This window comes from Chiloscyllium punctatum, chromosome 51 (assembly GCF_047496795.1).
Source record: "Chiloscyllium punctatum isolate Juve2018m chromosome 51, sChiPun1.3, whole genome shotgun sequence".
Classification (NCBI taxonomy): domain Eukaryota; kingdom Metazoa; phylum Chordata; class Chondrichthyes; order Orectolobiformes; family Hemiscylliidae; genus Chiloscyllium; species Chiloscyllium punctatum.
Window position 1 is genome coordinate 13,816,241 of NC_092789.1, and position 72,089 is coordinate 13,888,329.

Here is a 72,089-nt window from a genome sequence, read left to right on the forward strand (position 1 = left end):
CAAAGGGACTTAAATATGATGCAGAGCTGGGCTGAGGAGTGGCAGATGGAGTTCAACCCTGCCAAGTGTGAGGTTGTCCATTTCGGAATACCAAATAAGAATGCGGAATATAGGGTTAATGGTAGGGTTCTTAGTCAGGTGGAGGAACAGAGGGATCTTGGGGTCTATGTACATAGATCTTTGAAAGTTGCCACTCAGGTGGATAGAGTTTGTAAGAAGGCCTATGGTGTATTATCGTTCATTAGCAGAGGGATTGAATTGGAGAGTCGTGAGGTGATGTTGCAGCTGTACAGGACTTTGGTTAGGCCACAGTTGGAGTACTGTGTGGAGTTCTGGTCGCCTCACTTTAGGAAAGATGTGGAAGCTTTGGAGAGGGTGCAGAGAAGATTTACCAGGATGTTGCCGGGAATGGAGAACAGGTCGTACGAGGATAGGTTGAGAGTTCTCGGACTTTTCTCGTTGGAACGGCGAAGAATGAGGGGTGACTTGATCGAGGTTTATAAGATGATCAGAGGAATAGATAGAGTAGACAGTCAGAAACTTTTTCCCCGGGTACAACAGAGTGTTACAAGGGGACATAAATTTAAGGTGAAGGGTGGAAGGTATAGGGGAGATGTCAGGGGTGGGTTCTTTACCCAGAGAGTGGTGGGGGCATGGAATGCGCTGCCCGTGGGAGTGGTCGAGTCAGAATCATTGGCGACCTTTAAGCGGCATTTGGATAGGTACATGGATGGGTGCTTAATCTAGGTTAGAAGTTCAGCACAAAATCGTCGGCCGAAGGGCCTGTTCTGTGCTGTATTGTTCTATGTTCTATGTTCTATATATAACTTGACCAATGGATATGTCGATCAGTTCTGTGCACACTCTTTTCTTTCCGAAGGAAAGACATTAAACAGGAGCTGCCCGAAATTCTACCATAAAATGTTGTCAGTTGTTTCATTTTAAGGACTGGTTGAGATAATTGTTTGCATTTGAATGAAGGAAATTCCACAGCTCTGGGATCCGGCAGCTGAATAAAATCCCACCCCTCCCCCTCCCAAAACGACGCACGGTCTGATCTCTTGGAATTCATCAGTTTGGACATCGGGACGTGTCGTTGGGACTGGAGGATATTACAGAGATCGGGAAGAATGGGTCAAAGAGAGTTATAAAAACATACCCCTGTTCAAAGCGTAAATGAGACAGCTGAGGACGGCTCCTCGTTGGACAATTTGTGATGGTAGATGATTAGTTCGTAAAATCGAACAGGTCTTCAAAAATTATCTGAAATGCGATGCTAACATTTCATTCATAACAGGCAGAAATGGGAATCTGGGTTGTTTGAAAGTCGGCAAAAATACAGTCGAAGTTCAGTTACAACACAGCACACGCGTGAGGTGCTGATGGTGTTACGGTTAGTTATTACAGGGATGTACAAACCGGGAAAGAAGAGCCTTGGTCTGGATTCTCCATCCGTAGTGATGGTCTCGAAAAGCACCGGGACGATTAACAGCAAAACCAGTGATTTCATCTTTCTCTCTGCTGTCTTTCCAAGTCACGGTGAGGTGTCTGGAACAAGAGTGTCTTTATAGCAAATGAGAGACTATTCTGTAGTTAATGATCACCGATCAGGGTTGAGGATTGGATCCACATTGTGCTCATTATAAAGACATTGCACTAACTTAGACCAAATGTCGCTGAAATCAAACGTGAAGCGTTTTTGTCAATCAGTTATTTCTCAGTGAACAGAGAAACCTAACTGGTTGCTAAGTGACGCGGTGAAGGTTCACAGCAAACTTTCAAACTGGAGATGTAAGTATTGTTTTATTAGTTAAGGGAAATATTTGGCCGATCATTCCTATGCTGGCTCTTTCAGTGCTCCCACAAATATCTAACAGTGACATTTTGTGCTGAATTGCTGAACTACTTCTGCATTTATATGCATTAATCGCTTCATACCATTGAATATTATTACTAAATCCAATCTAGCGCACTGCGCACTGATGCATTAGTGAAAAATGTATGTTATATTGAACACAAACAAAATGAAATGGATCAAGCCACATTTCTGTCTGAGATCTGACTCCTCTCTGTTCAAACATTAGCTATGACCATGATATTATTAAAGAACAGAGTGGGAATTCACATTTCGTCCCCGCTCCCAGTTTCTGCTGCTCTTGGTTAGTGAACTGCATCTTTAACGTTCCAAAGTGGGGCCAAACTAAACGAGCCTGGGGTAAGTATAAACCAAAGTATGTTCTGCTCGCTAATAGTGAATTTCTGTTCTCGAGGAAGTCACTGTGTTTGTAAGGGGAAGAAGAAAAAATGAGTAAATTGCTGTCTTTTCTCTTTGGGTATCCGCCCTGGTGTTGGTACAATCTTTCATTGCTGCTGGAGTTGTGCCATTTCTTGATCTTGCGGGACATGTGTGTATCCCACCGTGCACTACTGGGAGGAACTTCCTGGGAAAGAGAAGACTCCATTCAGGTCCTTACACCGGTGCAAATGCATCATCATCGTGGTTGATATACCTTCATATCCCCCGATGTTCTCTCACCCATCCAGTCCATAAAATCAGAAGAAGTAAGAGCAGAATTTAGGCCATTCCGCCCATCGAGTCTGCTCTCCATTCAATCATGGCTGATAGGTTTACACATCCATATGCCCGCTCTCTTTGATCCCCTTAATACTCACGTAACTATGCATCTCAGTGTTAAATACTGTATTGCAACATCACTTTGAACCCTTGTGTTATTTAAACCAAACACCCAGAAATATTGACCTCGGCTCATAATCTTTTAAAATATGAGTGACAGGGAATTTCCAAATTCCACCATTTAAAACAAATAATATCAATTTATAGTTAACTCTGAAAGTGAGTATTAAACAACATCTATTCACAAATCTAACCACCCCACACCTCCCTTAACTGCTTATTATCTGCCACTAAATCTGTAAAAATATATGTTCCAATAAAACACTGATTAAAGTTACGCCAAATTAATTGGAAAACCATGCAGCTGCTGAAATCTTTGGTGTCTTCCTACTTTCGGCTGCCAACTCCCTTGTTTGTATTCCTCCTTTTACTGTGAATATGTTTTACACGAAAAGCTAACTTTGATAGGGTGTGTTTCAAAAGGCAGTTGCTCTGCCTGACTTTCAAACAACCTGCTTTTTAATATGCTCAACATCACATTGCCTCAATGTGGCAAACAATCAATTCAATCTTGATTGGATTTTAGTATCCTGGGGCATAACTTAAACTGGAAGAGAAAGTTTTAACTTACTGCGAATCCTATTGCAAGGATGACTTCCTTGAAGAAGCTCTCTTCCTCCCTCTACAAAGGTTTCAGAGAACACCTCTGGGACACCCGGACCACCCAACCCAAACACCCCATGGCTCAACACTTCAATTCCCCCTCCCACTCCACCAAGGACATGCAGGTTTTGGACTCTTCCATCGCCAGACCATAGCAACACGACGGTTGGAGGAAGAACGCCTCATTTTCCGCCTGGGAAGCCTCCAACCACAAGGGCTGACCTCAGATTTCTCCAGTTTCGTCATTTCACCTCACCCACCTTGTCTCAGTCAAATCTCTCGAACTCCGCACCGCCTTCTTAACGTGCAATCTTCTTCCAGACCTCTCCGGCACCATCCCCCACTCTGGCCTATCACCCTCACCTTGACCTCCTTCCACCTATCGCATTTCCAACGACCATCCCCCAAGTCCCTCCTCCCTTCCTTTTATCTTTGCCTGCTGGACACACTTTCCTTATTCCTGAAGAAGGGCTCACGCCCGAAACGTCGATTCTCCTGCTCCTTGGATGCTGCCTGATATGATGCGCTTTTCCAGCAACACAATTTCAGCATAACCTGAACTGGTTGGTTAATTTCGAATTGTTGTCAAAACTGTCTTTGGCACGTTTGACATGCATGGCAACGTTTCACCACATCCTTGTGCATTCCACGACAATAATATTGCTTTTGTTCCTTGACCTTAGTCTTCCTCACACCTTGACTACTTGCTTCTCAAACTTCAAGTGCTCCAGAAGCACTTCCTGTCTGTATGCAGCCAGCAACACAATTAGGTGTGTCTCCACCTCCACTTTCGGTTCCATCTTGTAGATGATAACCCTAAGGAATGCATTTTGATCCTTTTTCTGTGTATGCAATCGTCAATATGTCTGTCTGCCTATCTGTCTATCTATTTGTCTGTCTATCTATCTATCTATCCATCCATCTATCGATCTGTCGATATATCTATCTATCTGTCTATCTATCTATCTATCTATCTATCTATCTATCTATCTATCTATCTATCTATCTATCTCTTAATCTATCTATCTATCTATCTATCTATCTATCTATCTATCTATCTATCTATCTATCTATCTATCTATCTATCTATCTATCTATCTATCTATCTATCTATCTATCTATCTATCTATCTATCTATCTATCTATCTATCTATCTATCTATCCATCTATCTATCATCTATCGATCAACCTATCTACTGATCGATCAATCTATTGATCTATTTATCTACCTTTCTGTCCATGTATGTATGAATGCGTGCATGTATCCATCTATCTATCTATATATCACACGCACACACTCACACACACAGACACACACTCAAACACACACAGACACCCATTTACACACATACACTCACACACACTCACATACACACACTCACACTCACTCCACGCACACACCCACACTCATAGACACACTCTCACACTCACACACACTCACACACATACATATTCACATACACACACTCACATACACTCACTCCACGCACACACATCTCACACACATAGACACACACTCTCACTCACAGACACACATACTCACGCACACAGACACACACTCACAGACACTTACTCACACATACACAGCACTCACAAACACTCACAAACATTTACACATATGCTCACACACACACATGTACACACACTCTTATATGCGCACTCACACGCACTAACTCACACACACATGGACACACACATTCTCACACACATACGGTCACACACGCACACTCATTCACCCACACACATGCACAAACATTCTCTCACATACACTCACACACACACACATGCAAAGACACACACAGGCAAGACCCTTCCCTTTCGTTGTCACGTATTCCTGATGTAAGTCCATTAACCTGTCAGGCTTGACCACCACCGCCTGACCCACTGCCTGTTCAGTTTTGTTCCTATACCATTGCATCAAACAGTGTATTCACTGACTGAATCTCAACTCCTTTTTCTTTCTCTTTAGATTTGCTTTTTGCTGTGATGAAAGATAGTGAGATCTTGTTACCACACTGTCTGGGAAATTTCCAGGACACTTCTCTTTTAACTCCTCAGTTATCTGATCTTCGTTTAGCTTCTTCGCAACAAGGGCTGCCACTCCCACCATTTATCTTAGCACATTGGTCACAAGAACAGGTTGTATTCCTGGAATTGACACTCTGTCATATATTCCCACTGTTAATTTGCCAGTGTTTAGTTGGCACTCCAACCTGATCTTACATAGAAAACGGTGCATTACTGTCCATCAATCCCGCAAACTACCACTCCCTCAGGTAACAGGTCAGAAAGTGTGCAAATGTGCTCGTCTCTTTCTATTAGGGACTGATTAGATCCTGTAACTCTAAAAATCATAACTTATTTCCTACCGCCCGTCTGCTCTTTCTGAGTGAGCATTATCCAGATCGTCATGTATTTATAGAGATCAGGCATTGACTCAAATACTGCCCCTGCCTTTGCTGTAAACTCTCCTGCAGCTCATCGACTTTTCTTGGCGTTTCCTTTGCTCGTTCCACGACTGCCACTGACGAAGCCTGTTTTACCGCATCTTCTCTTACAGTGCATTTCTTTAATGACCAGCACTGTGACTTTTCGTGTCCCATTTCAGTAAAGTTGAAATACCTGAGGACTTCCACCTCCTTTTCACTCTTTTGGGCATCCTTTTCCCCCTGGTAAACTCTTAGCAGTGTGTTATAATCTTCGTTTTGTAGTGGAGGAGCTCCACTTCTCCCAATTTCTATCCCTTACAGAATGTGATTCACGCTGGAATCTCAATTTTGGCTCACGTGCCAATGCGTATTCACATGTCATTTCTACTGCGCTGCTCACTTCTTCAACTTTCTGTCCTTCTACGTGAATTCTTATCACCTCTCGAAGTGAGCATTTAAATATTTCCTGTAGAATAATCTCTCTTAGATCCTCATCAGGACGATGTATTTTTCAGGTCTACACCCATCTCTGAAAATTACTAAGTTTATTTCTTCCGAATTCAATGCAAGTCTGACCTGGTTACATTTTAATGTTTCTGAACCACTGTGTTATCGCTTCTGGAACCAATTCATAATCACTGAAACTAGCCTATTTGACGTCTGTGTAATCTCTTGACCACTCGTCTGACAGCGCAGCAAATAACTCACTAGCTCTGCCACTCAGCATAATCTGAACCAGTGTTATCCACATGTCCTCTGGAAGATCTATGTGCCCTGAAGTGGGAGTGGGGCCTCTGGGTTCGATGTCAGTCAAAAGAATCAACGGATACGGTCTGTTCAAAAAGCAAAAGTCATAAGTTCATTGAATACAGGTGCCTTGACGGTATTCTATCCAGCAACAAAGAGGTTAAAGCTTCTCTGTTTAGTGGTGGAGTTGTGCAATTACATGTGAAAAGTCCACATTATTTATATGTTCTTTTTAAAGAGATAGTACCGCCTTAATTACAAGAAAAAAGAATCACATATAATAAGGTGGCATGATTTAAAGCAGGTTAATCCAATGATATTTCCTGGGAGGGGATCTTAATTACAAGAAATGTCCAATTAACTATAAGATTGTGACATGATTGACAGCATGCCAATCCAATGGTATTCCTTGCAAAATAAATCTTATTAACTTATATTGTCATTCCATGTATCAGTTGAAGTTTAGTTCGAAGAGTCAATTAATGTGTTTGTCAACATTTTATGAAAACTCTGTTGTCCTCTTATCTTTGAATTTATGTTTAATTCCGCAAATCAGCAGTACAGGATTACAGGAATCAGGCACTATTCTCAGCCATTTTGTAGTATTCTTTTAAACTGAAAACCCAGTTTGTGGTTAGTAACACATCTCCATATACCTTTTGCTTCAAATAATAAAGTAAATTCAAATTTTAGGTCCTCACTCTGACAACTTCATTTGCCTCGTCACTTTTTCAAATGAAATAAAGAAGGCTTTGACATATTTCTCATCAAACTGTGACAATGTTTTTGCATATTCGTGTTCATCCCTCCATTCTCTGATCATCTCTCTCCCTTTAAGTTGTCTTTCCTGACTAATTCCCAACTTCTGAAGTTCTAATTCTCTCTCCTATTTTTTCTCTCTCATTCTTCTCTTTCTTTGCTCAGCTAGGAACTTTCTATCTCTCCCTCTCCCTTTCTCTCTCCCTCTTTCTTCTCTCTCTTCGTTTATCTATGAAATCCATTTGACTCATTTGCAACTTGAACTTTTCTAACGCTAATGCACTTGCCTGTTTCTCTGATACATCTATGTGCTTGACTAACTTCATTGCGTATTCTGTTTTCCTTTTGTCCCTGGTTAGCCTCAATTCTAACCTGTTTTCTAATTCTTAAAGTATGGCCTTCTTTATTCATTCTAAAAGTTGTTATAAAATTTAGGAACCATCTTCAAACCTCAGAATCCCTTTAGCAATATTAGGATACATTTCACTAACTTTTAATTTAACCAACTGCAAGTAACCGAAATTAAACAAACATTTTACCTCCTTTTTAAAAAAATTTGTATGACACTAATCGCGAGGTGTTGAAATCTGCTGTGATTTTTTCTTTCCCAAATCTGTTCAAATCTCAGGTTGGATTTATCAACAACTGGCCTAGCCATGGACCCAAGTTCCCAAACTATTGCAACATGGTGATGAAACCTTCTGTTAATTAAACGAAACACCCAGAAATGCCAACCTCACCTCGTAATCTGGTAAAGTTTGAGTTACACAGAAATTCCAAATTCCACCATTTAAAGAAAATGTTATCAATTTATTCTTTAACTCTAAAAGTGAACAGGAAAACAAGAACTACGCACATCACTAATCATTCCCTCGAACTGTTATTATTTGCTTCCATCTCTATAACAATATAGTGTTCCAATAAAACATTGATTAATATTACAGCAACTCAATGACAAAACCATACAGAGACTGTGCTCTTTCCTGTCTTTCTTCCTTTGGCAAAAATGGTCTCCCTAGGTCGTCTCCTGTCTTTTACTGTGAATATGTTTCACATGGAAAGGTACATTTGATAGTGAGTGTTTCAAATGGCAGTTGCTCTGTCTGACTTTCAAACTGCCTGCCTTTTTTATTAGCCCACACTGGATCGTCTCATTGGTTCGATGTTGGCAAAACAATAAATGCAAGCTCATTTGGGTCTTAGTATCCTGGGGAAATTTTAACCTGATTGGTTAAATCCGTATTAATGTCAAAACAGCAACAGACTCAGGTATTTATTTTACAATCAAATGTTACACATTTTCAATTTTTCGGTACACACTGGAACTGGTAGTTAAGCGTAAGACATCTGCTTGCAAGCTCTCAATTCAAAACGCCTTTCCCTCTCTTACAGGGATGGTACAACCTTCAACTTCATATCAATACTCAGTGACATGGGCTCCACAGCCTTTTGTGCCAAGGAATTCCTTTGACTCAGTACTATCTGGCTGAAGAAGTTTCTCCTTATCTCCGTTTCCTTCAGCTCAAACGTCCTCCCAGATATCCCATGCTTCAGCATTTTCGACTCCTGCCCATTCCCAGATTTGAGCCAGTTCACGATTTGTGGCATGCATTCAGTATCCAGGGACGTCATGTGTAAATATCTCACCATCACACTATCCACCGAACTATTGTCTTTGAAATCTGCCCGACTCTTGCCACTTCAGGAGACCATTTGATGTATTGCTTCTAATATCTATTCCAATGCTTCATAATAATAAAAATCGTTCATACATTCCCACAACAATTTTTTAGCACATTATAATTTAATCAACAATTATTCGATTTTTGTTTATCCCTTTATATACACATGTCTCATGTAACTTGGGTGGAGCACACTGGGAGCACTGTCCGCCCTTCTGAGCTTTCGCTACCTTTGATCGGCCCCTTGTGGAGCACTTTCTGCTTCTGTGGTCCCATTCTACCTTGGGCAGACTACACTGGGAGCAGTGTGCACTCTACAGTTCCCAGTCTACCTTGGGCAGACTACACTGGGAGCAGTGTGCACTCTGCAGGTCCCAGTCAACATTGGACAGACTACACTGGGAGCAGTGTGCACTCCTCAGCTCCCAATCTATCTTGGACAGACCACGCTGAGGCAACTGTGTAATACTGAAGTCCCAATGTGCACTGAGCAAACCACTGGGAGCACTGTGCAATTCTCACATGCCGATGTATATTGAGCAGACCACACTGGGAGAATTGTGTTATCCTCAGGTCCCAATATACATTGGACCGACTAAAGTGGGAGCACCAGGTAATCCTCAGGTACAAATCTACATTGGACCGAGTACACTGGGAGCACTGGGTAATCAAGAGTTACAAATCTATATTGAGAAAACGACATTTGGAGCAATGTGTGATTCTGTGCTCCCAACCTACTTTGAACAGGTCACACTTGGAGCAGTGTGTAATCCTGAAGTCCTGCTTTACATTGGACTGGCCACACCGGGAGCACTGGCGATGCCTCAGGCCATAATCAACATCGTGCAGACCAAACTGCGATGACTGTGCACTCCTCATCTCGTCCAATCTATTGAGTGGTTGTATCCCTCAAGAAGATGTTCTCCAACGGCGGATGTGAAACCAAATAATTTACAATGTTGGTTTTATGACCATTGCTGCACCAAGTAAGGAGTGCCATAGCACAGGACGTGCCAAACATCACCCAACCCTCAAATGGCGTTGTTCCCTCTAACACTCTGAGTTTGCTGATTTTGATGTTTGTCAGACACTTATAGACCGGATGGATCCATAGCCCCTTGATCCATTGATTTCAGGATAAGGTGAATAAAGCTTACTGTGTTAAATAGTGCCTCTCGACAGTCCCTACTTTCTGACTCAGATCGAGGTCTTTCTGCATGAATAGGAGAGGGGCAACACCAAAATTCTAAGGGCCCCTTTGAAATGTGGTAGGTCCAATAATCCTCATTGCAGGATCATACTTTATACCCAATGCATGGCCTCGACCATCACCATCCCTGGAGATGTTCTTTTTTAGTGTTAACTTCCCACTGAATACCATCTTCGTCACACCCTCAACTAAGGAAGATCCACATTTCCTTTCAGTCGACTGATTGCAGGATTCACTGACTGCACTGTCCCTTTACGAGGTCAGAGATGTCGCCAGCCATCTGTGTGTGTGTGTCCGTTTGGCTGTGTGCACGTGCATGTGTCTGTGTGTCTCTGCGTGTGCGTATATGCATGCACGTGTCTGCGTGTGCGTGCATATGTGTGTTTCTCTGCGTGTGTGAATGTGTATGTGGATGTGTATGTGTGTTTGTCTGTGTGTGCATGTGCATGTGTTAGACAGAGAAACATTATGAATGACAGAATATGAAAAGCTTCTGTCTACCAGTGAACACAAGTTTTACTGCAGAGCTCAACAGGGAGTGACAAAAGCCCTGTTTTTACTACTTTCAACCCTGTTGTCCATGAAACTCATTACTGCTGGTGGGGGAATGAGTGCAAGAAACGATACTGAATCTGAGCATATATGTCTATTTAACGGGACTTACAGCGATAAAGAAGTGGAGAACATACAACACCCCCATATCCTGTGGTGACATTCAGGTAAATTGAGGTTAAATGTGTGTCTCATCTTGACAAACAATCTTTGTTCAGAAACTCTTGAACACAAGCCTCATGCATATTACCAATTGCATTGTAAAAATTTCCAAAGTGTTTGTTTAATCATCCAGCCGCACTTCAGATCCATCCAGGAGTTTTATGCGGCTGTCGACTATCTGCTGATACTGCTCTTTGAGTAAGCTTACATTTTTCTTGTTTTTTTCAAGAGGTTTGTAAAAGGAAGAGGGTCCAATTTGCCTGTTTGATGGTCTTTGCTAATGGCGCTCAGTTGCTTCCCGAAGTAACCGTCATGGAGGATGTTTTTAGGTGTTTTCAAACACTTGTCCAATGAAAGGTGAGTGGCAAGTTCTTCAAGTTCATGGCTGCTTCTGCTTTAGCTTAGGCTTTAGCTGCTGTGAAAATAATTTCAATGCTGATTCTCTCACTGACAGCTCTCCTGTAAGGACTTGTGTTTGAATTTAACTTCTTGCCAATTGGGTATGTTATGGGAATGTTGCTGGAATTTTGAACTTTATCATTAACTGTAATAGATTAGCTTGTGTGTTCCGATAGGTTAAAATTTCCTATATTCTGTTCTTTTCACTTCCGTGCTTCATTCACTATTTTGTCAGAAAAATCTGTTTTGTTTAAAAATGTGTCGTTTGACCAGCTGTATCACTCCCTCTTTAAAGACCGCAATTTCCCTCCGACGTGATTGATGACACTCTCCAGCGCATCTCACCCACTTCCTGCAGCTCTGCCCTCAAACACCAACAATCCAAGTGCACCATGGAAACAACCCCTTGTCCTCCCCTTCCTACCCACGAACCTCTGTATTCATCGCATCATCACCCACCATTTCTGCCACATTCAAACGGACCCCAACTCCAGAGATACATTTCCCGTCCTATCCCCAGCCACTTTCCATAAAGTCTGTGCCCTGCGCGATTCCTTTGCCAGTTTAAGCGTCAACCCACCGACCCCTCCTGCCACCTTCCCCAGCTACCGGAGGAAATGCAAACCTTGCACCCACACCTCACCCTCACCTCGTCCAAGGGCCCAAAGAAGCCTTTGGCATCAATCAAAATTCCACCTGCACGTCAATTATGAATCCATTGCTCCCGATGCAGTCTCCTCTACATTGGGGAGGCAGGGAGCTTACTTACGGATTGTTTCAGAGAACATATCCAGGACACTCACATCAACAAACCCCACTGCCCCATAAAGAGAGGTCTTTTAGGAAAGCGGCTAGATGGTGTTGTTTGAGTGGGTTGGACAAGTCAGAAAAAGGTGTTAGTGCAACAGGTTTATTTGTAGTCACAAGAATTCTGAGCGCTGCCCCTTCGTTAGTTGAAGCAACATCAGCTCGTAAATACGTGAACTCATCGAGTGAAGTGCAATTGACGTCCTTCAAATAACAAAACAGCACATTCAACAAAGCGATGCTGCAGATTTGACTGCAGAGCTGAGCGAAGGAATGAGAAAGGTTCAAGACTGACATTTTAAACTTTTTGGTGTTTTTTTTCCAAGTGGCAAAATGATCCAAGTTGCAGCTATCACGGCCAGTAGGTCATGTCGCTCCATTATACCCTGGCTGAAGATGTGAAAGCATGTCGTTGACCAAACATCAGCTCTACCCCCACAAATAAAGACCTGATAGGCCTCAACATAGATCAAGAGAGACAGACCTGCAAGAGTTGAGTTTATTCATTCACAGACTGGGGTGTCACGGGCTGGAATCAATATTCATTGCCTGTCTTTTCCTATCCCTTCAGCAGGTCTGTACTGAGCTGACTTCTTGAACAGTTGCAGTCCATATGGTGTCAGGACAGTGCCAATAGTGACGCAGTTCCAAGACACTTGCCCCGGCACTGAAGGATCACTGATAGATTTCTAAGTTGCAATTGTGAGGAACTGGGAGGTGAACTTATAGGTAGAGACATTCACATGTATTCGCTGAGACCGAGGTGGTCGTGTTTATGGAAGGTACTATGTGAGGTTCTTTGGCGAATTTCTTGCTGCGATTGAACTTCAGTTGTGTTGGGAATGGCTGCTCGTGAATGCGTTTCCCAAACATTTGATTGCTTTGTCCTGAATTCTGTCAAGCATCTTGTGTGTTATTGGAGCTGCACTCATCCAGGCAAGTGGGGAATATTCTATCATACTTCTGACTAATGCCTATGATGGGCAGTGAATTACTGGCTGTAGGATTCTCATTTTCTGGCCTGCTCTTGTAGCCCCTCTCTTCATATTGCGAGTCTAGTTTTACATGAAGCTGCTGAGCGCAGAGTTGAGCGTAAAATCAGATCATCCATGACCTTACTGAATGGCGGAGCAGGCTTATGATCGTGCTCATACGTTCGAATGGGTAGCTTCCTCTGGGTTTCGGAGGAAATGTTTGAGAGAGATCATTCACGAATTATAGATGATCGTCCCCCTCAAAATAAGGGGTATTAACATTTGGTGGGGTGTATGGAGACGTAAGCTTGTGTGTGAGAGGATCCGGCGGCAAGGGAAACCATCTTGTGATAATACAGTGGCTACTAAATGAATGTTTTATCGTGGTTTCTGTTTAGAAATAGATTGAACCGGAAACGGAGAGCTCTCCATCTTATTGTAAATCGTTATGTAGAACTTATTTTTATAAATAGCTAGAAAAATAAAAGCAGACTGCATGGGTGTGGCCGGTCTCACAGATTAGGACTTTTAGATTTTCTTTCCCTCTTATATTCAGCGGAAGCCGCAAGAGTTTTGAAGAAGTGGAAGAGATCGTCCCCCCTTTCCCGTTTACACACAGAAGTCGGTGTGTCTCTCCCTGATGCAGACATTACATGTGAGGAAATCTGACTTCCAAATGTGCGTTTTTGCCAAGTGGTGTGTTCATGGGATATTACTATATTGGAACAGTTCATCAGTAATATTGACTGTATCCAGTCCTCTGTTAAATTTTCCTGTGGATTAAAGTAATTCTCCACTGTTCATTCGGTCGTTGTCTTCTTACTGGAGTGTTTGAATAAATTGTGTTTTGCTTAATGTTCAGTTATTTGATTAATAGATTCGCATCTGGAACATGGCACCTTCCATTTGCCTTAAAATAAGGAAACCATTCTGTTTGGACTGCCATCGTAAACTACTTTGAGATGGTCTGGTATGGTTTTGACCATAACAATCCCTTTGAGAGAAGACAAGGAGTTGCCCTACATCAGCCCGATGCTAGTTCAAAGAATAATTCACTACTTCAAATCCATTGCCCACCATCATTCCTCCAACTACTGGACAGACACGGAAACAGTGAAGCATTCTTATCGGTAATGGAATATGTTCTCACCACATCAGACCTAACCTCCTCAGCAACATACGTGAAATTTGCTTTCAAATTTGTGATTACTTCTATTTGAAGGTTCTGAAGACCAAATTCCTCTTGTTCCTTAAAATAAAAATCGACAGTATCTGTGGAAGTCAGGAAGATGCTCACAAACTGTGGACATTACAGAAAGCTGGAATTGAGAATCATGCAAACCGCAAGTGGAAGGCAGCATTGATCTCAGAAGCACAATGTCTTCAATGTGGACACATTTAAAAATCACCCAACACCTGAGCTGCCATGGAGGTTTAGGACAATTCCATCATTTAAAAGGCAGCCTGATGGGTACATGAATAGGAAGGGTTTGGAGGAATATGGGCTGGGTGCTCCCAGGCGGGACCAGATTGGGCTAGGATATCTGGTCGGCATGTACGGGTCAGACAGTAATGTCTATTTCCGTGCTGCATGTCTCTTTGACTCCATGACTGTCTGATGTGGTTATTGTTCAATAGGTTTCTTGGAAATAAAGACCTCCGGTTTGCTGGCCTTCATTGGAAGGGGCAAAGAATACTAGGATAGACAAGGCATGCTCCAACGTTTTAGAACTTTGGTTAGGCCACACTTGAAATATTGCATACAGTTCTTTTCACCAAACTGTTGGAATACTTTGGCGAGCGTACAGAAACGTTTTACGCGGGTTTTATGAATGAAGTTTTTTTTGTGTACTCGGTTGTTTCAATTGAATGCAAGACGTTGATCGACGACCTGATAGAGGTTTATGAAACTGTGAATAGCATAGATCGTGTGAAATTTATGATGCTTCATCCAAGGGTAGAGGCGTCATTTACGAGGGGACACAGATTCAGGGCGTAGGAGGGGAATGGGGAATTGGAGGGTTAGGTTGAGTAGTAGTGGTAATTTTGAAAGAGATGCACGAGGCAAGTTTTCACACAAAAGGTGTTGAGGGCCTGGAACATGCTGTCAGAGGAGGTGGTGGAAGCAGATTCAACACCAACATTCAAGAAACAAATAGATGAATACATGATAAGGAAGGGAAAGGAGGAATACGGATCATGTGAGTGATGACAGCTTTAGTATGGAAATGAAAAATGTGTCGGCACAGGCTTTGGGAGGGGGCGGTGGGGCCTGTTACTGTGCTGCACTGTTCTTTGCTGATGGAGAAATGTGGCAAAAGAGACACAAGTATAAAAGAGGGCGAGACAAAACGGAGAGAGCGCGATGGAGCAATGGAGAGAAAGGAAACTAGTGTGCAATGACTGACAGGGAGGCAGCGAGGAAGAAGATAAACAGTTGACCAGAGTAATAGAGAGAGTGAGGACATTTGGAGACAAGAAGAACAATCGGGAGAGAGTGCACGAGGGAGAGAGAGTGAAGGAGAAAGAAGGAGGAAGAAAGAATGAAAGAGAGTGAGGAATTGGGAGGGATGTCGCAACAGGAGAGAGAGAGCGAGAGACAGGAAGAGAGAGGTTTCGAAGTGGGTGGGGAAATAGGTGGGAGGCCATTTTGGAGAGAGGAGGCCATAATGGGGGGAGAGTTGTGTCTTCAGAGGGGAAAGCAAGAGCAGGGCTGTTGGAATGCTGCCTCTCTTTCTGGGCCAAGAGTGTGCAGATACATTGGAAAGTGCAAAATAACCTGTGTGGGATGACTGGACAAACACGTGGTCGCCTTAGATTTTTAACACAGCAACAGGTTGATTCATCGCTGCAAATTTGGTTTAAAGTTACAGAGTTCTGGATTGAGGAATTAAATTAGTGAATTTTGATTGATTAATTTGGCGAGATTCAGCACAATCTTGGGCTTCTGTCACAGCATACATCGCGGGCTCTGTTCAGCAGCTGAGCAGCTGCATCAAGAAGCCCAGTTTGGACAAAAAGTCATGTAGACACATTGACTGACATTCTGAGCCATACACCCGGTACCATACAGAAATCACCTTCAATGTTGGCCATGCCAGATTAAAATTGTCCGCAATCACAAACAGTACGATGTTTTTATTCGTGGAATGACGTTTCAGTTTTTTTGTTTGACTCCTAAATCTCCTTCTTGCTTTTCTGGTCATTAAACTATTTCTCATGTTAAAAAAGAAGACGTGAAGCATAATCAGGAGTGATGCAGCGTTTCGATTAGAATGTGGTGGAGAATCGCAACTGTGACCCAGATCAGACACTAATTAACATCGCGGAACCACAGGGTTTGTGAAATCGATTGAATGGACTTTCGAAATCCAGGACGTTGACATCTTCAGTCTTACACTCGCCCACTTAAAACTCTCTCAGAACCTTTCCCGTCATTTACCCAGTCAGCATTGAAAGACTTTTCAACAAAATTGCTTGACCGCAGCGTGAGCAAATTCGGTTCTGGAACATACTGCACACGCTCCTCAATTTGGTGTTGGACTGGGGTGTACAAAGTTAAAAATCACATAACACCACATTATAGTCTAACAGGTTTATCATGAAGGACTATCTTTCGGAGCGATGCCCGTTCATCAGGTAATGAGAACAGTAAGATTGTAAGACACAGAATTTATAGCAAACGTTTACAGTGTGAAGTAACTAAAATTATATGTTGAAAAAGACATGGATTATTTGTTAAGTCACTCACCTTTTAGAATGACCATGTTGGTGTCAGTTCTTTCAGATGTAAATAGCAAAACCTTTTTAAAAAGTTACATTGTCAAGTGCACTTTAACAATTGGTGTCATATCAGCCCAGATAAGGTATTGAAGCTTTTAACTTCCTGTGAGGCTGTCTGTGCCACAATGATCGGACTGATTCTAATCTAAAAAAAACGGATTTGCGGTATCTTACATGCATTCATGGAGTTTTTGAGTAAAGTAATATGTAAATCTGCAAGCACAAATTCAACCCCACAAACTGATATTTGTATGTGTACATGTGGGTCTGTATGGGGTGGGGTGGCGTGGGATAGAGTGGTTTGGTTATGACTGTCTGTGAGAGAGTGCGTGCATGTGTGTGAGTGTGAGTGAAAAAGGGTTTAAGTCTGTGATAGGGTGTGTGTGGAAATGTATGTGTATGAGAGAGTGTGTGTGTCTGTGTGTGTGTGTCTGTGTTTGGATGTGCGCTTGCTCGCTGAGCTGAAAGGTTCATTCTCAGACGTTTCTTTACTTTCCTGGGTAACATCTTCAGTGGACCTCAGGCGAAGCAATGATGAAAATTCCTGCTTTCTATTTCTATGTTTGGGTTTCTTTAGGTTGGTGATGTCATTTCCTGTGGTGATGTTATTTCCCGTGTCGAAGTAACTTTCTGTTCCTTTTTTCAGGGGGAGGTAGATGGGGCCTAACTCGATGTATTTGTTGATAGAGTTCAGGTTGGAATGCCATGCTTCTTGGAATTCTTGTGTGTGTCTATGTTTGGCTTGTCCTAGGATGGAAGTATTGTCCCAGTCTCACTAATATCCTCACATACCTATGAGGAAGGACATCACATCGACTGGGATACCGACACACCCATATACACAGAGAGACACACAGGCGCATGCCCACACACAGGAACACGCGCACATGCACAGATGTACACGCACACACACACATGCCCATACAGACACATACACACTCACAGACACACCCATGCACACATACACACAGATGCATGCGCACACAAAGTCACACACAGATACACACACACGGACACAGACATACGCACGCACACAGACACATGCAAAGCACACATCCTCACACATACGCACCTCACACACAGATATCCGCGTGCACACACACACATACACAGACAGGCAAACGCACACACATAGACTCAAACAGAAACAGACCTACACAAAGATACATGCGCACAGCACACACAGGCACATGGACACACAGACACGCAGACACACGCACACACACCGACACACACACAGACACATTCACACACACAGACGCAGGCACACACAGACACACAGTCACACACATGCTGACACAAACACACAGAGAGTAACACACAGACACACACACTGTCACACAGAGAGATATGCACACAGTCCCACACGCACACATGCGCACACAGAGATACAGATACACAGACACATACACAATGACACACAACACACACAGACACACGTATGCGCACATACACACTGACACACACAGGCAGACAGACAGACTGACACAAAGACACACGCACGCTGACTCACACACAAACAGACACACGCACGCTCACTCACACACACACAGAAAAACACACAGCCAAACACAGACACGCACAGAGACACATGCACACACACTCTCACACACGGACCCTCTCTCGTACACTCACACACAGCCACACACAGAGACACAGACAGACACAGTCACGCATGCACACACACTCACAGATATTCACTCCTCTCCTCACACAATTACGCCCACACAAAACGTTTGACAGGCTGAAACCTTTTTGCGTTCACACTCCACATGCATACACAAACCCTCTAACAGACACTCATAACCACACCACTCCACCCCACCCTACACACACCCACATGCACGCATACACATAAGTTTGTGGGGTGAATTTGTACTTGTCGAATTGCATTTTACTTTGCCAAAAGACGGCACGAATCCATTTAAGTTTCTATAAATCCCTTTATTTTTGATTAGAATCAATCTGACCATTGTGGCACAGACAGCATCACAGTGAGTTAACACCTTCAATATATTGTCTGTGATGACATGACTCCAATTGTTAAATTGCGCCTGAGAATGTATCTTCTAAAAAAAAGATTTGCGATTTACATATAAAAGAACAGAAAGCAACATAGTTACAAATCAGACAGCACCAGGTTATAATCCAACAGGTTTATTTGGAAGTACTGGCGTTCGTAGCGCCGCTCCTTCATCAGGTGGTTGTGAAGGAGCAGCGTTTTGAAAGCTAGTGCTTTCAAATAAACCTGTTCGACTATAACCTTGTGTTGACTGATTTTTAACATTGTGCACCCCAGCCCAACACCAACATTTCCAAATCATGGATGCCAATATGGTCATTCTAAAAGATGAAAGACTTAACAAACAATCCAGGTATTCTTCAATGTATAATTTCAGTTACATCACACCTTTACTTTGGCTGTAAATTCTATCTTACAATCTTATTCTCCACAATCACCTGATGAAGGAGCAGTACTCTGCAAGCGAGTGTTTCCAATTAATCCTGTTTGACTGTAAACTGATGTTTGTGTGAATCTTGTCTTTAACTGTCAGCAATCACAACAAATGACAAAACAGAACCTAAAAGGAAACAAATCCTGGTAACTACGTGAGCCCCGAGTGTGCGAAAAAGAGAGAATTGCAATTCAGACTATACAGGTCTAAACTTTCGCTGCGTACCACAAAGGGAAAGACGTGTATTTCCGTAGTTAACGTCTGTTTGCAATTGCCAGAGTATTGTTCCCGCCCTTTCTTGCGAATAAATTCCCTGAATGATCTTATTGCAGATGATAGAAACGTGGCATTTCTTAGAAACGTGCTGCCTGTAGGAAGTTTCTTGCCTCGGTTTATCCTCACTGACTGTCTTTGTGAATGCAACTGATGTGCTTCTGAACTGTGCGGCTCAGAACCGCTTCATGACCTGAACAGTAAAGACATGGAAACTCATTTTGCACGAGTGCAACATCAACACAAAGCTGAATGATCTCACTGCAACACAGTCGGCTCATTCTCTGCGCTACAGAATGTGACAGAAATTCGATAGATTTTGCAGCATATGTGGAGAGATATTAACGTTTTATTGTTGTGGTTCTGTTCGCCGAGCTGGGAATTTGTCTTGCCAACGTTTCGTCCCCTGTCTCGATGACATCCTTAGTGCTTGGGAGCCTCCTGTGAAGCGCGTCTGTGCTGTTTCGTCCGGCATTTATAGTGGCCTGTCTCTGCCGCTTCCAGTTGTCAGTTCGAGCTGTCCACTGTCGTGGCCGGTATATTGGATCCAGGTCAATGTGTTTGTTGATAGAGTCTGTGCATGAGTGCCACAGACTCTATCAACAAACACATCGACCTGGACCCAATATACCGGCCACTACAGTGGACAGCTCGAACTCACAACCAGAAGCGGCAGAGACAGGCCACTATAAATATCGGAGGAAACAGCACCGACGCGATTCACAGGAGGCTCCCAAGCACTGAGGATGTCACCTAGACAGGGGACGAAACGTTGGCAAGACAATTTCCCAGCTCGGCGAACAGAACCACAACAACGAGCACCCAAGCTACAAATCTTCTACCAAACTTTGATTAACGTTTTATGTTCAGTCACCTTTCTTCAACATACCTCTGATGAGAGAATTGGAACTCAATGAGACGAAAGCGGGAAGTCGGGTGCTGGGGTTGGGGGGTGCGGTGGGAGGAGGTCGGAGAAGTGGCAGATAGTGTTTAATCCAGGCAAATGTAAGATGATGCATTTTGGGAATTCTAATTCTGCAGCGAATTTTACAATGAACTGAAGAGCCTTGGGAAAGGTTGATGAGTAGACAGATCTGGGAGTTCAGATTGAAGGTTGCTGTACAGGTGCACAGAGTGGTCAAGAAAGCATGTGGTATGTTTGTCTCCATCAGACGGTGTGTTGAGTATAAGAGCTGGCAGGTCATGTTAAAATTCTACACGACGTTGGTTTGAACGCGTTTAGAATGCTCTGTACAGTTCTGTTCGCCACATTACCAAAATTATGTTGATGTTTTGGAGAGGGTGTAGAGAAGGTTTACCAGGACGTTGCCTGGCATGGAAGGTGTTCGTTGTAAGAGAAGCTGAGCTGGTTTAGTTTGTTTTCATGAGAAAAAAAGGATATTGAGGGGGACCTGACTGAGGCCTATAAAAGCATGAAATGTATAGTCAGGGTGGATAGAGATAAACTTTGTCCCAGGGTGAAGGATTCAATAATGAGATGTCACGCTTTCAAGGTGAGAGTTCAAAAGTTTAAGGGGGATACACGTGGCAAGTACTTCACACAGAGTGTGGTGTTTGCCTGGAACACGTTGCCAGCAGAGATGGTAGAGGCATGCACGGAAGATTTATTTAAGATGCGTTTGGACAGATGCACTAGTTTTATGGGATCAGAGGGATTCATATGCTTAGTAATTGTGCGACAGGTTTAGACAGCAGGCTTGGATCGGCTCAGGCTATGAGGCTGAAGGCCCTGTTCCTGAGGTGTAATTTTTCTTTGTTCTTTGTTCTTTGAATTAGGGACCACTGTTGAAAAAATACCATTGGTCTGTCATATCCTTTGTGCAAACGGACTTCATATTTTGTCTGGTCTACATCTGACTCGAGACCCACAGCAGGGTGATTCACTCTTAACTACTCTCTGACAATTTGGCGAACAAGTTCTAGTCCACACAGGGAAACTAATTTCCTTGAATGCTTTGTTCTGAAAGTGGTGTGTAATGGGATTGGTTGAATTGTTTCAAGGAAGACATTTGCAAACTTCAATTGCCGACTTTTAATCAATGGTTCAATATATCAGTCCGAACCAATATTCGTTGTTCTTCGTTTCACATCACTTGAGAGATATTTAGCGACGCATTATATCGTGGTCTAAATGGCATTGTATCCTAAAGTTGGTCTAAATGTGCTGTTTCTCTCTATCTCTTTAAGAACTTTGTTTAGTTCAGTTGTACATCCATTAATATCCAGTGACTAAGGAGAGAGGAGAAATTATCACTTTTCATTGTTCCAAATCTTTCTACAAATTTCAGGAAGCATGTTAACATTCAACACAGTGTCAAATGCATCGTTGCAGATAGACTCTATACACTATCTTAAAAAAATATTTTCTGGGTAGCTCTCTGCCTTGACCATGAAGTATTGAATTAATGCGGTTTTCCTATTGAGAATTGGGGTTCTCGTGGCTCCTCATCAACACTTAAATTTCATATTTTAAGCAAATATTCATTAAATAAACACTGACCTGATTTCTGCTTTTCTTGCCAAAAGTTGTTTGTGATAATGGGATGGCTGGTTTCTGTGTGTTTGCTGGTCATACTCAGCCTTCAGGTCATTTCCATTGTCGCCCATTTTCAGTCTATGTTCCTGGCAGATAGATGCAAGATGGCCGAGGATCACGTTGTAAAATTTTCAAAGCTGCATGTCGTTTTTCAGTGATCAATTCAAGCACCTCAGAGGAAGAAATCGACATTTGTTTTCTCACAGAATGGAAGAGAATACCACTGAGGAAACGTAATTGTCTTCAAAACGCCATTTATTAATCTCTCTACCAATTCAACAGGAACTATTTAGTTACTCGAACACTAAATTACTGAAGATAATTGATATCAATTTTATTTTGTCTGAATTATTTGAGATGTTTCTGTTGAGTTGTAGTTAACCGACATCAAACGGACATTTTAATACCGTGATGCAGAAAAAGACTCATTTAGTACATTGTGATATCATTTATTTCAAAACTTACACAGGTAAAACTCAATAAATTGCTCAACACTTTTAGAAAATGCTAAGGCTTATTTTTCTCCTCCCTAATGTGCCTGACGTGTTGATTTTGTCCATTATTTTATATTTCCATAATGTTACTAAAGATGCCAGAGCACAAATCACGATTTGTGAGAGATTGCAATTTGATTGAACACGATACACCTATTCAAACAAACATCCAAGACCAGAGGGGTGACGTGGAATATCGATGGGCTGTGTGTCGATTGTTTCCTCCACAGAACATCCGTGGTGTGAAAAGTGTCCTGTCATGTTTACCTTTGGCACACTCTCTCGCTTAATGTGACCATATCGTGCAATATTCTGGTCTCGTGCCTGAGAGAATTGTCAATCCATGTGGATATACCATGTTGCAGTTTATGATTACATAGCATCATGTAGAAGTTGTCCAGTTCAGTGGCTGCAATGGAATCCTCTGTGTTTCATACGGATCATCAAGATTACAAACATCTTAGGTTTCTGAATGCAGGACGTGCTGTCTTTACTGAAAGAGGTTGTCTTTACTCAATGAGTAATTGGGAAAGCAGAAAACAATATCCACAGCCAAGCTGCTCTGTTAAGGCCAATATATGTGAATGGAGAAATGGGTCGGGTTTCATTTTTACCAGAAACAAGGATGTTTTCAGATGGAGAAGGAGGTGAAAGTAAAACATGATTGGCTAAACCATTTTACGACAGAATTCATTTTATGGATAACTGTCGAGCTTACCACCGAATTTATGCCCAGGGAGATTTTGCCATATTTTTCAATTCTGCTCTGAATTTGCTCTGTGTCGCTGCATAAATACAAGGGTTTAGAAAGCAACTAAAGTACTTCAAGATAACTCCCACTCCACTGGCGATAAATTCTGAGTTCGTGAACTTGCCTCGATAATAAACGGTGCTTGTTATTTTGGTAAGACCTAAACTCACGGCATTTGTCAGCCAGAGCAAGAGAAAACTACCTGATATTGAGAATAATAAAATTATGGACTTCCTGCGGTTCTCCATTTCAGAGTCACTTTGATTCCCTATCTTGGAGCTCTGGAGTTTAGTGCGGCTTCGATTCGCAGTACAATACGTTGGACGGTTAATGAATTACATAAAGCAATCAGAGTGAAGGGAATCCAAATGACACAGGCGCTGTAAAACCAGACATGAACATACACCTGCAGAAGAGGAAAAAAATGCTGCCCGTGACCGGCAGCCCCACTGCACGTTGTTAATAATTTTCTCAGGTTCAGAAGCAAACAAAACTGGTATTTCCTTCAGTACGATCACTACCAGGATAGTAATTACCAGAGTGACTGCAGTTCTTTTTGTCCAATACTTTGTTTGAAAGTTCTGGCGGCAGATCATGACAGGGTGCAGAGTCGCTCGCGCGCTCCGTCCTTCGTTTGGGGCGGCACGGTGGCACAGTGGTTAGCACTGCTGCCTCACAGCGCCAGAGACCCGGGTTCAATTCCCGCCTCAGGCGACTGAATGTATGGAGTTTGCACGTTCTCCCCGTGTCTGCGTGGGTTTCCTCCGGGTGCTCCGGTTTCCTCCCACGGTCCAAAAATGTGCAGGTCAGGTGAATTGGCCATGCTAAATTTCCCGTAGTGTTAGGTAAGGGGTAGATGTAGGGGTATGGGTGGGTTGCGCTTCGGCGGGGCGGTGTGGACTTGTTGGGCCGAACGGCCTGTTTCCACACTGTAAGTCATCTAATCTAATCTAAATCGGTCAAACGTGAAAGAAACAATGCACCAAACAGATAAATCGGGAGTGACAGCGAACATGTACGTAATGACTCTGCAAACAGGAGTATGGGACAGGACAAGGAATGACAAAGGAAAGTGGTAACTGAAGATGTGATAAAGTGTTATGTTGTTGATCAGGACCAGTAGACCTGTTTTGGCCATGGCTAGCATGTACACATTGATACACTTGGAAAGACCATGATTTGTTCGCGAAAGATTCCAAATTGTTCCCAAGTTCGCCGTGAGACAGAAAGGAAAACCACCAGTGAATAATACACCAGTCCCTGATTTCTATAAATTCATTATTATGAAACGTTGGCAGGAAAGAAATTGGTCACCTGACTCATTATACGAATGTACTGAAAGTAAGATGACAAGCTTCAACACAAAGAGATTATAATGGCTCATTAGGCTGTCTTGTGAGACGGGGCAGTGCCCTAACCCCCTAGAGAAAGAAACACTGGGTCAAGTTCCGCCAGCTTCAGAGGTTTCTCAACAAACTAGGGACAATTTGATTCAAAAGAAAAAGGTTTTTAAAATGTCAACTCACCAGGAATAGCTACTGCTGCAAGTAGCGGGTAATAAATCTCTTTCACCCGCAGAATTGCAGGCTTTCACATTTTGTCTGAGAGGGAGTGGTTATTGGAGACACTGTATTACTCTGAGTAGCCACAGCCGTGGCAATATAAGTGAATCTATATTTATACATGCAGCAATCCTTCGGCGTATTGTTCACTTACATTAATCACAGTTATTTAACAAATAAAGTTGGGGAAAGCGTTTTTGACTGAAAGAGTAGATTAAAAGGAACAAGAATTTCAAGTGGGAAAAATATGTTTGGTTTCTACCTAATGAAGTAGCAATAGGAGGTTTTCTTATGTGAATTACTCTGTCAATATCTGTAGCTCATTTCTGGTGTGCTAAATCCATCTGATAATACATTATATCCCTTGAAACTGTTTCAGGATGAAACACCCTGAGCGAGCTAATTCTTCCATTTCCTGGAGCTGGGAATCTCCAATTTAGTTTGTCGTTCTTATCCGACCTCCTAAACTTCCCCTGTCCCGATATTCTCGAGGCCAAGTCGGTCTCAGTATTTCCAGAAAGCTGGGGCTATTACGATTCTCTGCGTTATATCGCCTTCTCGTGTGCATCAGGAACACTTCCATATGTCTTCATCAAACTTTTTGTGTTTTGTCCATGCCAATAAACTGACAACTCAGTTTTTGATATACTGGCTGACTCACTGGCTCAGATATCTGCTCAGGGCCAAAAGTTTGCAATCAGCCATATTACGTAAATAAATGTATTTTCATGTTATGATATCATTTTTTTATAATCACAGCCTCCCAGTCTCAGTTATCATTTTGCCTATTCATTGCAGCTTTCCAAGCAAATGCTTGGAATTAGCAGTTGTTCCAGCTGGCTTTACAATGCTTTCACAACCTGTGATTTTTCGATGATATGTCGGCTTTCTGAATCTTCACCACCCTTCGTGCAGGGCAGTCTGTTCCACGGAAGGGGTGACGACTGCATTAAGTGAATCCATTGCCAGAGATGCCCACACTAAATTGGATGCTAGCTCACAGCATGGCTAGTCGGATAAGTTTCGAGGGAAAATCAAATCGATGGTCATGGGATTTCATTCACAGAAACATGCTACTGAGAGAGGTTTCTGTTACTGTATTTACAGAGAAAAGATGCATGTTATCTCACACAGCAAACACCACCTACCTCATCTACCACTGAACTGGCTGATTGCACAATGCTTTCCCGATTGGTATGCAATCTTTTCTCTCAACCATGCATTTTATTGCACAAGATAACAAGTTCTGTACATAAAATGTCTATCAAATGCAAGAAAGAAATGTTTGTGAACGAACCACACATCATTAAGTATTATCAAGACACTTAATACTTTCTCTCATGAGAAACTATTAAAAAGAGCGTAGTGGTTCTGTTTGTTTACCAGCCTTATGCGTCCAACAGCTGTTTCACAGCCGTTCTTCCAGTGCTGCCGTGTTTGCATCTCTTCTGCATCTTCCTGTTGGGCTCACCTCCATTATTCACATGATACAGTGGCTGTCTGCGAATTGTATGCGTTCACCTGTATAGGCATTCGTGTGTTATGGACTAGGCCAGACACCCTCAAAGCATTTCAAAAATATAGCTCGACCCTGTGAATTTTCTACGAGTGATCTAGCTGGCCCAACCGCTTAAGTTAAAACAAGAAAGAAGTTATTTGCAAGATTATCAAACGTTCAACAAATAAAAGAGCACAGAATGCAGAATACCGTAAACAATCTGTAAACGAAACAGATGATCGCAACTAAATGAAGCTGTTCCAAATACCTGCAGCAATCCTTATAAACACGCTTTTGCAAAACAAAGGAAAACATGAAAGACAGGTTTTACACGAGTGAAGTTTGGAGAGAGGGAGGATCAGCGTCGGCCTGCCCCTATCGGTAAAAAACAAACAAACCACAGGACAGCTGAGCTTGGAGAACTGTCCACTCCGCTTTCATTGGGCAAATATATTTTATTCAACATGACTGCCTCTAGTCTGAGGAAGCATGTTAGCTGGAAACAAATTTGCCCTAAACCCTTTAAACAGAGATAACTTGGAACATGTGTAATTACCACCCATCTGAGAAGAAAAAAACCATGACAACATAACCTTGTCGATGGAGGAGCATCATCGAACATGTTTTACTGCAATGGATCCTGATGGACCGGGACACCTGTATGCCAACCAATCCTCTCCCTATCCCACAAACTATTTGACCGACTTGCAATCGTCGGCCTGGAATACTCTCTCTGAAAATGACCTGTTCGTTGTGATCTGTCGACATCACATTGGTCGCCTCAATTTCTCTGTTCCCATTTCTGCATTGCAATCCTAAATCCCTCTGCACTGGCTGCACTCTGTGCTCCCAGATCCAACCCTGACATTGTGATTAAGAATGTCACTAGGTTATGTTGCTGTTGGTTGGCCTACTGAACAAACATTACAGCTACTCAGCGCAAGCTTTTGGGTAGTTTCTGTCTTCTCCACGGGGTGCGTGAATCAACCGTGGATGATCAGAACATCGTTTCCACAATAACCACTAACTTTATTTCATCCTGTGATCTCCTGTGCACTGCCTCCACGCTCATAGTCTCCCAACCATGCAAAAACGGCGTCGGCCTTCTTTCCAAAATACACAAACAGGTACTCTCCGGCATATCTGCAGTTTCGGTCCAGTCTTGCCCCGTAGAACATATCTGTTCCAAAATCGATTCAACGTTTGTCTCCTCTTCTTCGGTTCATTCCGACGTGCATCTGCTATTTCTCTGACGCTTTACTCCATTTCCCGGTCTCCAGCCAGCTTCGCTTTACAACGGGACATGCAATGTATTTACATTTCAACCCCCAGTCTTGGTCAGCCTGCTGTGGGAAGAATTAGACTGGAAAGAGGACAGAAAAGAATTACGATCATGTTGCCAGGTCTCAAGTGTCTGAATAATAGGAAGAGATGTAGGGACAATCTCAGAGGTTATTTTTAATTTCTTCAGAGCTTATGAGAATGAGAGGGGAACTTATAGAAATGTATAATATCACGAAAGGCACGGATAGTGCAAATGCACCTGGGCTTTTTCCCAGCGTCGGAGAATCGCGGACTAGACAGCATCAGTTTAAGTTTGAGTAACAAACAATAAAAGGGAACCTGAAGTACAACTTGATTGCACAAAGGGAGGTATGGATAGGAATGAGCTACCAGCAGAGATGGTGCAGGCGGGTACAGTACCAACATTTAAAAGGCATTTGGAAAATTACTTGGATAGAACAGGTTTGGAGGGATTTTGGGTCAAGTGCAGATAAAAAGGATTTGGCTTTGATGGACATTTTGTTCAACCAGGACTAATTTGCCATGAAGTGTCTGTCTCCATGCTGGAGGAATCTATGACTCTTTGAGAGGCAGTACCGTGACCTAATACTAATTCTTAAACACGATTTATTCAGAGGAATGTATAATACTTATGCTACATTCACAGCAATAGTTACAGTCCTAGTGAATCACTAACAGCGGACAAAGGTGAAATGTTTGAGACTTCGAATCTCGTCCGTTGTTCAGCAATATCAGAACTGAGTTCTGAGCTCCACTTCCCTGCCTGCAGTGCGTCATTAGTGAGACTTTAATAGAACAGAACTGGATCCATCTCAACTTTGAATGACCTAAAATTCACAGAGTTTCCACCACCCCATGAACAAGCAGTTCCCAAACTCGAACAACTTTTAAGGAGAAATAAATGCTCCTGAACGGATTCTTAATGAAATTACTACTTGGAGTCATCCAACAGAACTAAATTAGACTGTTTACATCCATGTTCGCAATACTGTTGAACTCAATACTTCAATGACCCGAAGAGTGACCTGAGTGGTTCATAACTAGGATTTTTGAATCACCATTCAGACATGCAATTAGCCATAGTTAATGTGAACTTGGATGTGTTCGATAGTCTCCACCTCTTCCTTCAAAACTCCCCGTAGATACAGAGGGATACTGTCACATCCAGTAACGTTTTATGCACTCATTCCTGTTCCAAAAGTGTTTGTCCATCTCACTGTGTCTCTGAGGGACTCGATTGAGGAAGTGGAGAACATTGCTCTTGCTGCGAATCGACCTTGTGCTTGTCCAGCCGATCGAGACGAAGATTTTTATTTCTGGTTCGAGCATCTCTGTGAAAACTAACCGCAGGTGAGGGATGTACTGTTTTGCTCGTGAATTTTGATTGATTTGCTAAACTTAATTCAATCAGTTGCAGCTGAACGCACTCCACTCCGATCGAAGTGGTAAGTTGTTACCTCACTTTGGAGTCTTTACGATGAAGTGCTCAATCTAAATTTTGAAGATATCCATTGTTAAATGGTATCAGCCAAGGAGCTGATCTAAGTTGTCTCATTCAAATGTCGAACATGGAAAGGTTTTCACATCTCACTTTGACTCCTCTTCAGATCTTTGCAACCACCACCAACCGCGCGGCGCCCGCAAATAAAACAATTCCAGATACCCATTTCCCTCTATTTGTGATGAATTCCAAGAGATAACAGTTCCCCCATTGTTGTGAGTGTCTTCAGCTGACTGGGTTAAAATCTTTGGAATACCATCTGTGAACAGAGTCAACTCCCTTTTTTTAGACAGACCTTATAAAAATACTTCATGGATGTATCTTTTAATCACTCGTCTAGCTCTTTCCGTTTCTCAACAATAACATCTCCTTTGTGTTCCCAAGCTGCATCATGGAATATAGACCTTCAGAATCTGATTGCAGTTGCGTTATCCTGATGTTCACAATTTTTTGTTGCCAAGAAAGGGTAGATCATGCCCCTTTGGAGGAATGTGTTTGCGTATGAGGAAATTAAAACCGGCCTCCTGCAGTAAGAATGGGGAATCGCTCTTCATTCCAAAAGCTGTGTTGACCGGGGACAAGACTCGATGGATTCCGCTCAATTCAACCCTCCCAGACAGAGGGGAGAGGGCTCAAGGATGCTGCTTGAGAGAAAGATGAATGTTCGGTAACCTAAACCATTCAGCTGTGTCGCAAAGCACGCACTGCTCCAAATGTTTCCCGAGTGGTTATTCGTCCCTATTGTTGATGACCAGTCAAAGCTATGGCTCCACAACAACAGCCATCATTTACTTATTCAGCAGGGTCTGGACTCTGAGACAAGCGACCCCTGCGTGTGCTGTTCATGCGGAATTGAAAGGTCGTTTCCATTCACATCCATTGGCCCAATGTGGCCGTGCATAATCTTTGTGTGTCCTGGTTAATCTCCCTGAATTTTATGCCTTACAAAATTGAATTCAAACCTTCACTTCGTTTTATTTTTGCTATTGTATGGATGAATGATATACGAAAAGAGTGTGTCATAACATGCCATTCGCAGAGTGTGGCTGTCAAGCTTCCACAAATGAGGCAATCTTCACTACAGGCATTCAAGTTTCATCAACCAGAGTACGTGTAGTGCTTTTGACAACTTTCCGTGTTTCTGTCAGGTGACGTGCATTATGTAGGCACTGAACGGCATCAGTGGAAGAGATTACTCTATCATGAACATATTTTTGATTGTGGGATTTTACAGTGCACCCACCTGTTCTACTGTTCCTCCAGTATAACAGCTCACGAGTAATTCGCTGTTATCCCAAGACACAGGAGGAATGTTTCCCTTTCAACCTTCGTTTCCCTGGTCTCAATTTTCTTGCTTCTTCTGACCACCCCATTCATTCCTTTATCATCTATTGTGCCTCTCTTTCTCTCCTTGCCGATCGCTAACTCACTCTCTCTCTATGATCACATCACTTTCATTAAACCTCTCTCGCTGACTTCTCATACCTCCTTCCCCACCTTTCCTCTCTTAATTTTCATTATATCTTTCGTTCTGCATTCTGTGCTGTCCTGAGTTTAACAAGTTCCTTTGTCCCATGGTTGACTGCCCATTTATAAGGTGAGAGTAAACTGTTTATTTTTAAATCAATCAATAGATATATAGTGCAGGTACAGAGGGAATGCCAGGTTTTTGACCCAGTGACACTGAAGGAATGTTAAAATATTTCCAAATCATGGCAGTAAGTTGCTTGGAAGGGAACGTCCAGGTGGTAGTGTTCCCATATATATCCTGTCCTTATCCTTGTACATACTCGTCGGAAGAGGCTTTCGAAGCACATTAACAACATTTCTGGACGGCATCTTTTAGAATAGTAGACAGAAAGCGGTGGATACAAGTAAATGCGGACCCAAAGCATTCCGTATGTTTTTCCTACAGAGCTGGTACCAAAGATGTATAGTTTCTGTCTTCCATATCAATTTACCTTTAAGTTTATCTTGGATCAAGAGGCTCGGTGTCAATGAGTCTTGCAGTTGTAGTGTCCATCAGGTAGTCAACTGTACCCTGAATGGTGTGGAGGTTCTTGAGTTTTAATGGAGCTGCACCCATCACAGGCAAGTGACGAGCATTCTGTCGCATTAATGACCTATGCATATTTGATGATGGCTCATGAATAATTTATACTCGACACGTCGATTCGCCTGGTCTTAAGATGCTGCGTGACTGGCCGTGCTTTTCCAGCACCACGCTGTCGACATTGATCTTCAGTAACTGCAGTTCTCACTTTCTCCCAGGTTTTGGAGGAGGTCAGGTAAGTCGCACACTGCAGAGCTCTCGGCCACTGACGTGCTCTTCGTAGCATAGTACGAATTTGGTGAATTATGTTCAGTTTCTGGTCGAATGGCAACTCCTTCGACGTTAGCAGTCAGGGTATTCAATGATGTCAATGCTATTGACTAATGAGGGGGGTGTGGCTCTTTAGATTATATCGCAATAGCCATTTCTAGAATATTAATGATTCAGAATTTGAGATGATCATTAGCACCAAGGACTGATGGTTAGATTCTCACAAAGGTAACCCCGAATTTGTTGATATAGCGATAAGAATGTGATTAAATGCCAATGAGCCAACGTTAATTCCCTCTTAATGGTAATGGCCAGCATATTGATAGTTGGGTGGGATGGCGTTCAGTGAGGGCAACACCGTATTATTTCAAAGGGCGGTGTTGGGTGAGTCTCATACTGGAAATGGTCATTTCCTGGCGTTTCTGCGGCACAGAAGGTCCTTGCCAGTTTTCAGCCAAAGTTTCTCATGTAAAGTCATTGTTGGTTTTCCAATATAGCCTCTGAAGTGAAACTATCCTGTCGCCAGTCACCATCCTGTCTGTTACCCTTCAGTAAAATTGCAAAGGATGAGCTGGTGTTGAATATGAGCCAATAGCTCTTTACTGAACCAATGCATAAGCTCTCAAGTATGATGTGTCCAATGTCATGAGCTTAGTCCATCACATATTGTGAAACGTTATGAGTACTTGTGGGGAGAAAAAAGCAGACATGCACACGCATACTCTTTCACAGTCGAATGTACACTCAGACACAAAGGTGCACGCACAGCAAAAGAATCAGAGGAAAATTGAGAAACAGAGAGGATGGAGGCACGTAACGGGTTAAGTCAACGAAGGCAGTGGATAGAGAAAGAGAGATATTGACGATTGGACGAGAGGAGAGTGGAGGAATTGCGAAAGAGCGGGATGAATATGCAGAAAAAACTGAATAAATTCTAAAAATCACACAATACCAGTGTTGAAACTCAACATAATTTGTTGGAAACACTAGGTTTCTGAGCATTGCTGCTTCATCAGCTGCTTGTGGGGTATAAGATCATAAGACGCAACAATTACAACAAACGTTTAAAGCGTGATATTACTGGAACTATATGTAGATTTATGTACTCATGCGATTCATCCAACGTTATGTCTCTCATACACGGCAGGCGAGAATTTTCTGAGGCATGGTACATTAGAGGTACCGAGCAGAGACTATAGCAACAGATGAATGGGCACTGCAGGACAATCAACAAACACGAGTGTTCCTCCAAGTCGGAGAACAATTCAGTGGTCCAGGTCATTCGACCTGAGATGTTCGGGTGAGCGTCCTCCGAGACGGACTTTGGGACAAACAACAATGCAAAGTTGCCGAACAGAGGCTGATAGCCAAGTTCTGTACCAATGGGGATGGCCTATATCGAGACATTATGTTCATTTCAGACTAACGCTCACACAGACACACGCACACAGACACACACATATTCCTGCAGACATACCCATACACTGACTCAGAGCGTCTCTCCCACACAAACATTCTCTCTCAGATGCTCAGACATGCACTCCCATGCTGACACGCACACTCTGTTGGACAATTGCACATACACTCACACAGATGCACACACTCTTCCAAAGACAGTATTAACCTCACGACACCCCCCCCCCCCCCGCAACATTCACACGCACAGATGCATGCTCACAAACATATAAAGTTGTGGGGAGAATTTGTGTTTGCGAATTATACATTTTTATGCTCCTCTTGTGTGGTGCAGTTCAGCATTGCAACACTGCGATAATCGATTCAGGACATCATCATTCAAAAGACCCAGGAGCTGAGTTGGTCAGAACCAAACAGGTTCGCAATAAGATCAGGGAGCCCCTTTTCGTTGGCCTGAGCAACTCGAAATGTTGAATGTGTGATCGGTTTCAGAATTTTACAATACCACATGAGATGGGGTGCTGACATGCAATTACTACCCTCACGGCACCCGGATACTGTTAGCTCACCCCGACCAAGCAGTGAGGAAGGGCCAGTAGTGTATCCTGCCTAAACTTTCGTTGAGGAGAGAGCAGAAAGGGCATCATTGGTGTGAGAAATTTGAGAGCCTCACTTAGTTAATTAACATCTGATACAATCTGAGTATGCTTCATCTTAATAACTCGGCCCTTCAGAGCCTACATCCGAATTTCACAACTTCCTTCACCGGAACAAACGACTGATCATGATTTTCATTCCTGCACAGGGCACCAGAAAGATGTCTATACGATGAATTGGACAATGCACGTGTTCCGAGCTGCGAGTGATCTGGAAATGAGACATGGAGATGAGACATTCGTCCCATCAAGGATGCTCAGCCATTCAATGTGCTGTGGCTAATCTGATCATCCCTGACTCCAGTTTCCTCCTTTTGCCCCTTAACACACAATTCACTTCCTTATTAAAGAGTTACCTCTGCATCTCAGCCTTGAATATACTGACTGACCCAACCTCAAACGCTCGTACGGATTAGGGATTCCACAGATTCACGCCCCTCAGACAAAGCCCCTCCAACAGACAGGTACATGTTCAACACTGACTCTTCGATAATGCTCTCTCCATCAATACTCAGCCTCTGACAGATTGGCACTCCCTCAGCACTGACCCTTTGACAGTGCGCCACTCTCTCAACAATGACCCGCCCACGATGCCGACCTCCCTCAGTGCTGACAAGCTGGCAGTGCGACACTTGTTCAGCGCTGTTCCTCCAACAGTGAGGAACTTCCTCAGTGTTAACCCTACAACAGTGAGTTGTTGCCTCAGCTCTGAATCTCTGAGAGTGCAGCACCCCCTCAACAATGACCATCTGACAGTGTGTCACACCCTCAGAACTGACCCTCTGGCAGTGTGGAGATAACATCAGCAGTGACTCTCTGACAATATGTCACTGCCTCAGAACTACCTTTCTCATTGTAGCGTTGTTGCGGCACTGTCTCTCTGACAATGGCACTCCCTCATTCCTGACACTTCAACAATGCAACACTCCCTCAGCACAAACACTCTGGCAGAGCCTACCTTTTCAGGAACGAACGTCTGACGATGCCCACATCCTCAGCGTTGAGCTTGCAAGAGTAATTTCTTTCTCTCCAAGGACCCTCCAACACTGACATTTCAGTGAGCCATGACCCACTGATAGAATCCACATCATCTGCACCAACACTGTACCAGTGCCTCTCCCGCAGTGTCAGATATTTTAGCCATATGAAGCCGTAGTTAGATTGCACAATTTTAGCAAAACAACATTATGTTTACACAACATTAATATTGCTATCTCTCGGACACACTATGCTTAAAGACTATTTTTATTTCGGAATGGATGGAGCCCCACCGATCATTCATTAGATTAGATTACTTACAGTTTGGAAACAGGCCGTTCGGCCCAACAAGTCCACACCGCCCCGCCGAAGCGCAACCCACCCATACCCCTACATCTACCCCTTACCTAACACTACGGGCAATTCAGCATGGCCAATTCACCTGACCTGCACATCTTTGGAATGTGGGAGGAAACCGGCGCACCCGGAGGAAACCCACGCAGACACGGGGAGAATGTGCAAACTCCACACAGAGAGTCGCCTGAGGCAGTTCCAGAACCTCCTATATTTTTTCTCCACTTTATAATATAGCGTTACCCTATTCTTCCTGCAAAAATGCACAACCTCATATTTCGCCACATTATATTGCAACTTCCATTTTTTTCACATCTTGTGCAAAACGTGCCTCTTATGTGACTGGACCTCTCTCGACATCGTGATGAGCGTGTCGTTCGAATTGGGGCTGAATAAACCAGGCAATGCGGCTGCTTGAACCTTGGACTTTGGCACTGAGCGATAACACGGTGATTGTAACTGAAAAGAACAAACAAGATATCAATGTGCACATTTCTATTCACTGATCTCCCCTGCCCCCATCATTCACCCACACCGCCAAACGCGCCCGGTCAGTGTGGGAACATCCTGTTCCCAGATAGAAATAAGAGACAGGCAGGACGCACTGATCAATGCATTGGGCTTTATGCTGATATTTTCGAAAGCAGTGTGTCAGAATGCTATCATTGCGACTGAATTGAGCAGAACTCAAATCTTAGATTTGGCAGCGAGCATCAGTCGGACCTCAGTCACGCCTCGCTCTGCGATACACTGTTTTCTCCTACTCCATTTAAAAATAAAGAAGAGCATGCCCAAGATGCATAACCCTTTCAGTGTAGTCTCACTCCCGCTGCATGTGGGAAGCGAACAAACTGCCCTAAACGTTTGCATCCGTTGTAGAAACCTGAAAAATAGAAAACACGTATTCATTATTATCAACAGTCAGTGCTTCAAGCAGGACCAAAGCAAGGATACACTGAAGAGCACAGTGCAGTGTAGTTTAACAGAAGAATATGGAAAGCAGAAGTATCCAGAGTGCTCCACGTGTACAGCAGTGGTAGGATGTAGATAAGGGAACTCTGCAGTAACCTCTGACAGAGAAACGTGCCGATTCAGGACTGTGCACAGAGATCCAAGTGTGATCTAACCAAGTGATCGGGAGACCGGAAGTGTGTGAAGTGTTTTATTCCACATGTAAGTGAGGGATATGGAGAGCAGAACTGTGTGTTGTGTTCCAAAGAGTTCGAACTATGTTGTGTGCAAATCAGAACACTTTACAATGCTCCATTTCATTCACCAAGGAAAATAGAAACTGGAACTGTGTTCAATTTTCTGAATATTAGACACTACAATAAGATCTCCTTTCATTCATCTAAACTCGAAATATTGCAGGCTCATTCTACGTAAACACTCCTTCGACGACTGTTCCTCCATGCATGGACCAGTTTTATGATGGACTGTCTCCATCATAAAACTGGAAAGTAACCTTGATCGATATGTGCATTTATTCTCCCAGAGTATTTGCCAAATTAACATTGAATGATGCAATGATGTATCCAGAGGAATGAGTACCATCTTCCCTGCCATGTCCTCTAGTTTCACTTTCCAATGGCCAAGCTAATTGTGGAGGACGAAATTAATTCTGCAAAACCCACTGGGAGAAATGCAGCCAGCGAATTTTGAAACTTTAAAAAAATGTTTATTTGCTCTGATGTGGAACAGGAGCAAATCTGGACTTTGGTAATATCTGTGAGTCACTCGAAAAAGAATCTGTTGTACTAGAGACTGGAATGCGTGAGGCAACTTCAACAACAATAAGAAATCGATCATACAAGCAGGGTCGAGCCGAAAGAACGTAGAAATACAACGACACGATGAACGGACAATACATGGAATTGCGGGTGCTCATAATCGAAAATAAAACCAGAAAGTGTAGGAGAAAGTCGATCCGGCAGCATCAATAGAGAGAGAGTGTCAAAAGCTGTAGCCTTTCGAGTATAATAAGTCTGTTCTTCCAAATGATTAACAGACTCGAAACGTTAACTCTCCTCTTGTTACTGCAGATTTTGCTAAGTTTATCCAACATTTCCTGTTTTGGTTTCATAACAAGTGTACTGTGAACTGGAGCATGAAGAGGTGGATGTGGGATCAAAAAATTGACAGAGTACAGCTTGACTAAACAGCCACTTCCTACATTGTAAGTTCGATCCAATTACCTGTAACTTATGATTATTCATACCCGTATCATCGAAAACAGTTCGTTTTTAAAGCAGTGTTTTATTCCTTACATTATTACCAGCAGACAAATCTGATGATTGGGAAATGTAGCTGTGTCTTTACAGTCAAGTAAATGTTTCAGTTCCACATTTTGCAGTTTGCTGGGATATAGGGAAGTCAGATACGGTGAATGGAGATTGCTTATTTTGCCGAAATTCTACACGTGATTGATGACATCACGTTCAGAAAGTGCAATCAGAGAGAGAAGGGCAAAACTCGATGCAAACGGCATAATTGTCTTTTCTTGTGGTATCCATTGTGCACAGATTCTCATGACCATGCTGAGGTAATGTGTTTAGTCAGGGCGAGAGTGAGATTGGAGTTCGAATATTTACCAGGTAACGTTTGACTCGAGAAAACTGGTTCCTCAGTGATTATGGCAAAAAAAATGAGAATACGTTTCTGCTTCTATGGTTGAATAGTAAATGGGTTACCGAAAATAATGATAAATGTTGAACATGCATTTTTCTCCCATTTGTAAACTACAGTCATTTAAAATATCCAGAGCCAAGGACTCTTATTATTGTATGACACCTTGAGATATGTGGCTCATCAGAGTTGGTTAGTCACACTCGATACAATTATGCATAGGATGACACTCCCAGTCACACATTACTGCAGCACTCAATTGTTAACATGCAGTGTTTCACATTCCGTACAATTCTCTTGTGGGATGAACGTTTTACATGGGAAATTCGATTATGATTAGTCACATGAACTTAGTACAACGGTAAACATGGATATTGCAGATAATATCATGAAACGATATGTTTACTAAGATGTAATCATGCCAGGTAGCGTGTGAGCTGGATATAAAGGCTGATTTGAAATAAATTGAACAGAATAAATCTGATGCATTTCTTTATCATACTTAACTGAGCAAACTGCAGCAAGGATTCAGTATACGTGTAATGTCAACCATAACAGTGAATGTAATTTATTCTTCAGAGCGAAAAATCAGAAATGATCAGCTCAGAAGCAGAAGCACAAGACTTCAGTGTTTTGGTTTACTGATCAGGAACTCCTATGATAACATTTCAATGTGTAAACAGTGTTGTCAATCAAACAGATATTTCACCTATCATCTCAACGCAATATGATGTCACTTTGTGCTGCGAGCAATCTCCTAGAAGTCAAATCCGAGATAGTGAATTCACTGAGCCTTCCATTTATATACCATTAAATGTCCAAGGATTATCTCTGGTTATAACTGCATCATTTCACACGTTTGGTCAACACTCTATGACAGTTACATCAAACGAGTCTCTGTTGTGACAGAAAAAGTTTTAACACTGCAGCTGAATCCATAAACACCCATTTCTGAACAAGTCCGATCACATTGATTCGTTAATGACTTATTGAATAATGTTCTTTTCCAGATAATATCGTAACATTTGAGGAATAATTATTACATCGATAGATTGCGTGACTTTTATTTCTGGAATTCACTCTGTTATGTCTATTGCAAAATTGACTTAAACAAGTACACTGCTGCACTTCCATGACTGCTGTACTGCACAACTCGTCGATATTCTTCCATCACGAATAATCAGTCAACTAATAGTCAAACAGTTACTGGGAGTCCTCTAAATATCGTAACTCTGGAAATTCGTACAATAGAGTACATGAAATGAAACCCTAATTGAACAGAGCACATCAACCAAAGTCAGGATCTATGCACAATATTAGATGTCGAATGCCAGCTTTTTAATTGTATAGAGCACATCAAAATAAAACTTCTCCTCAGACAGCTGCATAACTAAGAGTATCGAACAACTCACATGGTCGGGCCTATCAATATAACTCAGTTCTTTTAGCTGCTCCAGTACATCAGATCAATCTATCACATTTAGACGATACGTACTTTCATTCTGTTACGTGCATACAAAGGAGTGAAAAATTATAAACCAATTCACCAGCTCAGTCTGATACCAAGTCATAGCATCATACAGCTTGGAAACGGACTCTTCGGATGAAGCCAGTCATGCTGACCAAGTTTCCCAAACTGAACTGGTACCATTTGCTTGCAAATGGCCCATATCATTGTAAAATTTCTTATTCATGCACCCATCCAGATTTATTTAAATGTCTTAACTGTCCTGCAACTAGCACTTTCTGTGGCAGTTCGTTCCATATGTGAATATGCAACGTTGTTACAAAGTTGTCCTTCAAATTCCTTTTGAATATTTGTCATCTCACCTTAAAATTATGCTACCAGTTCAGAAATCGCCCAGCCAAAGGGAAAGAAAAATCGTTGTTATTCACCTTCTCTATTCCCGTCAGGAATCGTTTAAAGTTATTGCATAATTCAGACACCTACAATTGAAGGAAAATGTCATATTTATATGCACGAGAATCCACAATGGGCTGGGTTGTAGGAAACAGAGGGTTATGGTTCAGAGGCGGTTATCCAAATTGACGTCTCTGACCAGTGCAGTTCGACAGTGGTCACTGCTGTAGCACTTTGTACTTGTCATTTATATAAATGATTTAATCGGGACGAATGATTAAAAAAAAGACTTGGTTGTAAATTGTGAGGAGGTTAATCTTAGATTAAATGATGTTCTAGATTGGCTAGTCAGATGGCCTGATTTATGGCAAATGAAATTCATTCTGGAAAATTATGAGGTGATGTTCTTTGGTTAGAAAATGAAGATAAGGGACAGTGGGAAATTGCTGTGCACGTCCTGAAGTTATCAAGAGAGATGGAAGAAGCAGTGAAAATGAGATTTAGGATACTTGTCTTTCTTGGGCGATGCATTGAGGGGTTTAATAACATAAAATTATGCTGGAACTTTGAAAAGGCTTAGTTGAGCTGAAAATTGTTTTGTGTACAAATTTGGAAGCCTGAGGGATGCATTAAAAACGGAAAGGGTGCAGGGGACATTGGCCAGGCTTTTGCTTGGGCGGAGGAGAATTTCAGTTAAGAAAAACAGAGAACAGCACAGCATGGGAACCTAATCTTCAGCCCACGATGGTGTGTCAAAGATTAAGCCAAATTAACCTAATCCTTTCTGTCTGCCCTTAGTGCATATCCCGCCATTCCTTTCATATTCATGCGTTTCTCTAAAAGCCCTGTCAACCCCCTATCGTTTCTGCCACAAGCACTATTTCTGAAAGAGCATTCCAGACACTGGCCACCCTCTATGCAAAACACATTAAACTCAGATTCCCATTGAACTTATCCCGTCTCACCGTAAATGCATACCCGTTGGTATGAGACATTTCAATTCTGGGAAGAAGGATTTTCATGGTCAGATCTACCTATAAATCTCATAATTTCATAAAGTTCTATCAAGTCTCACCTCAACGTTTGACACTTTAAACAGTGTAGCTCTGATGAAGTCACTTGGACTCAAAATTTTAGCGTTAACTCTCTCCATTGACGTTGCCTGACCCAATCAGATCTCCAGCAGTTTTTGTTTCAAGTGCAGATTCCAGTATGTTAAGTAATTTACTCCGACCCAGTTCTCCACGCTGACAATTGTAGAGTAAACCCTCTAATTCAGAAAGAATCCTGCTATACCTCGTCTGCGCACGCTCCAAAGACCCCACTCCTTCCTGTAAATGTGCTGACAGAATTGAACTCAATTCTGTAGTATGGCCTGCCAAAAGTCTTATAAAGGAGCAACATGACATCCTGATCCTTTGAATCAATGACCCGAAAAAAAAATCGAACATGCCATTCGGCTTCTTCAGCACATTATAAATTTGTGAGGCCATGTTCAGGGATCTATGGGCTTGAACATCAACATCCATCTGCAGATCAACGCTCTTCAACGTCCTGCCGTTAACTATATACTTTCCTTTAACATTTCATATTCAAAGTGCAGCATTTGCCTGGATCCAACGCTATTTCCCATTCCTACACCAATATCTGCAGCTGGTGTAAGTCCCGCTGTATCATAGAGTCAGAGAGACATGCAGCACGAAAAGAGACCCTTGAGTCCAAACAGTCCAGATGAAATTGTCTCAATTTGAACTGGTCCAACCTGCCTGCAACAGGCCCATGCTCCTCCGTGCCTCTCGTATTCAGGTACTTGAGTCCACATGCACCACTTCAGGAGGTAGTTTATTCCACACGTGAACCTCGCTCTGTAAAAAAAACGCTCATGCCTCTTTAAATGTCTCTCCTCTCACCTTAAAATGCGCCCCTCCTCTTTAAATTCCCCATTGCATGAAATAGACGCCGACCATTGGCCTCATTTAGACTACTCATGAATTTGTAAACATCCATAAGGTCAGCCCTCATTTTCCTACATTGCTGAGAAAAAAGAAGTCCCAGCCTATCCAGCCTTTCTATCTATTTCAATCCTTCGATACCAGCAATATTGTACTAAATCTCCATTGAACCCATTGCAGCTTAATAATATAATTCTCAAAACTGGCAATGAGAGCTGGATTCGCTGGTCCATGGAAAACTCACCAATGTTCTGTACAATTTTCACAGGACTTTCCAAATCCGACACTCAACGGACTGAGTAATGAGTGCAAGCATAGTAAACAACATTTTAACGTCGCTGCCTATATGCGATGCAAATTTCATAAAATTATGCAATTGAACCCCTACATCCCTCTGATTTGTAACACGACCCAAGGCACTACCATTAGTTGTATATTTCCTACCCCAGTGTGTTAGAATAAAAGGCAATTCCTCACAATTGTCCAGACAGAATTCCATGTGCCATTTGTCAGCCTATGGACCCATTTGGTCAAGATTCCTTTGTCATTATAGAAAACCTTCGTCACTGTCGAAACAGGTATTTGGTGGGGTATATGAATACGAAGGGTTTGGAGGGATATGGGCCCGGTGCTGACAGGTGGGACGAGATTGGTTTGGGATATCTCGTCAGCATGGACGGGTTGGACCGAAAGGTCTGTTTCCATGCTGTACATCTCTATGACTCTATGACTGTATCTGTAAACGTACTCAGTTTGTCTTCTGCATTCTTACTGAAATCATTTATGTTAATGGCACACAGAAGAGGACTCAGAATCGATCCGCTTGGAATACTGCTGGTAACAGGTCTCTTGCCACCAAAGGCAAAACAACCTTCCACCACCGCTCTCTGCCGACTATTAATCAGTCAATTACATGTCCAAATGGCAAGCTCAAACTGAATCCCAAGTGACCTGACCTAACAAATCAGTCGACTGTGCGGAACATTTTCGAAAGCTTTACTAAAGTCCAAGCAAACAACGTCAACAATTTTTTTCCAACAACCAAAACCATGCATAAATCTACTGATGTTAACCCAGGCATCTAGCGAATCACTTCAGGGTGGAAACAGTCCCGTTGAGCCAACCATTCCACAGCATACCTCCAAAGATTAACCCACCCAGATCTATTCCCCTGCCTCATTATCTTGTAATAACCCCGACGAATTTAAACATCCCTGAACGCAATGGACAATTTCGCATGGTCAATTCACCTAACCTGCACATCTTTGGGTTTTTGGAACAAACCAGAGCACCCGGAGTGGACACACACAGACATGTGGAGAATGTGCAAAGTCGACACAGACAGTCGCCCGAGTCTGGAATCGAGCCCGGGTCCCTGCTGCCTCACAGCAGAGCAAGCCACTGTGCCCTGACAATGAAAAATATATGTTTCCAACCATATCAGATGCATACTACACAAACAGCAAACGTATCTTTACGGATCTGAATGGAACTGCACTAATCACAGAAATCCAAACAGAAATGTACTCTCCAATCCCCACTCTCTGTCGTCTATGTGTAAGTAAATTTTGAATCGAATCACCAACGTCACCGTAGAATGCATGCACCCTAATGGGCGGCACGGTGGCACAGTGGTTAGCACTGCTGCCTCACAGCACCTGAGACCCGGGTTCAATTCCCGCCTCAGGTGACTGACTGTGTGGAGTTTGCACGTTCTCCCCGTGTCTGCGTGGGTTTCCTCCGGGTGCTCCGGTTTCCTCCCACAGTCCAAAGATGTGCAGGTCAGGTGAATTGGCCATGCTAAATTGCCCATAGTGTTAGGTAAGGGGTAGATGTAGATGTAGATGTAGATGTAGATGTAGATGTAGGGGTACGGGTGGGTTACGCTTCGGCGGGGCAGTGTGGACTTGTTGGGCCGAAGGGCCTGTTTCCACACTGTAAGTAATCTAATCTAATCTAATCTAATCTAATGTTCTCGTCACCATGGGGGACCTATTTGAATGCCTTACTGAAATCCATACTCGCAACATCCACTTCTCAAAACTGACCGATCACATTCGTCAACTCCTTGAAAAATTAAATCAAGATAATAAGACATTATATCTCCCCTACCATGCCTGCCCCTCAAGAGGACCTGCCAACCTCCCTTGCCAAAAGCTACGTGCACCACATCTACTGCGTCTTTTCCCTCCTCCTCCGAGTTCCTCTGCAGCTCACATGAATTATACTGAAGTCTGGCAATGTGCAGACAGCACTATCTTCGGAAATTTAGATTCTAGCTCATAGAACTGGATCGATTCTCCTCACCTTACTTTCCCCGACTACCACAATATTTCACTTCCCTATCACATCTTTATTGAATTGCTGCCTGTGCCATTTTTAAACATTTAAAATAAAATACAATGCAGAGCTGAAAGCAGAGTGCATGTCGAAGATCGAATGGCGAGTCACAGTGGAAAATAAAATAATTTAATTGCAATTGGGATGTGGGAAATTGGATATATGGAATCGCGTCCTCTTGTTCGTCTGTAATAGGATCAAACGTTTATTGATGTGCATCTATTTCCGTGTAATAGGATCGAGAGTTTCAATTACCCTTTTTGTTCCTGCATTACAGGCAGATGAGGTTAAAGTAGGTCGTTCTGTAGTTCGGTAGCTGGAGCAAAAGGCTGAATGACAAGGTCAAATTTACTCGGCCAGGATAGCAAGGTTAAATGACTTCCTCTTGTTCCTGTGTAACAGGCTCAGTTAGCTGAATGACTTCCTTCTGTTCCTCTGTAACAGGATAGAGAAGGTGAATGTTCACGAACTGTTTCACTGTAATTGTCTTGAGATTGTAAATGACCTCCATCTGGTCCTGAATGATAGGGACAAGAGGCTGATTCGAATCTTCTTCTTCCTCTGTAACTGATTAAGAAATGAATGAATTACTCCCGTGTGCTTGAAAAAAAAGGCTCAAGTGGATGAATACCGTCTTCCTGTTCTTGTGTAAGAGTTTCGAGAGGCATCATTAAAGCCTCCTGTTAACATGTAGCAGGCTCAGGAGGCTAACTGGCAACCTCCTGTTCCCTTGGACCAGACTCGAGTGGCCGAATGACCTCCTACTATTTCTCTGCAGCAGGTGCGAGAAGCTGAATGCCCTCCTCATGCTCCCATGTAACACATGAAGCGCCTGAAAGTCTAAATTCTCAATAGTCCGTTAAAATGTGGTAAAGGACGAAATATGAATTTAAGCAAGAAAACAATGTTAAAGAAGATTGTGAGACTGCTTCAACATGGAGAAGAATGCAAGGGAGCGGCAGGATTGGACATTAGAATGCTGAAAACTCGAAATTGTAGAGGCAATGATGAGATACAAGAAGCAGTGAAGGAGCTGAATGGAAATATTTCATCCGTTTTCACAATGGAAGACACCAGCAAAATGCGAGAACTACAAGATAGTAAGATGGTAAGTATAATGGATATCAGGAAGGAGAAGTGACTGTGGAAGCTCAAAGACCTGAAGTTGGATAAACTACTGAAAGCACCAGACCAGATTGATCAAGAGAAAAAGACCCTGGGGTGAGGCCACAGGTAGTGAGGATGGTGAATAAGACGTTTCCTAAACTTGCCTTCATTGGTCAGAACGATGACTATCGGAGTTGGGGCGACATGCCGCAGCTCTAAAGGAAATTGGTGTGGCAACTTTTAGAACACCGAAGTCTATTTGGAATTCTCTGGGAAAGATGTTACTAAACCTGCAGAAAATAATTGCAAGAGTTTAATGGGTCGGGAGGATTTGAGTTGCGTGAAAGGGCTGAATAGACTGGGGCACTTTAGACTGAGGGGTCACCTTATTTTATTTTAATTTAGTTAAGTTTATTTTGTGTTATTTTATATATTATTAACACATGCAACTAGGTATAGTGAAACATTTTGCTTTGCGTGCAGTGCAGGCACAACATACAGTAAAACATGTACTTTTGTAATGGAACAGAGTAATGAATGCAATGTTCCCACTGCAGAGAAGGTCCACAGAGAGTGAGAAGAGTATCACATTTACGATTTGAGAAGTCTTATTATAGGGAAAAAGAAACCTTGTTTAATCTATTGGTACGTGTGTTAAAACTTCTGCATCTTCTGTCAAATGGAAGAGTTTGGAGAGCTTATTTCAGGAAAAGTTCCTGTGTGTCCTAGATAAGCATGTGCCTGTCAGGCAGAAAGGAAGATACAGAACGTGTGAGCCGTGGTTTGCAAAGGAAGAGGAATTGCTGGTCAAGAAGAAGAAGCAAGCTTATGTTAGGACAAAATGTGAAAACTCATGGCGCTTGAGAGTTACAAGGAATTCAGGAAAGACCTAAAAAGAAAGTTCAGAAGAGGCAGGAGGAGACATGAGAAGTTGTTGGCGAATAGGATCAGGGTTAACCCTAAGGCTTTCCAAAGGTATGTCAGGAATAAAAGAATGACGATCGTTAAATTAGGGCCAATCAAGGATAATAGCGGGAAGTTGTGAGTGGAGTTCGCGGAAATGGGGGAAGCACTAAATAAATATTTTTCGACAGTGTTAACTATAAAAATGAAAATGTTGGCGAGGAAGATACAAAGATGCTTGCATCTGGATTAGAAGAGATTGAGATTCACAAGGGAGAATTATTAGAAATACTGCAAAGTGTGAAAATAGGCAAGTCCCCTGGGCAGGATGGGATCTATCCGAGGATCCTCTGGGAAGCAAGGGAAGAGATTGTCGATCCTTTGGCATTGATCTTCAAATCATCATTATCTACAGGAATAGTGCCTGAGACGGGAGGATATCAAATATTGTCCAAAAATGATTGTAGTGTCAACCCCGGTCATTACAGACCAGTGATTGTCATTTCAGTTGTTGGTAAAGTGTTGGAAAAGGTTATAAGAGATACGATTTATAACCATCTAGAAAAGAATGATCTGATCATGGACAGTCAGCACTGTTCTGTGAAGGATAGGTCGTACCTGACGAATCTTATTGAGTTTTTTGACAAAGTGACCAAACAGATAGATGAGAGTAAACCGGTTGAGGTGGTGTAAACGGATTTCAGCAAGGCATTCGATAAGGTTCCCCACAGTAGGCTATTATACAAAATGTGGGGGAATGGGAATGTGGGAAACATACAGTTTGGATTAGTAATTCGCTTGCTGAAAGAAAACAGAGGGTTGTAGTTGATAGAACATGTTCATCTTGGTGACCAGTTACTAGCAGCGTACCACAAAGGTCCGTATTGGGTCCACTGCTGTTCATCATTTTTATAAATGACCTGGATGAGGGCTTAGAAGGGTGGGTTAGTAAATTTGCGGACGACACTAACGTCGGTGGCGTTGTGGATAGAGAGGAAGGATGAAGTAGGTTGCAGAGAGACATAGATAGAATGTAGTGCTGGGCTGAGAGGTAGCAAATTGAGTTTAATGTGGACAAGTGTGAGGTGATACACTTTGGACGGAGTATTCAGAATGCAAAGTACTGGGATAATAGTAAGATTCTTGGGAGTGCAGATGAGCAGAGAGTTCTCGGTGTCCATGTACACAGATTCCTGAAAGTTGCCACACAGATTGACAGGGTTGTTAAGAAGGCAGACAATATTTTGGCCTTCATTAAAAAAGGGACTGAGTTCCACGAGTTTATGCTGTAGCTGCACAATACTCTGGTACGGCCACACTTGGACTATTGTGCACAGTTCTGGTCACCGGATTATAAGAGGAATGTGGAAGCTTTGGCAAGGGTGCAGAGGAGATTTACTAGGATGTTGCCTGGTATGGAAGGAATGGCTGATGGCCTATATTCTGTTCAGAGACAAGAATGTTGAGAGGTGACTTAATAGCGACATACCAGAAAATCAGAAGGTTAGATAGGCGGATAGTGCGACACTTTTTCCAAGTCTGGGGACGGTCAACACGAGAGGACACAACTTTAAAATGAAGGGAGATAGATATACAACAAATGTCAGAGGTAGTTTCTTTACTCAGAGAGTAGTAAGGGTATGGAATACTTTGCCTGCAACGGTCGTAGATTCGCCAAGTTTAAGACGTCATTAGACAGGCATATGGACGTACATGTAACAGTGTAGGTGGGATGGGCTTCAGGTTAGTATGACAGGGTGGTGCAACATCGAGGACCGAAGGGCCTTTACTGCGCTGTAATGTGCTATGTTTTGTGTTCTATTGTAAGCAGTATGGGAGTGGTCTTCAATTGAACTTTCTGCCTTTCCGAGGGCGCAAGAAATGTGGTGAAGTCAATGTATGGAAAGTTGGCCAGTGTGATGGACTGGGCTGTCTTCACTACTCTGTATTTTGTGATGGTCCTGGGCAGAGCAGTTGCCAGACAAAGCAATGATGCAATTGGATACAATGCTTTCTATGGAGCATCTACATAAATTGATCAGGTTTTCATGGACAAGCTGATTTTTTAAATCCTTCTGAGGATGTATCAGCGTTCTGTGCTTTCTTGACTGTAGCGTCAATGTGGGTGAACCAGAACGCATTGTTTGTGGTCAATCTTCCTCGGGACGTGGAGATGTCGACCACCTCCACCTCAGTATCACAGATATAGACAGTGGTGTACCCACCACCTTTGCTGGCATTGAAGGAGAGATTGTTATCTTTACACTATACCACCAAACACCCGATCTCTGTCCTGTATTCTGTCTCGTCAATGTTTTTGTCTCGGCGTATCAGGGTGCTGCCGTCAGTAAACCTGTACATGGATGTTCAGATGGGGTTTAATCATACAGGCATCGTGCATAAAGACTAGAGGAAAGATGTTGACTTACAGTACTGCAGGTCGCCGTTATTCAGTATTATTGACTTGGTCTGATTGCCTATTCTCACACATTGTGCACTCTGCGCCAGAAATCCATATTCCAGCTGCAGGTGGAGGGGCAGAGACAGAGGTCTCGTATTTCAGAGATTAGCTGGGATGCAGATCTGGTATTGATGGTGGAGTTGCAATCAATTATTAGGTGACTACCATTCGTATCGTTCTTGAAACGAGAGGAAAATGCATTGACCACATCAAAGAGGGATAAGGTTTGTCCACGATTCTCCTCTATTTCTCTTTATAGCCTATTATGTCTTGTAAGCCTTGTCACAATTGAATGTCTTTTTTGGTTAATGTGAATCTTTAGCTTAGACTGGATTTGCTTCATACACTCTTTGCTGTCTTTATGCAGGTCATATCTGGCTTTTCTATGAAGGTCAGTCTCATCTGACATGAACACCAATCACCTGAACTTTGGTAAACAATGTAGTTCCCGGGTCATCTATGATTTCCAGTTGTGGCACGTTCTGATGAACGTCTGTTACAGCAATTTTCTATACACATGTCAATTAGACCTTTAAATGTATAGAGAACTACAAAATCATGAACGACACAGATGAAAAGAATAGATAACGTATTTTCCTTAAGCTTTCCCATCAGCTTGATGTCCCTGTTACAATTTTAGTTCACTGTATGGTCAGTAGTGTCAGCAGACATGGGAAAAATTAACACCAAACATGGTAGTAATAAAATAAGCTCATTATTTCCCACAAACACCATCTTGTTCGTTGCCAGTCTGAGTCCAGACTGCCAGGCAGAATTCGCTGTCGTTGTTTCAGACACGAACATTCAAAAACTTTTCTTTGACATAAGCATGGTAGAGGATTCTTTATCTGTGAGACAGAACAGTACAGACATAGATGGTGTCACAATGCTGGTATTTTTGCAAAGTAACTGTGCCATTGAGATGTTTTTTTCAGTCTGGTTTGAACGAATCAGGGTTCTATCATATCTGAGGTTTGAGTGGTTCATTGCGGCTTCTTTGTTTACCCCTAACAGACAGTGCTTCAGGCCAAAAGCTTTCAAGTACTTTTTCGAAAAACGACCGGTATCGTCAAGGACATGGCCAGCTCTCTGGCTGTATAATTCTGATCAGTTAAGGGGTTAGTTGAGTCAGATTTACAGTTTAAACTGGAAGCTGTCTCTCACTTTCCTTCTGCTCTTCTGATTTCGTAAGAAGTAAGCTGTTTGTGTCGTTCTTAGTCTTTATGCTGAGGGGAGAATTTGCTGGGCCTGTTGCAAGTATTTTCAGAATAACAACATGTAGTGGGGTTTGTACAGGATAAGTAATCCTTTAGTTTCTTTTCTTTGTGTTTATTTCCATAATTTCGTAAATAAATTCTGATAGTCTTAAAGTTTGCAGTCGAATCAGCTAATTCACTCCAGGAAAAAAAGAAATAGCATACACTTAGCGAAAACAAATAAGAATGTTATTGTCTGGCCTACCTTCCTAAAATGCTCTGAGAGGTTGGGCGTGCTTAATAACAGTGGTTCAATTTCATATTTCCAAACTTACAATGACTGGATTGCCACTGGCAGCACTGACTCGTTGTTAAATTATTTAAATTCACTTCAATTAGTTAAATTAAAGGGATTATTTAGATTTGAATGTCCTTCGGATGACACAAAGTATGGGAGAGCATTAAATGATAAAGAAGATGTAAGGAACTTCAAAAGGGAAGAGACCGTTTAAGCGAGTAGGAAGTAATATCTGATGAATGTTTTGTGGGACAGCAGGAAAGTATCTCCATTGGCCAAAAATCTAATTACAAAAGCAGTCTTCTTTCAATGGAAGGAAATTGAGCATTCCAAGGTTTCGTTTAATCTGTAAGTCCTCGGTGGAGGATGAAAGTATACAATGGAAGAATAGATTTCTAAATCACAACTGTTATCACATGGCAATGGAGCATAAAACTACGGTAGATGCATACCATTGATGATCTGGAGCATTGCGCTCATGGTCGATGGCCTCATTTCATGAAACATAGGATTACTTTGGAATGATTCTGATGGATATGGTCTGGAATCTTTTCAGTTGAGAACAACAAAATGTGATGTTTTGAACGGTCTCAGGAAAGCCAGGGACGATGCTTTTCTCCTTCATTGGTGAGCTGTAATGTTTGCAAGGCATTCGACAAGTGGGGTAAAAGAGTGAACGGTACCTGACAGAAGAATATATTCGTGAGTATGGGACATAGAACCAAATGGAAAGGGGAATAAATATGAAGAAACAGTGACAGTGGGTGACAAAGAGAAATGTGTAATAAGGGACGTTTAAATACATAATTGAAAATAAAGGAAGGAAATAAAGGTCTGTTTTTCATGAATCTGGTTAATATGTATGGGTTAGAGATACAGACAGATTAAAAGTGTTTTTTTGTACAGACTAGTCGATTAGCAAAGAATGGCAGAATGAAAAGAAAAGACACAGAAAGAGTAGATATAGCATCAATATGAAAAAGTGACAGCATAGATACTGTCAATGAGAAGACATGAAATTTTCATAAAGAGTAAACACATGCAACGGACATAAATGGACATGTTGACGATTGTGGGCCAGCCAGGAAAATGAGTTTGCAACATAGGGAGTTTAAGAGAAAGAATAAACGAGACTAAGTCGGTTGGCAGCTCGAAAGACAAGTACCAATGCTAGGGGAACAGAAATTGATCATTGACACTGCCCAGCGTGACATTCGTTAATATAATCACAGATGGGTGTTCGTGCTGCATGTCATTACAGAGATAATGGGAAGTGATCCCGTCGGAAAAGTTCACTGGTATAGTGAAGAATGTAACTGACCTGCTGGATTATGTAATAAATACTCAGAAAAATGAAGCGATGTGCACGATGCTTTTGAATCTGAAGATTATTGCACTGAAAGGGAGAGTGAACAGCTTGTAAAAAAAAAGATGCGTAATATTACCGGTCAGTAGTTTATTTTTTAAAAAGAAGAGGGTGGATACCAATAAAGTATACAACGGTAATAACGTATCGATTTGGATTTAAATTTTGATTTACAATTTATTGTCACCAATTTGCAAGTATGGAGAACAGGAGAGCGGTGAAAAGTGTGTAATGTCAGCATACACGGCGCCATCTTGGCAAAAATTACCAAACAAAGAAAACCTTAGTTCCGATTATAGAAAAATGAAGAAGTCAGTAAAAACATTCAGCACTCAAGTCTGTTTACATAAATGTAGTAAAACAAAGCAATAAAGTGAAAATATCAAGAACTGCATTCTTTCTTGAGCTATGGTTTTATAGCCTGGAGATGTTCACGGTATGTAGAAGGGAATAAGAAGAGAGAACATTTCACATATAATGAGGATATAAGCCTGGAGATTATTATGGAAGCAAGGCGATCGTGATAGCAGGAGGATAGAAACCACAAATATACTGGACTTCTTCCAATGAGAACTACTTTACGAGCGAGGACATTGTATAATGTCAGCTCCTGATACCGCCTGACTATGTCCTCATGTTGACTTTTTTTCCATGGATCAATCCTCTTCAGTAATTTTTATTACTTTCAGTCTACTAAGTAGAAAAAGAAACAAGTGCAGAAAAAAATCCTGAAGATTAATATGTTCTGCCTCATATCTTAATCCTCATTTAACTGGCAGACGTCATTAAATCATAAACGGACGTCATGAGTTATCTGTTTCTTTCAAACTGGATACTTGGAAACAGTTTGCTGGCCTTTACACCTTAAGCACAGAACAATACATCTTTATGGGCCTCTAGAAACTGCGGTAAAGTCCAGACAAGAAAACAATTATACATACAAATAACTCCAAACTAAGGTTTACGTTTAGTCAATTTATTAAACTATAATATACCATCGACATTGGAGAGACAGGATGCCTAATCGCAAAGTCCTTCATTGAACATATCCGCAGCATCCAGAATAATCAAACCCACCGCCCCGTGGTTAAAAACTTCGTCTCCCACTCCTACTCCTCCGAGGATATGCAGCTCCCGGGAATCCACCATAGCCACTCCCTAACCACCCGACTTCTGGAGGAAGAACGCCTCATCTTCGCCTCGGGACCCTCCAAACCCACGGAATGAATATGGATTTCACAGGTTTACTCATTTCCTCGGCCACACTTTATCCCAGATCCATGCTTCCCACTCGGCACCACCTCAGGACCGGATTACCTGTTCATCTTCCTCCTCATCTATCCTCTCTACCATCCCGTCTGAGCTATCACCATTACCCAATCTCAATTCAACTATCCCACTCTCAGCTAACGTCCCCCAAGCCCAAACTCCTCATATTTACTTCTACACCCCCGATGTTTCCAGCCTCATTAATGATGAAAGGTTTTTGCCCAAAACGTCGATTCTGCTGCACCTCGAATGTTGCCTGACCTGCTGTACTTTTCAGCACCACATGCATGACTGCAATCATCAACAGCCGCAGTGCTCACTTCCACTCCAGTGGCAGGTATGGCCTACCTTCCTGATAGGTACCTTCAACAATCTGACTCTGCATATTTCACTACAAGGGTGGATGAAGTTCTGATAATTTTTTTAAAGACTGACATTTGAATCTTTTTGGTGTTTTATTTTTACCAATTTGAAAATGATCCATGTTGCAGATGTCTTAGTCAGACAGTCATGGTGCTCACCTATCCTGGCTGAAGATGTGTAAGCATGTCGTTGTCCAAACATAGATCAATATAAACAGAGCAGCAAGACTTGATCTTATTCATTCAAAGATGGGGGTGCCACTGGCTGGAAACAATATGAATTTTCCCACTGTTACTGCTTCTTCAGAGGTGGTGCTGAGCTGCCTTTTTGAGCAGTTACAGTCCATGTGGTGTAGGGACTGTGTAATAATGAAGTCAGTAGTAGGGTATTTTTCTCCCGGCACTGAAGGATCAGTGATATATTTCCAGGTTGGAATGGTGAATAACTTGAAGGGGAACTTACAGGTGGAGATATTCATATGTATCTGCCATTCTAATCATTCGAAATAGACCACCTGAAGTTGTTGTAGCTGCAGAAAATGCTATCTGAAGATATTTGGTGAATTTCTTGCTGAAACTGAGCGTTGGTGATGTAGGCAATGGATGCTTGTAAATGTGTTTCCGAAACAATTAGGTTGCTTTGTCCCGAATACCAACACGCTTCTTTTGTGTTATTGGAGCTGCACTCATCCAGGGAAGTGAGGAATATTCCATCATACTCCTGACTTGGGCATTGTTGACAGGCAGTGACTGAGTGGCTGTAGGGTTCTGTATTTTCCACCTGCTCTTGTAGCCTCTCCTCTTATATTACAAGCCTAATTTGTACAGACTGCTGCTAATGAGCACAGAGATGAGTTTGAAATCAGGTGATCCATTAACTTACTGAATGGCAGAGCAGGCTTCTTATGACGAAGCTCATATGTTCGAAAGGGTAGCTTCCTCTGGGCATCAAAGGAGACGTTTGAGAGAGGTGATTGAGAAAGTATAAATGACCGCCCCCCCCCCAAAAAAAGGGATAGAAGCATTTGATTTGTGGCAGTGATGTGTATGGAGAGGTACAGTTGTGACTGTGACCATCAGAGGAAAAGTGATACCATCTTGTGATAATGGCGTGCCTAGAAAATGTGTACTGTATCGTGGTTGCTGCTAAGAAATAGATTGAACCAGAGGCGTAGAACTGTCCGCGGTATTGTAATTGGCTTGTATGGCATTAGTTTTATTAATAGCTGGAACAATAGAAGAAGCCTGGATGGGTTTGTCCTGGTCTTACAGGTTAGGATTTCTAGATTGATTTTTAGGTCTTAAATTCAGCAGAAGTAGAAGAGATCTTTCACCTGCTCGCGTGTACAGCCAGAAGGTGGCGTTTCTCTTTCTGTTGTAGACATTGCAAGTGAGAAATAAGACTTATAAATTTGCGTTTTTGTAAAGAGGTGTGTTTGTGGCATGTTACTATGTCAGAACAGTTCATCAGTAAGATTTAATGTATCCAATGCACTGTTAAATTTTCCAAAGGATTAAAGTGATTCTCAGCTCTTCATTTGGCCGTTGCCTTTTAACGAAAGTGTTTGAATAAATTGCGTTTTGCTTTATGTTGAGTTATTGGGACCATTAAATCCATGTCTGGCTCACAGTACCTTACATTTGCCTTTAACTAAGGAAACCATCATGCTTAGACAGCAATCTTAAACTATTTGGCGATGGTCTGTTATGATCCTGTCCATAACAATCCCTTTGGGAGAAGAACAGGAGTTAACCGATATCAGCCCGATGCCAGGCCAGCGAAACAGACACTATTTCAAATCCATTACCCACCATCATTCCTCCAACTCCTGGATAGACCCGGAATAGGAGTGCCATGACGAAATCACTCCCATATCTTTTTTAAAAAATCATCAGGATCCGTAGAAGTCTGGCCGATGATCACAAACTGTGGAAATTGCAGAAACCCTACATTGACAATTATGCAAACCGCAACTGGGAGGCAGCATTGATATCAGCATTACAATCCCTCCCATGTTGACAAAATTAACAATCAAACACATGGTTTTTGTTCAAAAGGTTTCTTTGAAATAAACCTTTTGCACTATAAGCTGGTGTTTTACTTTATTTATGACGTTGTCCACCTCCACATTATGTTTTCCATGTTGGCTGTTGTAGAAAGCAAAGATTCCAAATACTCTTCATACGTCAGTGTACAAATGATTTGGTCCAGTTGCAATGGCTCCTTTACAAAAAGAAGTTCCAGTGATGGAAAACTTCTACAGCAGAGAGATTGGGCACAGTTCAATTAAAGTTAAGATGACATTCAAGACCAATGATTCAAGGAAACAAGAAATTTGGAAGAATTGTGAATTTTTCAGACACAGAATTTGTGACTTCGTAGCGTCGGTTGGATGTAGGCGGTTTTGATGCAGAAGTTAAGAATATACACCGAAAATATCGAGGCTAACTCTAGTGTCAAGAATAAAACTTAGATGGAGCTCTTGTGTCATCTCACGGTTTTGAAATAAGTATGTCAAAGAACAGATTAGACTTATCCAATGTAATTCTGTCGAAAATGCATGGATTGAAGATTTCAGCTCCAGATCATAGTGTGTTATATTATCTCCGGTCTCTGAAAGTCAAAGAACAGTTATTGGTGAGACAAAAAGTAACAAAGTGACATCCTGGTTCCATGCAATAAAGCACAGTTTCATATGAACACAAGAAAGGAGGAGTCCGTTGAATACTTCATGCACATTCCACCATTCACCGACATAGGGGTTGCCTCTCTTGCCGAACTCCAAATTCCTGCTTTTTGCCCATAATACCTCGTGTCTTTGGGCAACAAAAGTCGAAAAACTCATCCAGAATTCACTCTTGTTTGTGCAAGATCGTTTCAAACGTCCATGTGTACAAGTGCTACGTAACATCTCTGGCTCTAAATGTCATACAAAACCCACTACTTGCGTAATAACGAACCCTTTAATAAATGTATGTTTATCCACCCTTGTCCTCCCCCCACTCCGACTCCATTGACAGTATGAAGATTTCAATCAAAGCTTTACCTTTATAATTTCTCCAGTCAAAATGCTAAATTATATAATCCACATCACGAAACACTGAAGAACATGCATCATTTCTGTAATCCTGTATTGTAGTCGCTCCATAGCCAACATACCCTACCTATGCTTGAAAACAAAGGTCCATGGTGTGCTTGCCTTCATTGGAACGAGCAAAGAATATAAGAATAGACAAGTTATCATGGAATTTTATCGAATTTTGGTAAGGACACACTTGTAATTTTGCGCACAATTCTTTTCACCACACTACCAGAATGCTTGCCGACGGTGCAGTAATGTTTTAGGGGGATGGGCAATGTTAGCTGTGAAGAATGTTTGCACAAACTGGCTTTGTTGTCAATGGAATGCAGGAGGTTGAGGGGCGACTTGATAGATGTTTATAAAATTGTGAATGCATGGATTGTGTGGAATTCATGACACTTTTTTCACATTTTGTAGAGTTTATTTACTAAACGATTCAGGTTCCAGGCGTTGGAGGAAGTGGGGGCTGTGCTGGGGAGAGAATTTGGGGATTGTTGGCAGCTTTAAAAGAGATTTACAAGGCAAGTCAACGCAAATGATGTTGAATGCCTAGAACAGCCGGCCAGAGGAGGTGTGGAAGTAGACATAACAGCAGCATTCAAGAAGCACTGGACGAATGCATGATTAGGAAGGGAAAGGACGAATACAGAACCTGCAAGTTAAGACAATGTAAAATTTGTCAGCACACGCTTGGGGACAAAGGGGTTGTTCCTGTTCTGCATTGTTCTTTTTTTTGGATAAAATTGACTGTAGAGACAGTAGAGGGCGAGAGGGAAGTAGAGAGAGAGCAATGGAGATATGGAGAGATAGCTAGTTGGTGAACAATGATGGAGAGAAAGGCAGGGAGGAAGAAGAGATACAGACGTCCAGTGGAATAGAAGAATGTAGAGAGTCAAGCAAATTGTACAGCAGAAGAATTTTAGGCAGTGAGAGTGTTCGCGATGGCAAACCTACTGAATAGTGTCTCCTTTTGTTTTGAACCCAGAGTGGGCAGACTGATCGGAAAGTGCCACATAACCTGTGCTGGAAGATTGAAACAAGCCAGTAGTACCTTTAGAGATTTCATACAGCGACGGGCAGCGTTATTGCTGCACTGTTTTCAAAAAATACACCTTTCTGGATTTAATTATTAAATTAATGATTTTTGATCGATTGATTGATTTGACGAGACTCAGCACAATCCTCGGTTGCTGTCTGAATGTAGTCTGGGTCACAGCATACAGCACAGGCTCTGTTCAGCAGCTGAGTATCTGCAGCAAGAAGCCCTATTCTGGCACAAAGTAATGACATTGACTGACATTCCGAACGATACATCTGGTACCAAAAAATATCACTGACAATGTTGAACATGCCAGGCCAAAATTACCCGCAATCACAAACAGTGAAATGTTTTTTATTCTTGTGATGACACTTCAGGTTCTCTCTGACTCTCGTCATCGTTGTCAGACCTTACACTCTTTCAAGCTTTTTCTGGTTATTCAAGTGTTTAAAAAATGAGAAGCATAACTGGGAGAGATGTAGCTTTGGGGTTAGAACGTTTTGGAGATTCTAAACTGTGAACCAAGCTCGAGAACACAAAACACTAAGTGTTCCACCTCGAAATCAGAGGGTTTGTGAAATTGAGTGAATGCACTTCCGAAATACAATAGTTTGTCATCTTCAATGTAACATTCTCCAACATGGCACTCCCTCACATTATTTCGGGTCATTTACCAAGTCATGATTAAAAAACACCTATCAGCAAAACTGGTTAACAAGTGAATGAGCCATTTTCTTCCAGGAGCATGCAGCCCATGCTCCTCATTGTCAGCAAGCACAGCGAATAAAACAGAACCAAAATGAAACATCATCAAGGAGACTGCATGAGCCCCAAGAGCGCTACGAAGGCAGAATTGCAATTAAGATTAAACAGATCAAACACTCGCAGCATCCCTATGTATTCATGGGGAAATATGAGTATTTCGACACTAAACGTCTGTTTGCAATTGCCAGAGTATTATTGGTGCCCTTTCATCCGAATTACTTACATAAATGCTCTTTCTGCAGATGGGAGTAATATAGAAACTATGAAAACTGTAACAAACCGAGGAACTGCCTCCGGAAGTTACTTGACTTTCTATCTTCATTGACTCTCTTTGTTCATGCAATTGATGTACGACTGAACTGTGTGGGTCAGAAACGCTTTCATGACTTGAATAGAAAAGGCATATAATTGATTTTGCACGAGTGTAAGGCCAGCACAAAGCTGAATGATCTCACTGCAACACAGTGAGATCATTCTATGTGTTACAGAATGCAGCAGAACTAGACAGAATTCGCAGCATCTGTGGAGAGATATTAATATTTTATATCCAGTAAACCTTCTTTAGCACAATTTTCATTCGGGAATTTGAACTCAATTAAGCAGAGACGAGAAGGTGGGTGCCGTGGTCGGGGGTAAGGCGGGTAAATATCTTAAATTCAGGAATAAAGTTGGAAAAAACCGTTGGTCTCTCATATCCTTCGGTGGAAACTGTCTGCTTAATTTCTCTTTTCTGTCGGTAACACCCGACCCACAGCGTGCTTCACTCTTAACGTCCCGCCGACAATTTGGCCAACAAAGTCTCGTCCATACAGTGAAACTAATTAAAGTAAAAGCATGCTTCTGAAAATTGTGTCGTCATTAGATTGTCTGTATTACTCCAAGGAACAGATTTACAGACTTCAATTGCCTGCTTAGAGTTGGATTGGAGTCAATAGTTCGATATATCTGTCCGAACTTATATTCGTGAACCTTCGCTTCAAATATTGGGAAAGATTTTATTTGGAACAGTATTTAGCTGTTGATGAATCATTGTGTACGAACGTTTGGCTAAGCTCGCTGTTTCTCTCTAGTTCTTTGAGAATGTTCGTCAGTTATGTTGTACACCCGTTATTATCCAGTCACTGAGGAGAGAGGAGAATTGATCACTTTTCACTCCCGCAAAACTTCCCTCAAATTTCAGGATGCATGTTCATATTCAACCCAGTTTTAACTCTGTCCTTACAGATAGATTCTGTATAAAGTCTTTCACAACCTTTGTGTCGATCTATGATTGCACAGTGGAGTATGAATACAATTTGATTTTGCATTTAGAACTGGATTTCTCGAGGCTCCTCATCAACCCTTCATACATATTTTAGGAAAGTTATCTTTAAGTATACACTGACCTGATTTCTGCTTTTATTGCAAAATTTAGTTTATGGTAATAGGATGACAGGATTACAGGAGTTTGCTCGTCATACATCATCCAGGTTATTTTCATTGTCACCCATTCTCTTTCTACGATATTTCTGACAGACAAAGACAGGATGACCAAGGTTGACATTGTGATTTTTTAAAGCTGCATGTCATTTTTAAGTTGCACATTAAGCGCCTCAGAGGCAAAAACAACATTATGTTTTCCGCAGAATGGAAGTGAACACCGCTGAAGAAAAGTATTTCGTCTCAAAACACTACTTATATGTCTCTCTGCCTATCCAACAGGAACTATGCAGTTAATCTAACACTTTCTGTTTTAATAACTAAATAATGAATATCAGTTCTATTTTTTATCAGTATTGTTTGTGGTGTCCGTTTGAGTTGCAGTTATTTGACATCAAACAGACATTTTAATATCACTATGCTAAATGACTCATTCAATGCATTTTGATATCATTTATTTCACAAATTACGCGGAGAAAACGCAAAATGATATTCAACCATTCTGAAGTAGGATCACTGTTCTTTAGAACATTCTAGCTGTTTTATCTCCTCGCTGAAGTACCGGACGTGTTGATTTTGGACACTATTTCATATTTTTATAATGTCACTGAAGATGTCGCTGTACCTTTCACAACTTGCAAGAGACTGCAGTTTGAGTGAATGCGATATTCCAAGTGTCAGAAATATCCAAGATCAAACAAATGAGGTGGAACATCGATTGACTGAGTGTGGTTTGTTTCCTAAAGACGCCTTTAATGATGTGAAAAGTGCCCTGTCAATTATTGTCATTGATACGCTCTCTCCTATATTGTGGCCACACCTTACAATATTCTCATGCACTGCCCGAGTGAAATGTCAAGACATGTGGATATACCTTACTGAAGTTTATGATTCAACGAGACGGGATTGATGGTTTCATGTAGACGTTCTCGATTTCAATGGTTGAAATGGAATCCTCTGTTTTTCATTGGATTCATTTACACCACGTTGTCTGAAGCCTCTGACTGCAGGGTGTTCCATGTTTACTGAACGAGGTGGTCTTCATTCAGTCAGTAATTGGGGAAAAAAACAGAAAACAATATCCACAACAAAGGTGCTCTGATAAGTCGAACAAATGTGAATGGAGAAATGAATCATGTTTCATTTTCTCAGAAACAAGGGTGCTTTCTGATGGAGAAAGACGTTAAAGTGATACATTGTTGGTTAAATCATTTCTCGACAGAATTCATTTTGTAGATCTCTATCAAACCTATGTTCGAATTAATACACACGGAGATTTTGCCATATTTTTAAATTATGCTCTGAACTTCTCTGTGTCACTGCAGAAATGTAAGGATTTAGAAAGCAACCAAAATACTTCAAGATACCTCCCATTTCAGTGGCAATCATTTCAGAGTTTGTGAACTTGCCTCTATACTAAACGGTGCATGTTATTTTGGTAAGACCTAAACTCAAGGAATTTGAGAAAGAGAAAGCTTACTGATATTGAGAATAATGAAATGATGAATTTTCTACAGTTCTCCATTTCTGAGGCGCTTTGCTTCCCAGTCTTGGAGCTCCGGATTGCAGTGCAGCTTCGATTCGCCAGTACAACATGTTGGACGGTTAATGAATTAAACAAGGCAATCAGAGCCAAAGGAATCCAAATGACACAGGCACTGTAAAACCAGACAAAATCTGCACCTTCAGAAGAGGGAAAAATGTTGCCCGTTACTGGGAAGACCACTGTACATTGTTTATAGTTTTCTAAAGTTCATAAGCAAAAGAAACTGGCACTTTCTGCACGACGATCACAGCCGTGATAGTTATGACAAGAGTGACTGCAGTTTTATTTGTGCAATATTTTTGTTGGGAATTTCTGGCAGCAGATCACGACAAACTGGTCAAATGTAAAAGCAACGAACCACCAAACAGATAATTCGGGAGCGCCCACGAACATGTCTGTAATGACTCTGCAAACAAGAGTATGGGACAGTATTGACAAAGGAAATTGTGAACTGAAGATGAGATAGAGTATTGTATTGTTGATCAGGACCAGTATATCTGTTATTGCGATGGTCAACATTTAAACCGTGATACACTTGGAAAGACCACATTTTCTTTGTGAGAGAATCCAAATTGTGGCCAAGTTCGCTTTGTGAAGAAAACAACAGTGCATAACAGAACAATGTTTGATTTCTGCAAATTCGTTATTATTAAAACTGAGTAGGACGGAAATTGGAATGTTGACTCAATATACGAGTATCCAGAAGCAGAGATGACAGGGTTCAACACAGAGAGTATATTGATTCATCAGGCTGTCTTATGGGACGATGGCAGTGCCCGTTCCCCCGGAGTTAGAAACATTGGGTCATATCCTGCCGACTTCAGACGTTTCTAAAAATAACTTTGAACAAGTTAAAGCGAAAAAAAAACGGTAAAACATATCAACTTAACAGGAATAACGACTGTTGCAATTAGAAGGTAATAAATCTCTTTCACGAGCCGAATTACAGGCTTCTCCATTTTGCGTGACAGTGAATTATTACTGGAGACAGTCGTACTCTGAGTAGCCACAGCCGTGGCAATGGAAGGGAATCTATATTTACATATGCATCATTTCTCCGGGGAGCGAGTCAATTGCATGAATGACAGTTATTCAAAAAATAAAGTCAGAAACAGTGAAAGAAACAGTAATTTCAAATGCAAACAAAAAGTCTGGCTTCTTACTACCAAAGAAGCAATGGGAATTTTTCTCAATTGAATTACACTGTCAATCTTTGTGGCTAACGTCTGGTGCCCCAAATCCATCTGATAGCACACTCTATCTCTTCAATCTGTTTCAGGCTGAAACCTTCTGAACTATCTAAGCTGTTCCTTTCCTGCATCTTGAGAACCTCCCACTGTGGTGGTTGTTCTTGCTCCGAACTCCGAAACGTCCCATGTCCCGACATTCACTCAATATTTCGGTCTCAGTATTTCAAGAAAGCTGGCGATATGACTGTTCTCTGGGCTATGTCGCCTTCTCCTGTGTATCAGGAGCACTTTATGCATCTTCGTCAATTGTTTTGTGTGTTGCCCATGCCAATTAACTAACAACTGAGTGTTTGAGATACATGGTGACTCACCACCTCTGATAGCTGCTCAGGGCCTAAAAGTGTGCGACCTGTCTTACAGGTCAGTGAACATATCCTGATATTAGATTTGCATTTTTTATAACCACTGTCTCCCCATCTCAGTTATCACTGCCTATTCATTGCAGCTTCCCAACAAAATGCGGAGAATGAAAAGTTGGTCAAGCTAGCTATGCAATGCTGTAGATTTTTTATTCCGTATTATATCTTCTTTCAGAATCTGAACCATCCTCCGTGAATCTCAGAGTACTCAACAGAAAAGGTCATGAATGCACGAAGTGAATTCTTTGCTCGATCTCCCCACACTAATGTTGATGTCAGCTCACAACCTATCTGGTCGCATAAGATTCTAGGGAGAAACAAATCGATGGTCCTGGAACTTGACTCACAGAAACATACTACTGAGGAATGTTTTAGTTGCTGTAGTCATCGCGAAAAGATATATATTATCTCACATAGCAAGCACCAACTAACCTATGTTGTCACGAAATTCGTTGATTGCTCAATTTGGTCCCCATCTGTAAGCAATATTTTCTCTCAAACATGTATTTTACTGCACAAGACGACACCTTATGATAAAAGATGTCGTCTTGTGCGATAAAAGAGATCTTTGAGAGAAAATATTTTTACAGATGGGGGACAAATCTGCAAGAACGAAATGTTTCGAACATAGAACATAGAACATTACAGCACAGAACATGCCCTTCGGCCTCCGATATATACATCCCCCCATACGTTCCACCCTTCACCTCATATTTATGTCCCCTTGTAACACTCTGATACACCCAGGGAAAAAGTCTCTGACTGTCTACTCTATCTATTCCCCTGATCATGTTATAAACCTCTACCAAGTCACTCCTCATCCTTCGACGTTCCAATGAGAAAAGGCCTAGCACTCTCAACCTATCCTCGTATGACCTACTCTCCATTCCAGGCAACATCCTGGGAAATCTCCTCTGCACCCTCTCCAAAACCTCCACATCTTTCCTAAAATGTGGCGACCAGAACTGCACACAGTACTACAAATGTGGCCTTACCAAGGTCCTGTACAGCTGCAACATCACCTCACGACTCTTGAATTCAATCCCTCTGCTAATGAACCCGAATACACCATAGGCCTTCCAACATGCTCTACCCACCTGAGTTTCAACTTTCAAAGAACTATGAACATAGACCCCAAGATACCTCTGCTACTCCACCTTAGTAAGAACCCTCCCATTAACCCTGTATTCTGCATTCTTCTTTGTCCTTCCAAAATGGACAACCTCACACTTCACAGGGTTGAACTCCATCTGCCACTCCTCAGCTCAGCTCTGCATCATATCTAAATCCCTTTCCAGCCGACAACAGCCCTCCTCGCTATCCACAACTCCACCAGTCTTCGTATCGTCTGCAAATTTACTGACCCACAGTTCGACTCCCTATTCCAAATCATTAATAAACATTACAAACAGCAGAGGACCCAGAACTGATCCCTGCGGAACTCCTTTGTAACTGGGCTTCAGGCTGAATATTTACCTTCTACCACCACTCTCTGACTTTGACCGGTTAGCCAGTTCTCTATCCACTGGCCAAATTTCCCACTATCCCATGACACCTGAGTCTGTGCATAAGCCTATCATGGGGAAACTTATCAAATAACATACTAAAATCCATGTACATTACATCCACTGCTCTACGCTCATACACATGCTGGGTCACCTCCTCGAAGAATGCAATAAGATTTGTAGGCAAGACCTGCCCCACACAAATCCGTGCTATCTCTCCGTAATCAAGCAGTGTCTTTCCAGATACCCATAAATCATATCCCCCGGTAGCCCTTCCATTACTTTGCCTACCACAGAAGTTAGACCAACTGACCTGTAATTCCTGGGGTTATCCCTATTCCCTTTTTTGAACAGGGGCACAACATTCGCCACTCTCCAGTCCCCTGGTACCACCCCCGTTGACAGTGAAGACGAAAAGATCATTGCCAACGGCTCTGCAATTTCGTCTCTTGCTTCCCACTTAATCCTAGGATATATCCCGTCAGGCCCGGGGGACTTGTCTAACCTCAAGTTTTTTCGAAATGCCCAACACATCTTCCTTCCTAATAAGTATCTCCTCTAGCTTACCAGTCTGTTTCATACTCTCCTCTTCAACAATACGGTCCCTCTCATTTGTAAATACTGAAGAAAAGTACTCATTCAAGAACACTCCTACCTCTTCCGACCCACTACTGTCCTTGATCGGACCTACCCTCGTTCTCGTCATTCTCATGTTTCTCACATACGCAGAAGTGGCCTTGGGGTTATCCTTGATCCTACCCGCCAATGATTTATCATGCCCTCTCTTAGCTCTCCAAATCCCTTTCTTCAGCTCCCTCCTGGCTATCCTGTATCCATCCAATGCTCTGACTGAGCCTTGTTTCCTCAAACTTATGTAAGCCTCCTTCTTCCTCTTTACAAGACATTCAACCTCCCTCGTCAACCAAGGTTCCCTCACACGACCATCTCTTTCCTGCCTGACAGGTACATACATACCAATGACACGTCGAATCTGTTCCAGAAAAAAATCCACATTTCAACGACATCCTTTCCTGACAGCCTATGCTCCCAACTTATGCTCTTCAGATCTTGTCTTGTAGCATCGTATTTACCCTTCCCCCAATTGTAAAACCTACCCTGTTGCACGCACCTATCGCTCTCCATAACGAAGGTGAAAGTCACAGAATTGTGGTCACCATCACTAAAATGCTCACCCACTAAAAAGCCCATCACTTGTCCCGATTCGTTACCGAGTACCAAATCCAATATGACCTCCCCTCTGGTTGGACAATCTACATATTGAGTTAGAAAAGCTTCCTGGACACACTGCACAAACACCGCCCCGTCCAATCTACTTGATCTACAGAGCTTCCAATCAATATTTGGGAAGTTGAAATCGCCCATGACTACGACCCTGTGGCTTCTGCACGTTTCCAAAATCTGTTTCCCAATCTGTTTCTCCACATCTCTGCTGCTATTGGGGGGCCTATAGTAACCACCCAACAAGGTGATTGCTCCTTTCCCATTTCTGACTTCAGCCCATACTACTTCCAAATGCAGATCCCCACAGAACTGGCCTTCTGCAGCCGTTATACCATTTCAAATTAGCAACGGAACCCCCCTCCTTTTTTTTAACCATGCTCCCTAATCTTACTGAAACATCTGTAACCAGGAACCTCCAACAACCATTCCTGTCCCTCTTCTATTCACGTTTCCGTGATGGCCACAACATCGTAGACCGAGGTACCGATCCACGCCTTAAGTTCACCCACCTTATTTCTGATATTCCTTGCGTTGAAGTATACACATTTGAACCCATCTCTGTGTCCGCAAGTATTCCCTGTCAGTGCTACCTTCTCCACAGCCTCCCTACATTCTTGGACATCCTGAAAAACAGCTAACCTACTTGTTGGACTACAAGTCCGGATCTCATCCCACTGCCAAATTAGTTTAAATCCCCCCCCCCCGAAGAGTGTTAGCAAACCTACCACCCAGGATATTGGTGCCCTTCTGGGTCAGGTGCAACCCATCCTACTTGTACAGGTCCCACCTTCCCAAGAATGCAGTCCAATTGTCCAAATACCTGAAGCCCTTCCTCCTCCACCATCCTTGCAGCCACGTGTTCAACTGCACTCTCTCCCTATTCCTTGCCTCACTGTCACGTGGCGCCGGCAACAACCCAGAGATGACGACTCTATCCATCCTAGTTTTTAGATTCCAGCCTAACTCCCTGAGCTCCTGAATGACCTCCCCACCCCTCTTCCTACCTATGTCATTGGTGCACCATGACTTCTGGCTGCACATCCTCCCCCGTAAGGATTCTGAAGACACGGTCTGAGACGTCACCCTCCTGGTACCCAGGAATCAACAAACTATCCGAGAGTCTCGCCCATGTCCACAGAACCGCCTGTCTATCCCTCTAACTGTAGAGTCTCCGATAACTGCCATTCTCCTCCTCTCCCCCTTTCCCTTCTGAGCCTCAGAGCTGGGCCTCGTGCCAGAGACCCGGTCACTGCAGCTTACCGAAGTTAGGCCGTCCCCTCCAATAGTATCCAAAGTGGTATACTTATTTTTGGGGGGAACGACCACAGGGGATCCCTGCACTTCCTGCTTCCTCCCCTTCCCACCTGTAACTGTTACCCAGTTACCTCTGTTCTCTGGCGTAACGATGTCCCTGTAGTTTCTATCTATCACCATGTCAGCCTCTCGAATAATCATCAGTTCATCCAACTCATCCAGTTCCCTCACGTGGACTGTGAGGAGCTTGAGTTGGCTGCACTTCCTGCAGATGATGTCGGCAGGAGCATCGGTGGTCACCCCTACCACAAACATCCTTCAAGAGGAATATTTCACTGCCTGTGCTGCCATAACTCTACACTTGGCCTCGACACGTGTAGTGTCTCGGGTTCCTTCCCTTCTCAAATGACAATCACTTACCTTCCCAACCAGCTCTGCGCTCCAACTTCACTTGCACCAAGCTCCCGCTGCTCTCTGCTGCTGCAAAATAAGTAGTTTGTGATCTAATCACACATCTTCAAATATTACTAAGGCACTTAATATTTCTACTAATGGAAAACTATTAAAAAAGCATGGTGACTCTGTTTGTTTACCAGAATTATTCGTCCATCAGCTGTTTCTCAGCCATTCTTCCAGTGCTGCTGTGTTTCCATCACTTCTCCATCTTCCTGGACGGCTCATCTCCATTATTGGTATGGCGGCAATTGCTATCAGCAAAAGATGTCATGCTATTTGAATACGTTCACCGTTATACTTACCCATGTGTTATGGACTAGGCCAGAAGCCCTCAAAATATTTTACAACCTGGACCATCAACTTTTCCAGTTCTTTTAAGCAGATGTAGCGTGGATATTCTAGGAGTAATGCAGCTGGACCAACCGCTTCATTTTGGAGAAAAGTGAATGTATTTGCAAGATTATCAAATGGCAGTCAAACAAAGCAGAACAGAATACAAAATGGCTGATCGGATCTGAAAACACAACAGATTATCCCAACGTAATGAAGCTGGTCCAAATAACTGCAAAAATCCCTTTGAACAGGCCTTTATTAAAAAATAAAAGAATAAGAATCAAAGACCGGTGTCTTTTTCAGGAGTAATGTCAGACAGAGGAAGGATCAGCATGGATCTGCTTTTTTCGGTCTAGCAGCTTCATAACTGTCTGCTTGTAAAAAAAATCAACGGGAGACAAACTGAGTTGGGAGAACTGGCCACTCCTCTTTCATTGGGCATGTGTACTTCTCCAACTTGAACGTCTTTTGTCTGAGGCAGTTTCGGTCAGCTATAAACAAATTGGCCCTAAAATACTTTAAACCTAGACACCCGGGAACCAGTGTGTTTACCCCCTCTCTGAGAAAAGACAAGGAAAACATAACCTTGTTAAAGAATGGCACTATCAAACATGTCTTAGCTCACTGAAGTCTGATATTCCGAGATTCCGACATGCCAATTATTTTCGGCAAGAATCCTCTTCCTGTTCCACAAAGTATTTTTCCGACTTCCTACACTCGACCTGTACTTGGATTGCGCCCTCTGACCTTTCATCTTTAGTCGACCTCTTCATTGCAATCTTTTAACTTCACATTCGTCGCCTCAGGTTGCCTGTTTCCCGTTCTCCATTCTGGACTATCTCCCTCTTAACTGACTGCATTCCGTGGTCTCAGCTCCAACCCTACTATTTTCTTAAGATTGTCACTAGGCGTGGTGTGGTTACTGTCTGGCCTACTGAACAAACATTACAGACGCTCGACGTTAGCTTTTGGATAGTGTCTGCCTTCTCCAACTGGACAGTGACTCCAACATGGAACATCAGACCATAGTGTCGACAACAGTCACTAAACATATTTCATCCTGTGATCTCCTGTCCACTGCTTCCACGCTCTTAGTCTCCAACCCCGCTAAAGCCCGCATTTGCCTCCTTCCTAAAATTCACAAACTCTTCTGCTCATCTGTGTTTTCTGTCCACTCTTGCTCCGCAGAGTACGTCTGTTCCAAAATCGATTCAATGTTTTTCTCCTCTTCATCGGTTCTTTCTGACGTACATCCGCCAGTCCTCTGTCTCTTTACTCCAGTTTCACAACTTCCAGTTGTCGGGCTCCTCCCAGCTTCTCTTCACAATGGGACATGCAATGCCTAATCATCACCACTACATGAGGGTGGTCTGAAGGCGTACCCGACTTTATTGAACAAAATGCCCCATCTACCACGGTACCCCTCTGCCTGGCCCACCTTGGCCTCACCCTGAAGAGCTGTTTTTTAGGTCCCCTTACCTTCTTCAGATCGGCGAGGTCTGCAAGCCATTGTTCAGGCATGGTTCCTCGTGCAGCCCTCCTCTTTGTGAGGTACATGGGACATTCCTTATTGCGGTCCGACTGTGGTCCCCACCGACAAATCTATCTGTGAGGTATCAACGACATTATCAGTACTGCTTCTCTCTCTCATTGGAAATTGTAAAGGTTTACCTATTTTGCTTCCAATTTCTACCCTCTCTTACCTTCAGGTGCTCCACCACTGACCTGGTCGGTTCCCTTCGTTGAAATCTCTATTTAAATTTATGACGACAGATTGTTCACTAACAGCCAGTATAAGCCCACTGACATGCACAGTTACCTTAACTGTGTATCCTCACTCACTGCTTTCTATACATACGCTATTCCGTTCTCAATTTCCTCCATCTCTGTTGCATCATTTCTGATGATGCCACCTTCGACAAGAAGGCCTTACGGAGTGGGCATATTTATCCTCAACCTAGAATTCCTCAACATTGCAAGTGGGGCCCAGATTCTGACTTTCTCTCACTTCAACCTTATCACCTTTCTACTTGCCCGACAGGATCGATAGGGTCCGCCTTGACCTCACTCACCAGCATCAGCGTCAAGAGGAGCATTCATCACAAGTTACATGTTCCCCTCACGTTCCTTGTTAACCTTCCGCAAGGAAGATTGCTTCTGTGGGGCACTGATCTATTCCGTGATTGTCATTTTGTCCTTTTTTTTAAAAAGAGAGCTCGTGAAGGCAGAGGTGCCACTGAGACTAGGAAAAGCCTAGCTTACCATTGGTAGGGTCATTTTTTTCCAGTTCAAGTTAGATCTTGTTTGGTTCAGTTGTGGCAGCTACACGATTCGATAGCTCATCTTTACAAACAAGCACCCATTAAAGTGTTCAAAGATTTTGGTTCTGAACATAATTTCTTGAACAGGACAGATTGAGAATGAAAAGGAGTTAAGCAAACAAACTCGAAACTGCTGCAGAGCTGTTCCAACAAACCTCAGTCTCTCACGTGTTCTTTTCTCCAGCCTCCATCCAGACATCGAATTCAATTATTTTCATCTGTCTTTTGTGTGTCTCTGCCCGTCATTCCATAAATGGCAGGATCAGTACTAATCATGGCGAAGTTTCAAGAAGGTGCAATGGACCAAGTTAGCTATTTCTGCTGATGGCGTTTGTAATTGTTCGTGTGTGGATGTGTGTGAGTGTATGTATTTGTGTATATGTGTTAATGGATGTGTGTCCGTGTATGTGTATGTATCTGTTTCTCTCTGGGTGTGGGTGTGTAAGTGCTTGGGTGTGTGGTGATTCTGTTGAGAAGTACGGGTTTGTGTGCTTGTGTGTGTATGTGTGTATATAGGAGGTCTGCCTGGGTATGTCTGTGTGTGTGTAAATGTCTAATTTTTTGTGTTTGCAGATGCATGTGTGTGCAGGGTATGTATGCGTAAGCCCGACTATGTGTTTGCCTGTGACTGTGTGAGAGCACGTGCATGCGTACGTGTGTCTGTGTGTGTGCGTGTGTTTGTGTGTTTGTTTTCCCCTCTCTCTGTCCTTTTTTTAATCTTGCCAGTTTCGAGCGATTGTTAACATTCGATGGGTCGATTGGCCTCATCCAACTGAGAATTGCCATTTCAAATAAATAGCAATGAACTGAAACAGTTCCAGGAGTCCAAGGACGAAGAAGAATATTAGCGTCATGTTCTTGTCAGGTCCTCCGAGACTGGACAGCACAAAGGGTAAAATGAATCAGACACCAATTGCAATCCCAGGTCCACGGGTATGATCTCCAAAAGCCGCACAGCAAGGGTCAAGTGAGACGTGGAGCCCTCCATCATGGTACCAGGAAGAGAGCAGTAATAAATGGACTGATCGTATGAGCTAAGAATCCGACGTCTCTCACGTAGTTTCTGTCATTTTGTCTTGTACCATCTTCCCATTCTATCACTTTATGTATCTCCTACTCTCTCGTCTATCACTTACCTTTCTCTTAGCTTCTGTCTTTCTCTGATCTTCTGTCTCCCCCTTTACTTTGTCATTCACTCTGCCTTTTTCTCTGTCCGTCACTATGTGCCTGTTGGAGAGAGTCAGTTCTGCAGATGCTGGACATCAGAATTCAGTGTGCATTGCTGGAAAAGCACAGCAGATCAGGCAGTATCCGGGAAACAGGAAAATCGACGTTTCGGCTCGGAGCCCTCAGGAATGAAACTGTGAGCCTCGGGGGTGCAGAGATAAATGAGAGCGAGTTGGAGCTGAGGAGAAGGTGGCTGAGAGTGCAATAGATGGATGGGGGAGGGGATGGGTGTGGATGGGTGTGAAGGAAGATTGACATGTGGAACAGGTCACGAAGGCTTTGCTGAGCTGGACGTTTGGAACTGGGGTAAGGTTGTGTGCAGGGAAAATGAGGAAACAGGTGAAGTCCACGTTGATGCTCTCGGTTTGAATGGTCCAGAGGCAGAATATGACGTGTGTTTCTTCCAGGCGTCAGTGGTGAGGGAGTGGCGATGGAAGAGGCCCAGGACCTGCATATCCTCAGCGGAGTGGGACAGGGCGTTGAGATATTCGGCCATAGGGTGGTGGGGTTGATTGATGCAGTTGTCCCAGAGATGTTCTCTGAAGTACTCTGCGAGAAGGTGCCTGGTCTTGCCAATGTAGAGGAGACTGCAACGGGAGCAACGTATACATAAAATGACATGTCGAACTGCAGGTAAAAATTTGATGGAGGTGGAAGGCTCCTCTGGGACCTTGAACGAAGCTAAGGAGGGTGGTGTGGGAGGAAGGGTTGCAATTCCTGAGGTAGCAGGGGAATGTGCCAAGAGTGGAGTTTAGCATATGAGGGAGCATGGACCTGACAAGGTAGTCCCGGAGGGAACGGTCTTTGCGGAATGCGGATAGCGGTAGGGAGGGAAATATATCCTTTGTGGTGAGGTCTATTTGCATGTGGTGCGAATTTCGGTGGATGTTGCGAATTATGCGGATGTTGGTGGAGTGCAAGTGAAGACCAGGGGGTGTTCTGTCCTTGTTGCGGTTGAAGGGTTGGGCGTCGAGATCATAGGCACTGTTGGTGAAAGAGATGCTATGGAAGGCATCTTCAACCACATGGTAGGTGAAATATGAGCCTTCAAGTGATGAGGTCATCTTTTGTTTTCTGTGGTGGACCTGGTCCTGCTGGGAACAGATGCGGCAGAGGTGGAGGAATCGGAAATACCACCTAGCATTTTTGAAAGAGGTAGAGTGGGATGAGGTGTAATCCAGGAACATGTGGGTGTCGGTGTGTTTGTAAAAGCTGTCAGTGTTGAGTGCGCCCTCGCGGATGGAGACAGAGGGGTCTGGGAAGGGGAAGCAGGTGTCAGAGATAGTCCAGGTGAATTTAATGTGTGGGTAGAATGTGTTGATCAAGTTTATGAAATGTTCGACCTCCTCACGGCAGCACGAGATGGCGCCAATGCAGTCATCAATGTCGCAGTGGAAGAGGTGGGGAGTGTTGCCGGTGTAACTCCGGAAGATGGGCTGTTCTACGCAGCTGACGAAGAGACAGGCATAGCTGGGACCCATGTTGATGCAGAGGGCTACCCCTTTCGTCTGGACGAAATGGGAGGATTGGAAGGAGAAATGGTTGAGTGTGCGGACCAATTCAGCCAAACGAATGAGTTTGTCAGTGAAAGTTGTCTGGCCGTGGCGTCTGGAGAGGAAGAAAC